This window comes from Heterodontus francisci, chromosome 14 (genome assembly GCF_036365525.1).
Source record: "Heterodontus francisci isolate sHetFra1 chromosome 14, sHetFra1.hap1, whole genome shotgun sequence".
In the NCBI taxonomy this organism is placed as follows: Eukaryota; Metazoa; Chordata; class Chondrichthyes; order Heterodontiformes; family Heterodontidae; genus Heterodontus; species Heterodontus francisci.
Genome location: NC_090384.1, coordinates 50,371,231 through 50,443,319, shown reverse-complemented (window position 1 = coordinate 50,443,319; position 72,089 = coordinate 50,371,231).

Sequence of the window (72,089 nt, the reverse complement as noted above, 5' to 3'; positions counted from 1 at the left end):
GCACTAGCAAACCTTCCTGCAAGGATACTCATCCCAGTCCTGTTCAGGTGTAGACCGTGCAGCTTGTACAGGTCCCACCTTCCACAGAACTGGTCCTAACGTCCTAGAAATCTGAAGCCCACCCTTCTGCACCCTCTCTCCAGCCACATACTCATCTGGTGTATTCTTTTATTTCTATACTCACTAGCACGTGGTCTTGGGAGTAATCCGGAGATTATTACCTTTGAGGTCCTGCTTGCTGATCTTTTTCCTAACTCCCTAAACTCAGCCTACAGGACCTCATCCCTTTTTCTACCTCTGTTGTTGGTACCAATCATCTGAGGAAACAATGTAGGTCATGACATCGAAACTGAAACCAAGCTCATAGTGTACCATGCGATCGTGATCTCTACCTTACAGTACAGGGCTGAAACATGGACAATGTATAGGAGGCACTTCAAAGCACTGCAGTCATATGCATATGATCAACACTGCCTGCGGAAAATCCTACATATCAAATGGTAGGACAGGCGCACCAACATCAGTGTCCTCTCAAAAGCAGGCATCATTGGGATAATTATCCACCGTCAGCTTCGTTGGGTTGGTCATATAGTTTGGATGTCAGGTACCAGGCTCCCAAAGCAAGTCTTCTTCTCCCACTTAATTGTGTTTGGTTGGCCGCTCATTGCTCCAACAGATGCTGCATCCGCTTCCGGTCCCGACGTCAGCACCTGTGGCCTACAAGTAAAATTCAGCCCACGAACACAGTTAATGGTGTCTCTAAACATCCCCTTCCTCCTGGCTGTATATGCTTCGGAGCTTCATCTGGTCATCATAGGCTGCAGAGGCGCCATTGAGAAGACAACTGAGAAGGATTCATGCCCACCACTGTCGCACCTCTCACTCTCTTTGGGCTCCATACCCACCTCACCCTCTGTGACAGCCTGGCCTGCTGCCACCCTGCCAATCTCCATCACCCCCTTCTACATCTGTGTTATCATTGCAAGGAAGGGCACTCCACCACCTGTCCATCTCCACTCTTCTGCATTACGATCTCTCTTCTCCTGCAACTAATATTACTGGACAATTACTGATGGAAAACTATGTAGATCTGAGTCATGTTTTTGTGACACAAATAGTTCAAGTTTAAATATGAGGGGAGAAAAAACTTTGAAAACAGAAAAGAGTAGTATTTATTTAAAAAAACTTCAGGTTAATCAACCAGGCAGTAAATTACAAGACAGATTTTAACCATGTTATGTTTGTAAATCTTTAAATTTTTGCCCACTGAAATTATTGCTTTCACTTCTGAATGGGCTTAAAGGAGAAATTCCCCACAAACATTAACATTGGAGCATAGGAATAGGAGTAGCCATTCAGCCCCTGGAGCCTGTATCGCCATTCAATGAGGGTATGCCTAATCTGTATTGTAATTCCATCCTCCTGCCTCAGCTCCATATCCTTTTTTTGCCCTTGGCTAGCAAGATCTATCAATCTCAGATTTAAAAATATTAATTGAGCTCGCATCTACTGTTTTTGTGGGAGAGTTCCACCATCCTTTGTGTGAAGAAGTGTTTGCTAACTTCTCTCCTGAATGACCTGGCTCTGATTTCAAAATTATGTCCCTGATTTTTAGGTTCTTTCACCTTGTCCTATATTCCCCCACTAGCAGAAAATGTTTCTCTCCATCTATACTACCAATTCCTTTCAAACTCCTAGAAACCTCAATCAAGTCACTCATAACCTTCTATATTCCAGGAAATACAAACCTAGTCCATGTAATCTCTCCTCATAATCTAATCCCTGGAGCCCTGGTAAGATTCTGTTTTGTGCCTGACTACTACATTTTAGTGAGCTGTGTACATTGATCCCTAACTCTCTTTGGCCTGCCACTGTTCCTAGTTTTTTTACAATTTTAATGATACCTGAATCTCTCCTGTATTAGTTCAAAATGGATGACTCACACTTACCTGCATTGAAATACATCTGCCACAGTTTCGCCCACTCACCTAATCTCTCAATGTCTCTTAGTAATTTTACCTCGTGTACCGCCAATCTCTGTGTCATCGACAAACTGTTAAATGAGCTTTGAGGGGGTTTATCATTTAATTACCATACTCACCAAAAAATGATATATTGATGCAGCACACTGGCACTACCAGATGATGTGTTGCAGAGTGCTCAGAAATTGAACATGAAAAAACAGGGCAATGGGAAAATAAAACGGTAAGTCACTATTATGTTCTCAACCCTCTCCCAACAGCCTGCTCAAGAATGGCACAAAATGGTCCCTGAGTAGTTCATGAGCTTGAGCCTTCTCTGCTGAGGAATGTTTAGAGAAAAATAAAATTGCATTCAATCATTGGACTGAATTTTACCAGCCCCTCGACGCCGTGGGTTGCGGCGGGGGGGCCCATAAAATTCAGCAGGGCGAGGCTTGCCTCGACCCCCAACGTCAAGAAGGGCCCGCTGCATATTACCAGCTGCAGGGGGGGACTCGGTGCGGCCCCTCACCCCCCCCTTGCCCGCCTAGCGGCGGGGCCTTCATCGAAATATTCAAATGAACAATAATGAGATTTAAATTAACTTACCTGCAGGCAGCGGCCGTCCCACACCGATTTTATGGTCGCTGAATGCAGCTCGCGTGCCTTCGGAACACCATTCGGGATTTGGGTGAGGCTAGGTGGGAAGGGATTGAAGGTTAAAGGAAAGAAAGTTTGGGAGAGAAAGGTTGTGATGGAAACTTTAATGTTTTTGTGGGGAGTGGGGTAGGACAAATAATATACTGATTGCTCATTGAGGGGGGGTAGAGGGGATTTGAAATATGCATAACATTTTATTGCAATCCATTTAAAATCCTGCCACCTTAAACATTGAAATGTAAGTGAAGGGCTTGAAGCCCTTTAAAAATGGCACCAGTGCCTGTGCGGTAGTGCCGGACACCGTTGCCGGGGACCCGGCGGCCGCCCCCCTACGTCATTGGAGGTGGCCGCTCCGCCCCATCTTTTCAAATGAGCTTGGACTCTTCGGCGGCACTTTCGTGTCAGAAGGCCGTCGAGTTCAAAGAAGTGGCGCATTAATAAAATTCAGCCCATTATCTTTTTTGGCATTTGATTTTGCATTGAAGCAGAAAAGGCAGTGTGAGAAAGTGTCACTTCACAGTTCAGTGATGCCTTCCTGGAGGTGCTCCTGCAGGTGGTGAGGGATTCCAGATTTATTTAATTAACTGAGTTTAAATTCCCCAGCTGCTGTGGTGTGGTTTGCACTCATATCCCCAGATCATTAGTCCAGACCTCTGGATTACTAGTCCAGTAACATAAACTGCTCCCTGTACTATCCCTCTGTATCTCTTCTCTCTTTAGCAAGCTCTGATGAAGTGCATTGAACAACTGTAATACCAGCGAAAGCAATTTCTTTAAGACAAGAGGAACACAGATCACTCACTTCGTTTCTAGAACTGTGGGCATAGACATTACATACGCTTAGGTTTGCATTAGCCCATAAAGTTAATATTTATTTGGATCTGATTAAACATGGTACATATCGTTAAGGGAGAGAATTCCAGAAAATGAAACTTTAGTGACTGAATTATCAGACTTTGTTGGCAGAAAGGAGGAACTAAGAGCAAACAATAATCTGGATTCAAAGAAGGAATAGATGTGGACAGACCAGATAGGGCAAAGTAAAGCCATGGGGGAATTTGAAAATGAGGACAGAGGTCTTAAAGTAGATTTGTTGTAGCAAAGGGAGCCAAGCGACCTGGGCAAGGATGCTTATTGTGGACAATTTTGTGCAGGAGAGAACACAGGTCATGGGAAGTAGAAGGCTTTCACACTGTTTATTTTCTTTGTAAAGGAGTAAGTGGGTCATAATTAACCCCAGACTTTCAGCCCATACGAGGAAGCAACACAGGAAGACTTGGGCAGGCAATGAGAGATGGGAGAGTGGGAGTGCATTTCAGCCACTGTAGCATGCATATAATCTGTCTTCACTAAATGCTTAATAGCTAAAACAAAACCATATCTTGTATGAGAAGTTCTATGGCCATCATACAGCTTATATACCTATACTTGTCACTGAAATCTAGAGGTCCAGTTTAATGCTCTGGGACATGGGTTCAAATCCCAACATGGAAACTGGTGGAATTTAAATTCAATTAGCTAATCAATTCAATTAATTAATAAAAATCTGGAATTGAAAACTTGTCTCAGCAATGGTGCTATGAAACTATCATCGATTGTTGCAAAAACCCATCTGGTTCACTAATGTCCTTTGCACTGAGTTCTTTATGTTGTCTGATGCAACATAAATGAGATGTGTGGATTCCAGTTGGTTGAAGATCTCAAACATGTTTATTAACAGCTGAGCTATTATGTACAGAACGAAGCAAACTATTTACAGAACCTTCCTTTAGGTGCTATAGTTGCAGAGTGATTCTGGCTTTGAGTCACATGACTGCATCCTGGTACTTGGCTCATTAGCATACTAAAATCTTAAAGGGACTTCACACTTAAAAGCAATCATACAACATTCCCTTTCTTTCCAAAGATAAGTCTTGTATGCTACAATTAAAAAAAACACATAGCATAATATAACATCAAAACTATTTACATGTGCAGAAGCTTAAGAGTCCACATATCATTTTGGTAGTTTGACAACTCTTCCAGATCTGGTTGTGGTAGAACCTTCTGGGGATATGGATTTCACCCTTGGCTGTTTTGGGTTTGCAGGCATGTTGTGGATGTGTTGGTTGTTGTCCTGTTGTTCCATCACACCCTCATCGTCGAACTGTGTTCTTTCGAGTCCACTGTCTCTTAGTTGGCTTTGCTTCCTTCTCAACACCGCTCCACTAGATGTTGTAATCTCGCAGCACCTAGGCTCACTGCATTCTTTGGATATCTCTGCTGATGTTCTCATTGTGGGTGTATGACCCTGACCTTTTGTCCTACGTGTAGCTGAGGTAGTTCTGCCCTGCATGTTGGTCATGTACCATCTTCATTCTCCTTTGTTTTTCGAGCAGTGTCTCCTGCATCTCAGAGAATTTGGACAGATGATGGCTTGGCAGAGTCATCTGCACTTGTCTGCCAAACATGATCTCTGCTGGTGACGATAAGCCCATACCTATAGGTGTAATTCTGACGTGGAGCATGGCAACACAAAAATCTTGTTTCATTGTCCTACACTTCAGAATAAGTGCTTTGACCATGCGAACTATTCGCTCAGCAAGACCATTAGATCTAGGGTAATATGGTGAGGACATTACATGGTTTATGCTCCATTGACGCACATATCCCTGAAAGGTTTGCCTGTATACTATGGCCCATTGTCAGAAAAGGGTTCTTCAGTTGCATCAAATAGACTGAATATGGTGCTTAATGGGTCTGCAATAACTGCGCTTGAAGTATCTTTTACGTGTCTGACAACTGGAAATTTGGAGAAAAAAATCAGTGACTAAGATAAAGTCACCTCCATTAACAGAAAATAGCTCAGTGACATTTTTGGACTGAGGGACTGACGGAATCTCGTGAGGGTATAGAGGCTCTTTGCATTGTTGTGGATGGTGGCTCTGGTATGCCTCGCACATCCTCACTAACCTTTCAATGTCGCTGTTGATGCCTGGCCAATAAACAGCATCTCGTGCCAGTCGTCTGGTTCGCTCTTTGCTGATATGACCTTGGTGAAGTTGTGACAAGATGTCCTGTCAGACAGCGTTGAGCGCAATCACTTGTTTTCCCTTGAAGGTGATGCCTGTCGAGATACTGAGTTCATCCCTATAAGGCCAAAAGCGTCTGGGGGTTTCTGGCACCTCTTTTACCGTATCAGGCCAACCTTCTATGATGAATCTCCACAGGGCCTTTAGTTGTGGGTCATTAGCTGTTTCTGATTGTAGTTGGTCACATTTGTGCTGATCAAAATGCAATAAATCAATTTTGAGCACATCTTCCACCTCGATATCCATGCTTGTCTACTTGAAGATCCAGTGGAACATCTTGATTCTTCCTCGGGTTTGGCAATCAGCTCAGCATATCCGAGGTGACCATTTTGGTACCCAGTTTGGAGCAGACGTCGAAGTCGTGCCCCTGTACTTTCACTAAGAGTTGCTGTAGTCGAGGTGGTGCGCTTGGTCAATGGTTTGTGCCATCTCCAGTGGTTTGTGGTCAGTTTCCACAGTGAACTGCTTACCGAACAGGTGGGTGTGGAGTCTTGTGATTCCAACCACCAGAGCAAGTGTTTCACGCTCTATGTTTGAATAATTGGACTGTGCTGAGGATAAATATTTGGACCCGAATGCAATTGGTTTGCCGTCCTGCAGGATGCACACACCTAGCCCTTTCTGTGAGGTGTCAACTTCCAGAATTGTCTTCTTCCTTGGGCCATAGTACTGCAGGGTACAGGTTTCTACTGATGATGCTTATTTGAGAGACCCAAATATGTGTTGATGATCCTCCTGCCATACAAATGGTACATCTTTCTTTAAGAGCTCTCTCAGTGATGTTGCTTTGTCAGAAAAATTGGAATATATGGTGCCAAGAAGTTGAAAAATCCAAGACATCTCTGGAGGTCTTCCTTGTCTTATGGGGTAGGCATATACCTTACAGCTTTGATTTTGCTTGGGTCAGGACTGATTCTGCAACTGGAATAAATGGAGCTAAATAAATTGATCTGACATACATTCACCTGGCACTTTTTGCTGTTAAAAACGAGCCCTTCACAATAAGTTACTACCATCAGTGAATGGAGATTTCGATCATTTTCTTCTTTGGTTTTGCTCATTACCGCAATGACATCGGCAATGCATGTGCAGCCAGGCACACGTTCTATAATTCTGTCCATATGCTGCTGAAACAGATCCTGACTGACAGATAAGCCGAAGGGTAGTCTCTGGAAGTAATATTTTCCAAATGGTGTCCTGAAGTTGGTGGCATCTTGAGATTCCTTAGCTAGGTATACTGACCAATATCCATGTTTATCATCCGCATCGGAAAAGATTTTTGCTCATGTGAACTTGGGGTTCAATTCCTCTAAAGTCGGAATCTTGCAGGGGCATCTCTGTGGGGAGAGGTTTAGATGCCTCAGATCTAAACATACCCTGATTGCTCCATCCTTCTTCAGTATGTACGTAATCGAGCTGCACCAGTTTGTGTGGTGATGCACATGATGGATAATGCCGTTGTGCTCCATGTCATCTAATTTGCACTTACGCTCTTCTTGTATGTGTACGTTGCACTTTCTAGGAGGGTCGATTGACGGAATTGCATCATCTCTGAGGTGCAGTACAGCATCACTTTTGTAATCTGTTATGGTGTCGAACCTGCCAGGGTACATTTGTTGTAGGTTGTGGACTGACTCAATGCTGGTACCCTTGGTCTCTTCTGTTGTAATGGGTACCTTGATGACATTGTGGATGGTTATGATGTTGAGGTCCTTACATGCTGGTAGTCCTGCCACTGCTGGTCCATTCATGTATATCAGGTAGAATATTTGTGCTTTCCATGCTGACTTGTCATAGCTGCATGACACTGTTGTGTGCCACTGCAAGGGAAGGATGACCCATTATATGCAGATAACTTGGCAGTTCCCAGTTTTTTCATTGATTTCCAATGACTCTGGTACATATCTTTGAGTATTCAGACTGTTAGGATATTTGCACTAGCGCTGGTGTCAATTTTAACCCTGAGTGTATGTTTTCCAGTTTCTTTGGGCACGTGATGATCATGATAGGAAAAGCTTCCAGTTGTCTAACTTCATCAACATGACATCTCAGGTTCACAATGTGGAATGCCTGTTCATCTTCTGGCTGAGAATTGCTCTGCTCTGAGTCTTGTCTCAGGTTTGTTTTGCTGTGGACTTGGTATATTGGTTTGCGTTAATGCAGGTCCCTGGTGCTTTTCTTGTTGCTGTTGTTCTGTCACTGCACCTGTTGTTTGTTTGTTTTTGTCCTACTGTGATGTCTAGCTATGTCGTTGGAGCCAGATTTCTTGCATGGCGGACCCAGTGTCCTTTTGCACTGCACGCTTTGCACAGGTCTTGAAATGCATGACAACTTCACGGTTGGTGGGACAAATCACATTGACCACATAGCTTGCTTGCTCTTTTCAACCCCGTCATGGTGCCAATATTGTTGGTTGCAGCTAGTGCTTGCAGATGCTGTTGTCCAGCTAAAATGGCTTCGTATTTCCAGCCATCTTTCAGTAGCACATCAATTCCGTGACCTTTCTTTTTCCCCAAGAGGTCTTTCTGAAATGCTTCAATGGGTGTTGATACAATCACCAGTTCCATTATTCAGTCCAATAGCTCAGTTTCTGAGAAGTTGCATTTGTTGCCCTTACTATGGCATCTACTGATGAACTAGTCTATTGATTCCTGTGGCTGTTGCCTGTTGGACATCAATTCCAGGTGGTGAATTCTAAAATTCACTCTTAATCGGAGTTGATCGTCCAGCACTTTCCATATGTTTGTGGGGTCTTTCTGTCCGCGTCAGATAAGCCAGAGGTATTGATTCTGTGTAATCCCTCATTTCCAACTGATATTAGTATTTTCACAGCCTGTTTTTCTAATTCTACAATTACTTGGTCTGTAAAGTATAACTGCATTCTTTGTTTGAAAAGTTGGAACTTTAAGGATATCCATGGACTTCCAGTTCACACTGGGAAATTTGGTATCCATCTTCCTGCTGTTCTTTTGCTTAAACCTTACTTTGCTTTAAGACTTGTTCTATGACTCTGCACTGTTTCCCCTTTAAGAAACACTGTTGTTTCTACAAGCTGCTTGGATTGAGAGGAACAGGTGTTTGACAGTGCTGTGTGTTTATCTTGCTTGTAGCACTTAAACCAGTCTGTTCACTAGGAATTGTAATCATTTTTTGTTTGCTAGAGAGTTTTTTTTAATAGTGCTTAAGCTGGTCTGTTTACACAGCTGTTCACTAGGCAGTTCAATAGCTGTTGTTAGAGTTTGTTTATGTTCTTCATACTTGAGTGTTTTAATTGTATTTTTGTAACTGTGGCTGCATGAATGAAAGTTATTCTTCACGCTCAAGCGATTTAATTAGTTTTTTAAACTTTGGCTGCGTGGATGAGGCTCTGCAGTGCTTAGGGTTTTCCCAAGTTTTTGCAATCGGGCGCATCCTGTAATGGTGCCGACCTTGATCATCCTGGGAGAGGAATTGGGTCTTCCCCTATTTTTTATAGTGCCTTTGAAAAAGAAATCAACTTTTTAAGGACTTCAAGGATTGTTTGTTTCTAAACAGAGATCCCTCACTCATCGGCACAATGACTCACCAAATTTACTTGCAACCTATTATTCTATGCTCTATCTTCTCCAGCTTGAGGTAAGTTTTTTTTGTTTTAGCCAGTATTTCTGTGGAACTTTCTCTCTTTTGGTTGTAGGAAGGTTGTTTTTAAAGCTGTTTTAACTGTGGTCTTTAAATCTAGACTTCTTTTCTTCTCACCGCTGCCACCATGTAATGAGTTCTTTATGTTGGCTGATACAAGATAAATGAAATGCTGAAGAGTTGAAGGTTGAAGAGTTCAAACAGGTTTATTAACAGCTGAGCTATTATGTACAGTACAGAGCTAACTATTTACAGAATCTTCCTCTAGGTGGTACAGTTGCAGAGTGATTCTGGCTTTGTGTCACATGACTATGTCCTGGTACTTGGTTCATTAGTATACTAAAATCTTAAAGAGACATCACTCTTAAAGGAAATCATGCAACATCCTTTAGTAGGGAAATCTGCCATCCTTACCAGGTCTGGCCTATATGTGACTTCAGATCCACAGCAATGTGGTTGGCTCTTAACTGCCCTCTGAAATGGCCTAGCAAGCCACTCAGTTGTCAAGGGAAATTAGGGATGGCAACAAATTCTGGCCTTGCCAGCAATGCCCACATCCCATAAAATAATAAAAAAGAATCTATCTCTCTTTTTATGCCCTCCTGGATGCCCAGAGCCACAAGCAGAGGAGGAGCAGAACGAAGAACCTAGTTTTTGCTTCAGGGCCACCTAGGCTCTCTTGACATATACTGCCATTCATCTTCTCCCTCCCCAAGCACCAGCCCTAAGACACGTACTGGCTGGGTATTTAGTGAGTTTGAGGGAAGTGGACAATATGATGCATGGAATACAAGTGGCTAGGATATAATGAATGATGAAAGAGGCGGAGATACCTGTACACAGATAGTCAGGAAGCCTGGTGTCCTGTATTTAAAAGGACAATGCTTATAGAGCATCAATGCTTCATTTAGCAACATCTTCTAACAGCAATCAGCTGAACAGGAGTATTTTAAGTGCTACTTAAAGCCTTCTTTCAATGTTCAGCTTTCAATGTTCTCTTGATGATTGAGATTGGTTGACAACACTGCAATGGAATAGAACTTTTGAAACATATCAGGAGACTTTCTGGGGCAATCTGTCGAGACTTCTCCAACACTCTATTGATATTTTTCCCAGAAATTTTCTCAGTATTTCACCTAAAAGCACTAAGTGTTTTGATACTCTACTTTATTGGACTGCTTCTAGGAGCCACCGGGAAAAAGAAAGTTCTCGATTGTGGGCATCTTGCTAGAAGAGCGGCACAGTGGCGCAGTGGTTAGCACCGCAGCCTCACAGCTCCAGCGACCCGGGTTCAATTCTGGGTACTGCCTGTGTGGAGTTTGCAAGTTCTCCCTGTGTCTGCGTGGGTTTCCTCCGGGTGCTCCGGTTTCCTCCCACAGCCAAAAGACTTGCAGGTTGATAGGTAAATTGGCCATTATAAATTTCCCCTAGTACAGGTAGGTGGTAGGGGAATATAGGGACAGGTGAGGATGTGGTAGGAATATGGGATTAGTGTCGGATTAGTATTAATGGGTGGTTAATGGTCGGCACAGACTCGGTGGGCCGAAGGGCCTGTTTCAGTGCTGTATCTCTAAATCAAAAAATCAAAAAAAAAAAGACCCTTTCCTCTGCACGAAGAACTAGAAGAGGAGATGAGGCCAGGCAGAGTAGCACCAGCTGGTGCAGTAAAGAGAGGGTCAGATGGACGAGGAGGGCTGTCAGCAGGAGGCCCTACCCACTCAGATCTTCAGAGATATCCATTCCTCCAGTTCTACAATCAAATAACCCAAGACCAGTGCATGAAGAGGCTGTTCTTTATCTAGGATGTTGTCACAGAGATCTTTGGCCTTGTGGAATGAAGATATGCATTGCCTGTGGTGGTCAAGGTCACAGTAGCACTTAACCTTTACACTACTGGAAACTTCCAGGCTGCCACAGGTGGTATAGGTTGCATATCACAATCTTCTGTGCACTTCTGCATAAGGGAGATCTTTGTGGCTCGATACATTCTGAGGAATGACAATATATAATTTCCTATTTCCAGAGAAAACCAGAGACAGAGGGTAGAATGTTACCAGCTTCACGGAGGCAGATTTGGATGTGTGGTGCATGGGGAAATTCAGAGAGTTGTGCATCAGATCAGCTCCCCAACACAGTCCCGCCTCCAGACAAGTGTCCCAGGGGTGGACTGTTGCCTCTTCTCTTCCAGATTTACAGCAACAATGAGGGCTGGAATACAGGTAGGTATCTCTTAGGGTTTCAAAAATCATATTAGTAACAAGCTGCTATCCTGCTATTCAGTGGACAATTAATGGTGAAGGGGCAGTACTAGCGGCCTAGCAGGCAATGTTAGGAAGTAGGAAATTAGGATTGAAGTAGCATGAAATAGAACAGAAGGAAGGCACTCAATTTTTTATGAATTAAAAAATGTTTGTACGACACCTATATGTACAGACTATTTATTGGTTAGTTGCGTGAATGCTTTGACAAAGAACTTGGAGAATGATTCTGAAATGGTAGACTTGGAAATTGTATGGGAGTCAGATCAACGTATATGAATAATTTGGTGCTTCTGGAAAGGGGGAAAATGAAGACAGGTCTGTTATTGCATGGTCTGTTGCATCATAAGTCCTATTTGAACAGCAAAGTTGTGAGCATACAGCAATCCTAGGACTCTGGCTGAACTATAGTGCAGAGTTCCCCCAATTCCAATAAGGTTCATAAAGCAGACATTCAGAATACTAATAGTCTGTTTATAATGATTGTGATGGTACAACAAATCTCAGAAATAACGATGCTTACCTAGGTCTTTGAAAAGCAAAGTGGAATTGTCAGTCACTGCTACAGAGTAGAGCTCTGGTTTTCAAAGAGACATCCATACTGCAAAAACAGACCTTTTGACTGACAACAGTGAATTTATGGTGGACAGCCTTGAAATGAAAAAAAACCATGGCAGATTCCTACATGCACCATTTGATAATTTGATATCAATGATCACCAGCCAGCTGATCATTGAGTGAAATACTTCCTCTTGAGGAATTTCATTGCCTTGTGCAAAAGGAACATGAATGGCAACATAGGTGCAACTGATAACACCTTCCACCTTGCAGAATCCCACCACATGATAATTCAGTGCACAAGCTTGACAAACCGACGAGCAATGACCATAGACAAGATGAGAAAGTGGCCAGCTCCAGAAAACAATGCAGTGTTGACTTCTTTTATGCATCAACATGGAACCAATTGATTGATGTTACAAATGTTCCCAGATAAAACCTGAAATAAGCTGTGGCTGAGACATTGCGCATGATGCCAACGTTCATAAATACTGGTTATGCAGTGCCTCTGTTGGAAGTGAGTTCCAGATTTAGAGCAATAATAAGGCATAGCATAAGTGTACAACTTTATGAGTGAAATGCAGCTTTCATAATCATTGTTCATTGCTCAGGCAGAGAAAGAAGTGCCTTGGTCTGCAGGTGCAGGTGCGAGTATAGCTGTGAGTGGGCGCCAGGAGCCTCTTTTGGTGCCTGATTAACTGGATATCTGCAGTAAAAACAGAAAATGGTGCAGGTCAAGCAGTAACTTGCAGGGAGAAAGAGAACTAATGGTCCTGATATTTACAGACAGGCGGGAAGGGTGCACAGGAGGCCGAAAACAGCCAAAGAAGCTGACAAGGTCAGGGATGCGGAGGTCCTGTCAAATTTAACAGCAGAACCTCATTTTGGTCTTTTTTTCTGCTTCCCACCCAGCAACCGGCTAAATTAACAGCCTGACCATTTGTTGGTTGGAAAGGCCAAGGGCAGGAGCTCACTGCTAGGTCCCATAGGGTTAGTCCCTGGCAATCAGGAGAAGGGAAATGTCAATATTCGAGGCTTGGCAGTGTGAAGGATTTAGAAATTTACATCTTGCCTGAGTATCTGAATTGACCTAGTAACACCTAAAAACAACTGCTAAGCATCAGATGGAAAAACAAGTTGAACTTGCATGCAGATCAAAAATTAATCGCATTATCAGATAAATGAGGTCTAGTATCTAAGATTAGCTGAAACAATAGGAAAAGCAGAACTGGTAAACAGATGGCGAAGGATCACAGTAACTGTTTGGGCTGTGACTGAGACATCTCATGTTCCTCTGAGACACTGGCCAGAATTTTACACCACCCCACCGAGCCGGATGGTGACGGGGGTGGGGGGTTGGGTGGCGTAAAATTGAGTGGGAGGCTCCGGGAGGCCTTTCCAATCCTCTCCCGCCTCCACCCCACTTTACATGGGCCAGAGGGGGTGAGAAACAGGCCGCCCTCCCCAGGCCAATCAAGGCCCTTAAGTGACCACTTAACGGCCTCTTAAGGGCCTTCGACTGCCTCCACGGGGATTTTCCCCGTGGCAAGCGGGCATCTGGGAGACGTGAAAGGCTGCCCAGTGAAACCTGGCGGCCTCTCAGTGCACCTGGGGGGGTGGGGGGGGTGCCCGGACATACCCCAACCGCCAGCTTCTGTCCGCCCGACATAAAATCCAGCCCACTAGGGAGGAAATGAGAATTAACTTGCACAACAGTGAAATCAGAAAGGAGACAGTACACATGCTACTACAAAAGCAAAACACTGTTTCAGATTTGCAGCATCTGCAATGACAAAAGGTCATCAACCAGATGTTAGCTCTCTTTCTGTCTCCACAGATGCTGCCTATCCTGCTTAGTATTTCCAACATTTTTTTTTACTTCAGTATGCACACTGCTTGATAAGGGAAGACAATACTGGGAAGGTGTTAATGATGACAGTTTTGAAGGTTTGAGGTTCGCATGACAGAAAGGGTATAAGAATGCACATGGAGCAGCATCTAGTGCAGACACACTAGTGAAGGACATGGCACTAAGGAAAGGGAAGTTGCACTCTCTGCCCAGAGACCTATTGTTTGGACACTATGGATGCTGTTTGGATTCCACACTTGTGATGCGGAGCACACTGTTTGCTATCTTGGTAGTGCATTAGTGCAAGCGCAGGGAGCATGTGCTGGAAGCATGCAGGGTAGGCAGATTGTGACATTAATCAAATGCATGATTTGATGCCAGCATTGCCATTTTGATGCTCAATGGACAGACGAGTTCAACCGCAGGAAGGGCCTCCCCACCAGTACTATTTAAAGGGATCATCAACTACTTTCAGGTTCATTGTTGATATATTTCTACAGGGTTGAGTTCATAGCAATGTTTGGCTGTTTGCACAGTTGGTTAAAGTTGCCGAAGTCTACAGGAAGTGATGTGGCAGGTGCTGAGGACTTGGTTCAGAGTTTAAAGAATCTGCACTAAACACTTGTCCCCAGACATGGGTGCAGCAGTTTGTGTTCCCCCTTGGACTACAGCATGACAGAGAAAAACAGCAGATGTGAGACAGAGCAGGACAAGTTACTGGAAGAAGGAGGGAGTGAAGGAGGAGGGCTCTGAGCAGGAGGCCATATCTGGCCAGGATGTTCAAGCAGCAATTCCCCCACCTCAACCTCAATGAAGAAGAGCTTTTGCTTCACTGCACCTGATGCAGCCATAATTGCAGCTCCAGAGCAGGGCAAGGATGGCATTGCCAGTGGCAGTGAAGGTGACCATGGTCAAATCCAGATAGTACAGCAGACTGCTGAGGAACCCAGGCATTGATCTACATGATTCACTGCACATGGTCGATACCAGCTGGGTGTTGAGGGAGTGGAATCCCTTCCAGCTACTGTACATCTCAGATGTAACATGCGCACCTGCAAAGTGGACGTACTTGCAGTCAATGGCATCCTGCACCATGGGGAAGCTTGCAATTGTCAGGAAACCACATACTCGCCCTGCTGCTTCTCCCTGGCATCAGCTCCTTCCAGGCTGGAGTGGGCGATATTTGCAGTTTGCCACCCACTTTTGCATAAGAGAGGTCACTGAGGCTCTCTATGATTCATTTCATTCTCTCTTTCCAGAGAGAAGCAGCAGAGTGAGAATGTGGTTTCGTGAAGATTGTTGGGTTCCTCATGGTGCAAGGTCCCATTGACTGCATGCACGTGGCCTTGCAGGCAAACATGTCACATCTGTCAGATGTTCCACAGTTGGAAGGGACTCCACTCCCTCAATGTCCAGCTGGTGTGTGACCATACGCAACATATCATGCAGGTCTCTGGAGAGCTGTGTCAAGATTTGCCGAGGTCTGGGGCATGCTGCACAACCTCACCATCATGAGGGCACCAAATATACAGTGACAAGCTGAGGAGAAGGAGCAGGAGCAAGAGGAGGAGCAGAAGGAAGGGAGGATGCAACCAACACAGCCCCTTTCATGCCAGGCCATCCATAATTGACTCATCCGCCTGTGATATCAGTAAGTGTAACCCCAAGTTCCCATTCACCCAACAGTCCCACAATTAATGTTCCCTCTGTCAATGACCATCACAGCATCCTTTAGGCCAAAATGTTAACATAAAAGCCACCACAAAACAAGCATTACAAAATAAATTTATAAATCAAACCATGCCATATTGCATAAGAAACCAATCTATCTCCTTGGTGCTTTTGCCTGTCCTTTGCTTCTATGCAGTGCTGCCCCAGTGGCTGCATCATGGTTAGTGGAAGGTTGCTGACTCTTAATGGGGAACGCAGACGGCTTTGCAGGATGACTTCAAGCAGCTCTGGGCCTAGAAGGCGCAACTTCGGACTGCACCATCACGGCAGCAGTTAGGGCTGGCTTGCTGACAGGCAACAGCAAGGGCACTGGCAGAGTGGCAGTGTTGGCAGGATGAATGCAGTCATCCTGAGTGAAGGCAGCAGCTTCGTGTCACTGCCACTCCCTGGAGTGGTGACTCAGCAATCCTAGCAGCGTATAGAAGGACAGATTGCTGGATTGCTGTGATATCCCCTGAACACTGATATCCTCAGCTATGATAGCAGTCTAAGGTTGCATGGAACAAGCTCTGCTTGCCTGACTTCAGTCGAAGCTTCCACTGCAGCACTCAGACATTGGGTGGTTTCTGCCTGTGCTACAATGGAAGTGGAGGCATCAGCTATCAGATGTTGCATTATGGATGGGTCTGCAAGTCTTCTCATAAAGTTGGCCACCATTTCCACTCTAGAGAGGATGGACTTCATGATCAGCAGAAAACCTTGTGCCAAGTTGGTGTCATGCTCTGTCATGCTCCTTGATGTTGACTGCAAGCTTGCTGGCAAGCCTTCCAATGCACCAAGCATCTCATGTGCATAACCATCAGCTTTCTTCTGTAGGCCACCCCATTGAAGTCCTCATCTGAGTCCTCTGCAGCAGAACTCATGTGTGTCTGATCTCGCCCTCTGGTAAGCTGGCAACTTGTTCCCCTTGTCCCCTGCCCTGGCTGCAGGCCACCCATGTCCAGTGTCTCAACACATGCAGATCCTGCCTCTAAGCTAGTCTCTTAAATACAGAACCACACAGAACCGTTACAGCGCAGAAGGAGGCCATTCAGCCCATTGTGTCCGCACTGACTCTCTGAATGAGCGATTCCCTCAGTTCCATTCCCCTGCCTTCTCCCCATAACCCTGCACATTCTTCCTTTTCATATAACTGTCTAATTCCCTTTCGAATGCTTCAATTGAACCTGCCTCCACCATGTTCTCAGGCAGCACATTCCAGACCTTAACCACTCACTGCATGAAAAAGTTTTTCCTCATGTTACTTTTGCTTCTCTCACCAAATACTTTAAATCTGTGCCCTTTCGTTCTCGATCTTTCACGAGTGGGAACAGTTTCTCTCTATCTACTCTGTCCAGACCCTTCACAATTTTGAATACCTCTATCAAATCACCTCACAGCCTTCTCTTCTCCAAGGAAAACAGTTCCAACTTCTTCGATATATCTTCATAACTGAAGTTCCTCATCCCTGGAACCATTCTCATGAATCTTTTCTGTACTCTCTTCAATAAACTGACGTCTTTCCTAAAGTGTGCGCCCAGAACTGGATGCAATACTCCAGCTGAGGCCAAACTAGTGTCTTATACAAGTTCAACATAACTTCCTTGCTCTTGTACTCTATGCCCCTATTAATAAAGCCCAGGACACTGAATGCTTTATTAACCACTCTCTCAACCTGCCCTGCCACCTTCAATGACTTATGCATATATATGCCTGAGCTGGTGGCCGCAAGTGTGAGAGCGAGTAATGGTATTTCTTCTTCATCATCATCTTCCTGCTCTTCCACCTCTTTCTCCTCCACCACTGCCTGGCCAGGTTGCAGTTCTTGGGTATCTGAAAGGACTAAAACATAAGAGTAGGGTTGCGGTCAGAGGAGGCAAGAGAAAAACCAATAAGTGCATGCTTACACCATCTGCAGCTTGTATATCAGAAAAGATTGTGGGATGAAAGGGAAGTGAAATGTGAGAAGGAGGATAAGGTATGAGCATACCATCATCTTCGATATTTTAAGCCCTGTCATGGCCGCCGCAATAATGGTGAGCAACGTTGCTCTATTGGGGTCAGGACATGCAGCTGTGCCTTCCAGTTAGGTGCTGCTACATACAGTTGTGCACTACCTTGCCCTGCAAGAGAGAGTGAAGTGCGTCAATGAGTGTGGTGCAATCTGTTTGGGGGATGTAGCTGTCATGGTTGAATAGGCAATGTGGGCAAGCTGCGTCATGTGGGGGCTAGGCTTGCAGTAGTGCTAAGCGTGTGAGGGTGATGTGAAGCTGTGAATATTAGGTTGTGATTGAATGAGATTGTTGGTAGGTGAGTGATGTGGTTGTGCTGAATTGAGCAGTGGCTGAGATTGATGTTTTGGTCGGTAGGATATGGCATTTGAAGATGCATTCACTGACCTTGACCATTCATGTGAGATCATTGAACATTTTGCAGCATCCAGCTCCTCAGGGCTAGACTCCTGGCATTGACTGTGGTGCCTAACTCGTCCTACTGTCTTCACGATGAATGGTCTTCTAGCCCCCTGCAGATAAAGGACATATTTCCTCCTCTCCATTTCCTGCAACAAGGCCTCCTGTGTAGGGTCTGTTGCACCATTAATCATTCTTCTTACAGGTCAAACTCTCTTTTCCAGCTACCTTCAGCACCTGTTCTATCCTTGAAGAGGTGCAGGCGGTTTTAAGGAGTGCAAGCTAGCTTTAAGTGGTGCCACGTCACACAAATGTGGTCCCCTTGCTGAGACTGCATATTGCAATCATTTAGATTACCAGGCAGTGTGAAATTGGCGTTCTGCGTGCATCAGAAGCAATGGGACGCGATTTAATTGCACATCTTGATCCCATTGTTGGGTGCTAGCAAATTGTGCCCCCATTGTTTGTTAAATGTCTGGCTTGGAAAACAATAAAATTATTGGTAACCATATTGGTGTCAAGACTTAATCTATTTTCTATGAGGGATAGATCACTGCAGAACTTGGGGAGGATTGACAATTGGGGCTTAGTCGGGAAGAGAGGCCATCACAGGAGGGGGGGGAAGGTCAGTGAACAGGGTTTGCAGAGGAAGTGAGGCCATCATGAGAGGGAGGAAGATGGCAGTCACGGTGGGGGGAGTTCTCGGTAGAAATGAGGCTGAAGGCTTCCAAGGGAGATCAATCGCAGCCCACAAGGAGTGCTGGAAAATGCACTTAACTTGAGGAGTCAGCAGCTCCCACCTTTCTTTCACTGTCTGGTTTCCCAACCCCTGGGAAACCGGCACAGCAACTATAAAATTTAAATTGGGCAACCAATTGCACCATCTGAGCTTGATTTAAATACTCACAGCGGGAGATTAGGCTGCCACAAAACGCACCATCATAAAAATGCCAATGGTATTATGTGATAGGTTGGGTTCACGTTCCCTGGTTTTATTTTAGGTTGAAGATCAGCCATGGTCTCGTTGAATGGCAGAACAGGCTTGAGGGGCTATATGGCCTACTACTGTTCCTTTGTTCCTATAACCTACCCCCAAACCCCCCAACTCTGTTGACACTCTCCCATCCATTATGGGGTGGATGCATGGGGAAGTTAATATCAAGGCTCATGTTTTAGGTCAATGACTTAGCATCAGAACTGGAAAAGGTTAGACTGAACAGCTTTTAAGCAAGTATACAGCCTGGGAAAAGATGACAGAAAAAAAAAATGATACCTCCTACATACTGACAGACAGGGCACAGCCAAAAATATCATTTTTTAACTTCACAGGAGCAGTTAACTGCAATTTACATACCACCGCCAGTATCTTAGTGGGTGTTTCTGACCAGTCGCTGACCTCCCTTCCAATAGTAATACTTAACAGATGTCGAGCGGTCAGAAATTGGGTCACAGAGTCATAGAGTGATAACAGCACAGAAGGAGGCCATTCGGCCCATCAAGAACATGCCAGTTTTTGTAGAGCAGTCCAACCAGTCCATTTCCTTGCTCTAATCCTGTAGCCCTGCAAATGTATGGCTCAGCCATTTGATAAGATCAGGGCTGATCTGAATGTTGCCTCAACTCCACTTACCTGTCTGCCCCCGCCATAATACTTGATTCCCTTGTCTATCAAGAATCTATCTAACTCAGCCTTGAATATATTCAATGACACAGCCTCTACAGGAAGAGAATTCCACAGACCCTCTGAGAGAAAAAACTTTTCCTCATCTCTGTCTTAAATGGGAGGCCCCTTATGTTTAAACTGTGTCTGCTAGTTCTAGTCTTGCCCATAAGTGGAAACATCCTTCCAGCATCCACCCTGTTGAGTCCCCTCAGGATCTTATATGTTTCAACAAGATCACCTCTCATTCTTCTAAACTCTAACGGATATAGGCCCAACCTGTTCAAACTTTCTTCATAAGATAACCTCTTCATCCTAGGAATTAGTCGAGTGAACCTTCTCTGAACTGCTTCTAATGCAATTTTATACTTTCTTAAGTTAGGAGACCAAAACTGTACACAGTACTCCAGCTGTAGTCTCACCAAGGTCCCGCACAGCTGTAGCAAACTTCCCTACTTTTATATTCTATTCTCCTTGCAATAAACACCAACAGTCTATTTACCTTCCTAATTACTTGCTGTACCTACATTCTAACTTTTCGTGATTCATGTACCAGACCATCCAGATCCCTCTGTACTGCAGAGTTCTGCAGACTCTCTCCATTTAAACAATGTTCTGCTTTTCTATTTTTCCTGCCAAAGTGGACAAGGTTCACATTTTCCCACATTATACTCCATCTGCCAAATTTTTGCAGACTCACTTAACCTATCTTTATCCCTTTGTAGACTCTATGTCCTCTTGATACCTTACCTTCCTACCTATCTTTGTGTCATCTGCAAATTTAACTACTATATATTCCGTCCCTTCATCCAAGTCATTGATGTAGATTGTAAGTAGTTGAGGTCCCAGCACTGATGCCTGTGGCACTCCACTAGTCACATCCTGCCAACCCAAAAATGACCCATTTATCCCCACTCTCTGCTTCATGTTAGCTAATGAATCCTCTATCCATGCGAATATGTTATCCTCTACATCATGAACTCTTATTTTGATGTGGCATCTTATCGAATGCCTTTTGAAAAGCCAAGTACACCACATCTACAGGTTCCCTTTATCCACATTGCTTGTTACTTCCTCAAAGAACTCTAATAAATCAGTCAAACACAATTTCTCTTTCACAAAACCATGTTGACTCTACCTGATCACATTATGATTTCCTAAATGTCCTGCTATAACTTCGGTAATAATGGATTCTAGCAGTTTCCCTATGACAGATGATAGGGCACTGAAGGCAGCAGCACAAGTAGATAAGGGGGTTAGGGAGGCATATGGGATACTAGCCTTTATTAGCCAAGGCATAGGATATAAGAGCAGGGAGGTTATGATGGAGCTGTATAAAACGCAAGTTAGGTCACAGCTGGAGTACTGTGTACAGTTCTGGTCGCCAAACTATAGGAAGGATGTGATTGCATTGGAGAGGGTGCAGAGGAGATTCACCAGGATGTTGCCTGGGCTGGAGCATTTCAGTTATGAAGAGAGACTGGATAGGCTAGGGTTGTTTTCCTTAGAGCAGAGAAGGCTGAGGGGGGATCTGATTGAGGTATACAAAATTATGAGGGGCATTGATAGGGTAAATAGGAAGAAACTTTTTCCCTTAGCGGAGGTGTCAGTAACCAGGGGGCATAGATTTAACGTAAGTGGCAGGAGGTTTAGAGGGATTTGAGGAAATAATTTTCACCCAGAGGGTGGTTGGAATCTGGAACACACTGCCTGAAGGGATGGTAGAGGCAGGAACCCTCACAGCATTTAAGAAGTATTTAGATGAGCACTTGAAACGCCATAGCATACAAGGCTACGGGCCAAGTGCTGGAAAACGGGATTCGAATAGATCGGCTTGATGGCTGGCGTGGACACGGTGGGCCGAAGGGCCTGTTTCTGTGCTGTATGACTCTATGATCTGACCTATAGTTTCATGCTTTCTGTCTCCCTCCTTTTTTGAATAGAGGTGTTACATTAGCTATTTTCTAATCCGCTGGGACCTTTCCAGAATCGAGGGAATTTTGGCAGATCACAACTGATAAATCTATTATCTCTGCTGCCACCTCTTTTCAGACCCTAGGATGCAGGCCATCAGGTCCTGGGGACTGGTCAGCCTTTAGTTCGAACAGCTTTCCCAGTACATTTTTCCCTGGTGATTATGATTGTTTTAAGTTCTTCCCTCCCTTTCACCTCTTGTTTTTCAAGTATCTTTGGGATGTTCCGTAGTGAAGACAGACACAAAATACCTGCTCAGCACTTCGACCATTTCCCTGTTGTCCATTATTAATTCCTCACACTCACTCTCTTGAGCACCTATGCTCATTTGAATTACTCTTTTCCTTTTTAAATACTTGTAGAACTCTTACTATCTGCTTTTATATTTCTAGCTAGCTTTCTCTCATACTCTAATTTCTCCCTTATTATTTTTAGTCATTCTTTGCTGCTTTTTAAAAATTTGTCCAATCTTCTGATCTACCACTAATCTTCACAGAATTGTAAGCTTTTTCTTTCAATTTGATATGATCTTTAACTTCCTTAGCTGGTCACGATGGTGTATCCTTCTCCTAGAGTATTTTTTTCTCACTGGAATAGATCTTTGCTGAGAGATATGAAGCATCTCCTTAAATGTCTGCCACTGCTTCTCTACTGTCTTATCTTTTACCAAATTTCGCAGTTCAGTTTGGCCAACTTTGTCTTCATACCTTTGTAATTGCCTTTATGTAAGTTTAAAACACCACTCACACTTCTCACCCTCAAACTGAATGTGAAATTCAGAGGCTCCTTTACTATGAGGTCATTAATTAATCCTGTCTCATTGCACATTGCACTAGAACATACTAGAAAGTACATTAGTAACCTGGCCCAGATGGGATGCATCTTAGGTTGCTGAGGGAATCAAAGATGGACATAGCAGAGGCTCTGGCCATAATCTTCTAATCCTGGATGTAGTGCCAGAGGACTGGAGGATTGCAAAAGCAAGAAGGATAAACCCAGTATTAAATTTAGTCAGCCTATCGTCAGTGGTGGGGAAACTTTTACAGACCATAATCCAAGACAAAATTAATTGTCACTTGGAAAAATATGGGTTGATGCTATGGAAGAAATGTCAGTAATGGCGACAGGATGTACTCTGGCAATTCAACTATTGCTGTAAAATATCGACATTTAATGGACTTTGTGATGAAAACCCCATATGCCAAATGGAAATATTAATTTAATCATGTGGAACATTGCCTGAGACTTTTACTGAATTTGTTACAAGTAACATTTTGTTTGAATTCATTCATGGCATGTTGGCATCACTGGCTAGGACAGCATTTATTGCTCATCCCAATTTGTCCTTGAGAAGGTGGTGGTGAGCCGTCTTTTTCAAATGCGGCAGATCATGTGTGGTAGGTACACCCACAGTGCTGTTAGGAAGGAAGTTCCAGGATTTTGACCCAGCGACAGTGAAGGAACGGCAATACAGTTCCAAGTCAGGATGGTGTGTGGCGATGGAGGAGAACTACAGGTAGTGGTGTTCCCATGCCACTGCTGCCCTTGTCCTTCTAGGTGGTAGAGGTCACGGGTTTGGAAGGTGTTGTCTAAGGAGCCTTGCTGCAGTGCATCCTGTAGATGGTACATACTGCTGCCACTGTGCATCTGTGGTAGAGGGAGTGAATGTTTGTAGATGTTTGTAGTGCCAATCACTTTGCCCTAGATGGTGTTGAGCTTCTTGAGTGTTGTTGGAGCTGCACGCATCCAGGCAAGTGGAGAGTATTCCATCACACTCCTGACTTGTGCCTTGAGAATGGTGGACGGGCTTTGGGGAATCAGGAAGTGAGTTACTCACCACAGAATTCCTAGCCTCTGACCTGCTCTTGTAGCCACTGTATTTATATGGTTAATCCAGTTCAGTTTCTGGTCAATGGTAACCCCTAGGATGTTGATAGTGGGGGATTCAGCGATGGTAATGCCATTGAATGTCAAGGGGAGATGGTTAGATTCTCTCTTGTTTGAGATAGTCATTGCCTGGAACTTGTGTGGTGCAAATGTTACTTGCCACTTATCAGCCCAAGCCTGGATATTGTCCTGGTCTTGCTGCATTTCTACACGGACTGCTTCGGTATCTGAGGAGACGTGAATGGTGTTGAACATTGTGTGTTCATCAGTGAACATCCCCACTTCTGACCTTATGATGGAGGAAAGGTCATTGATGAAGCAGCTGAAGATGGTTGAGCCTAGGACATAACCCTGAGGAACTCCTGCAGTGATGTCTTGGAGCTGAGGTGATTTCCCTCCGACAACCACAGCCATCTTCCTTTGCACTAGGTATGATGCCAACCAGCGGAGCATTTTCCCCCTGATTCCCATAGACTCCAGTTTTGCTAGGGCTCCTTGATGCCATACTCGGTCAAATGCTGCTTTGATGTCCAGGGCAGTCACTCTCGCCTCACCTCTGGAGTTCATGTTTGAACTAAGGCTGTAATGAGGTAAATGTGAGGTAATGTATTTTGGAAAGTCTAATGCAGGTGGGAAGTATACAGTAAATGGCAGAACCCTTAGGAGTATTGGCAGGCAGAGAGATCTGGGCGTACAGGTCCACAGTCACTGAAAGTGACAACGCAGGTGGATAAGGTAGTCAAGAAGGCATACGGCATGCTTGCCTTCATCGGTCGGGGCATATAGTATAAAAATAGGCAAGTCATGCTGCAGCTGTACAGAACTTTAGTTAGGCCACACTTAGAATATTGCGTGCAATTCTGGTTGCCACACTACCAGAAGGACGTGAAGGCTTTGGAGAGGGTACAGAAGAGGTTTACCAAGATGTTGCCTGGTCTGGAGGCATTAGCTATGAGGAGAGGTTAGAAAAACTCGGATTGTTTTCACTGGAACGACGGAGGTGGAGGGGCGACATGATAGAGGTTTACAAAGTTATATGCGGGATGGACAGAGTGGATAGTCAGAAGCTTTTTCCCAGGGAGGAAGAGTCAGTTACTAGGGGACATAGGTTTAAGGTGCGAGGGGCAAAGTTTAGAGGGGATGTGCGAGGCAAGTTCTTTACACAGAGGGTGGTGAGTGCCTGGAACTTGTTGCCGGGGGAGGTGGTGGAAGCAGGTACCCTAGAGACGTTTAAGAGGCATCTTGAGAAATACATGAATAGGATGGGAATAGAGGGATACGGACCCCGGAAGTGCAGAAGGTTTTAGTTTAGGCAGGCATCAAGATCGGCGCAGGCTTGGAGGGCCGAATGGCCTGTTCCTGTGCTGTACTGTTCTTTGTTCTTTGAGGTCAGGAGCTGACTGGCCCTGGCGGAACCCAAAATGAGCATCACTGAGCAGGTTATTGCTAAGCAAGTGCCACTTGATAGCACTGTTGATGACACCTTCTATTACTTTACTGATGATCGAGAGTAGACTGATGGGGTGGTAATTGGCCGGGTTGGACTTGTCCTGCTTTTTGTGAACAGGACATACCTGGGCAATTTTCCACATTGCAGGTAGATAACAATGTTGTAGCTGTACTGGAACAGCTTGGCTCGGGCGCAGCAAGTTCTGGAACTCTGGTCTTCAGTACTATTGCCGTAATATTATCAGGGCCCATAGCCTTTGCAGTATCCAGTGCATTCAGTCACGTGAGTGAATCAAATTGGCTGAAGACTGATATCTGTGATGCTGGGGACTTCAAGAGGAGAACGAGACGGTTCAACCATTCAACACTTCTGGCTGAAGATTGTTGCAAATGCTTCAGCGTTATCTTTTGCACTGATGTGCTGGGCTCCCCCATCATTGAGGATGGGGATATTTGTGGAGCCTCCTCTTCTTGTTAGTTGTTTAATTGTCCACCATCATGACTGGATGTGGCAGGACTGCAGAGCTTAGATCGGATCCGTTGGTTGTGGGATCATTTCGCTCTATCACATGCTGATTATGCTGTTCGGCACACAAGTTGTCTTGGGTTGTAGCTTCACCAGGTTAACACCTCATTTTGAGGTATGACTGGTGCTACTCCCGGTATGCCCTCCTGCACTCTTCATTGAACCAGGGTTTAAAACAGAACAGCTAGCAGCCAAGATGACTATGCACAATTTGCATATGAAACAACCAAAGGATCAGGCTGGAGACAGATGTGATTACTCAGCCTAGCCAGAACAAGGGGTGCTCTCTGATTCACTTATCTGGGATGACATTATCAATGTGTGACTTTGAAAGAGCCAACCCCGCCCCCTCCCTGCCTCTGCACCCCGCAACCGCCCCACCCCCACCCACCCCCTCCCCCCCACAAAGTATGTCTGAACAGCTTGAGGAGAGAGCCTTGAATTTCAAAGACCATTCCAGAAGATTCTCATTTAAACACAAAGAGCTGGCCTGACCGATGCACATGGCCCAGCGAGGACTTCAGGACTACAACTTCAACTAAGGACTCTGGGACTAAACTTCAGTATTTAAATTCCATTTTAATTACGGACTCGACTCCCACCTCCCAACTCTGTTTTTCCCTCTGTAATATATTTGTGTGTGTTACTCTTATGTGAACATGGGGTGTGGATGTGTAGGGTATTTTAGTAGTTTTATTTGGTTTAGAGTGATAAGGATAATAAACTTACACCTTTCTTGTTTAAACTCAAGAAAACCTGTCAGATTGGTTCATTTGCAATTATATTAGAGGAACAGGAGCAAGTGCGAAATGAGGTGGTAAGTTAAATCACTGTCTTATAAGGATAAATCCTGTTACGGTCAAACCAGAGGAGTGGAGCCTGAGACCCCTTCCTCACCTGGTCGTAACAACTTATATTACAGAATCAAGGATGGTAGTCAAAAAACTATATTGTGGTTTACCTTTAAGGAGTTATCTATCACCAGACAGGATATGATGTCTTTACTCATGTAATCATTGAGCAGAAGTTAGCAGCAGTCAGAGAGACCAGATGTATTAGTTAGCTTCCCAGTTATTGTTGTACATAATTTTATATCTTCAAATAAAGAACCCACTTAATTTAGTTACCAATCCTCCTCATGTGGTTGGTGTGTTTGTGTTAAAGAAAGAGAAACATAATGTGGTGGCAGCTGGTGGTGTTTGATGATTTGATTCGAAGATTTTGCAGGATCTGCAACAGTGAACCCCTCCACAAGCTACAGAACTCCAGTGTGTGGCAGTTTGAAGCCGTTAAAAGTTCATCTGCAGTACTTACAGCAGTGTTGCAGTCCCTGCATGAGTCGTTCTGCGACAGTGTAGGCATCCATTACACAGCAGAGCCGTGCAGTCCCGGTAAAACAACTGCATATCAGGGGAGCATTAGTCCAAAGCTGGTATAGCTTGCACAGAAAAAAATATTTTATATAGCCGACTCCATGAGGTGTGGCACTGGTCATCAGGGCACCGGATCGGGAGTACCAAGATGGGTGGGGCGGGGGGCACCAAATATTTGAGACAGGGCCAGAAAATAAAAAATAACAAGTCCGTCAAAGGGCAGCCTCCAGCATCTTTGATGAAGGCTGAAAAAAAGACCTTCATCGCCATTAAAAGTTTTGGCTCCAAAACGCAGCTTTGTGGGCATGGCCCAGCAAAAGAGCAGGACGGCAGCAACAGCATCATCAATCCCAAGTCTGACAATTAGGTGTAGCCATCCAGGGTACTGCAAGCCAGTGGAGCCACTGAATTTAACCCCTTAAGGGCTGTGTCAGTTTAAATCTTAATTCCTGTCACTGATATTGTTCAAGAAAAAATGACCACAAAGTTTCCATCCAGAAACTGGAAGGCAGCAGACCTCCTCACTGAATTTAACTTTTTCAGGCAGAGAATGGAATTGTGTTTTCTTGACCTGGCTGTCTCCGAACCAGACAAACAAGCCATAAAAGGTGAAAAGTGCTATTGGGAATGAAGGCCTCCACAGATTAAGCACATCCGGACTTTCTGAAGATGACCTAAAAGACCCAAGTAAGATATGGTCTACACTGGAAAACCAGTTGAAAGTCAAACTTAACTTCCGAATACACTGTCTCGAATTTATATTGTTCAGACAGTAACTCAAAGAGATGATAGATCAGGTGTCAGCTGCTATAGAGATAAGGGGCATGATTTTGACTGAGGCTGAGCTAGCTGACAGGATGATCGAGCCTGTGATAGCTTCTACCCCTATCAAAGGGTTCCAAAAGGATCTTTTCGAACAGCCCAAAGGCTACAGCTCTAGAAGCTTTGATTAAAAACGGGCGCAAATTCAAAGCCATCCTTATGGGCAGGCACCGTTTGCAAATTCTGTGCATTAAGTCCATCATTGGCATGGTTGCCAATGCAAGCAAACCTGGTAAGCCATGTAGGCGATGCAGCCTCATACATTCACCAAGAAATTGTTTGGCCTTCCATGACATTTTCAAGGCATGTGGCACAGGAGGGCACTGGAAGTGCTAATGCAAGAAACCAAAGCCAGAACAAGTGGCTCAACATCAGGACCATCTGCAGTCAGATGCATGATAGGTACAGCATCCCAACAGACAGAGGCAGTGTTCCAAATTCCACAAGCAGAAAATCCACGAGATGAGCAGCCAGACTGCAAGATTGGAAGGTGAGGATGACCAAAATACTGACACAGTGAGCATTCCATACTATCAACATCACAGAGTATATTGACTCAGTGCAACCTTCTGAAGGCTTTTCCACTGTCCATATTATATGCCCACAAAAGTCTGGGAAACATATGCTATGGACCAAAATTGACACAGGTGCGAGTGTCATTATTCTACCGCTTCACATGTACCCACAGAAATGGCAAGTTATGGGTCAACCAACCACTACCAAGCTAACAGCATAGAACGGCTGGGAGATTCTGTCCCTGGGATCCATTACACTCAAATGCTGATACAACAACTCATCGTGGTCACCCCAAATTTTTTACAACGTGGACTCCACAGGTCCATTAATTGCAGGCCTACTGGCATGCAGAGACCTGATCTTGGTTGTCTTTCATAGCACCGACACGATAATGGCGAAGACAACAGACTACAAGGACAACTGCAGACGATCTGTGATGACCAGGAGCAGGCACTGCAGTGAGTCAAAACTCAAAATCGAGACAATCAAAGAAGCTAACAAGGCATTACAGGAGTGGAGATAGGCACTACAGAATGACCTTCAGAGGGAGTGGGATGCCATCTCAGAACTAAATCGAGCACAACAGAATGACATTCAGAGGGAGAGGGACACCATCGCATAACTGAGAGCACAAGCACAGCAACCCAACACCCTGAAGACGGAATTCCTTTGATTACAAGAAGACATCAGCTTCAGCCCTGCTGCTGGCCACAGCCTCAATGATGGGCAGCAATAATGCTTCAAATGATGGCCAGTACTGTTGCCTCTATTGTGCCTCTGGTTAGCTTGCTCGCTCCAGTTTTTCACCACCTTGTCCTGCAAGAGATAATAATGTGTGTCAGTGAGTGTGGTGTTTTCTGTTTGTCTGAAGTGATGGATGTGGCTGTCACGGTTGCTTCGCTGGCAGTGTGTACAACCTGTGAGATGTCAGCATGCAGCTTGCAGCAGTGTTATGTGTGTGAGGATGAGGTCAAGCATATGAATGTGAGGTATGAGACCTGATTGAGAAGAGATGTTGGTAGGTAAGTAATGGAGGTGTAGTGATTTGAGAAGTGGCTGAGGCCAGTGGTCCAGTTGGTAGAATATGGCATTTGAAAATGCATCACTGATCTGACCACTTAAATGAGATCATTTAACTACTTGTGGTACTGTATCCAGATCCTTGAGGCTTGATGCCTGGCATTGTTCTCCATAGGTATTTGCTTCCACTGCATGTTGACCATGTATCTGGAGGGTCTCCTCCCCTGCAGATGCAGGACATCTCTCCTCCTTTCCACCTCCTCCACCACAAGGCACTCACAATATTGACCTCTTGCTGATGCTTTCAGCCAATGAACAGCACAGTTAGCACTAGCTGGATGTAGAAATCATTCAAATGAGCAGGCAGCATGAAGTTGGCGTGTTGCCTGCATCACAATCAATGGCTCAGTGCAATCCACATGCCCTTTTTCAGGGGCTCTCCAATTTAACTCTGGGAGTTTATAATTACACAGCAAACATACATTAATGCATATCAAAATCACCTTTGAGAATCACGGTTGATTCCACATATTGCAGTATATAGCATGCAAAATAAAAACAAAGTTATTCCTGACAATGCAGCCGGCCACTGACGTCATCAGGCTGCACCAAGGTGCGCACATGCGCAGACGGCCTCCTGCTCTCTGCATCCGCCGATGACGTCATCGCATGACGTGTGCATCTTCTGGCAAAGCGCCTGATCGGCCTCTCTCCGGCCGCTACGCTTCCCCCCTCGCTGCTCTCTCCGGCTGCTCCGCTCTTTCGGCCGCCCCGCTCCCCCTCTCGCCCCCTCCCCGGCCCGCTCCACCCAACCCCCTGTCCCCGGTCCGCTCCACTCCCCCCCCACCCCACTACCCTCCCCCGTCCTCGTCGCGCTCCGCTCCCCCTCTTCCCCACCCCCCGTGCCCCAGCCCGCTTCCGCTCCACTCCCCACACCCCCGGCTCGTTCTGCTCGGCTGTCCCCAGCCCGCCGTGCTCCCCCATCGTCCCGCTCCGCTCCCCCCGGCCCGGGCCTGCTCCCGCTCCCGCTTCCGCTCCGCTCGTCCCCGGCCGGCTGACTCGCTCTCTCCCTCCTGCCATTGTGTGCTGCCATGTGTTTAGGCTAGGTTGCCTTCGTGTGATTATTTGAGCAGCGCCATCTTTAGTCCTGGCAGCTGCCTGAAGTCGCAGACTGTGACATTTTAGTGGCATATGCTGCATTTTGCATGTGCCACTGTAGCGCCACCTAGTGGTAGCGTTGTCAGCAAACGCAGCCAAATAAAAAACTTTGTTTTAAAATTCTGAGACTTTTTGATGTAAAAGTAATGTAGTTCTGCCATTGGGGATTGGAATAAGTCCGATATGTCAGAGTTATACCTATTCTAAAAAACAGACTAAATTCCAATAGAATTCGCCTTGCAGTGGCTTAGACATCTGTCATTATTCGATTCCATTTTGCTTGCTGACATCTGGTTGGTACAAGCAACCATGTCGTTTTATTATGACATTCTGGTTCCTTCCATCTCACACTATAGCACCAGATGTAACCTGTCAGCAAGCTACATCATAAACATCACCACTCACAATCTGGTAACTGACCTGAGTGGTGAAGTCCCAGGTTTCAACCTCCCACGGAAAATCTGGACGACCCTCAAACACTTGAGGATGGACCAGGGAAGATGTGGCCACTTGCTCCACAAGTAGGACATGAGGACCAGCTGAAATTGTGACTGTGACCATTCACGTCAGACCATCGCCCACAGATTGAACTCTTGCCCTGAGAGATCCATTCCTGGTGGCATCTCAAGCATTCACACTGCATCAGCTGAAGCTGTTGAATGGAATGTTAAACTCAACATCGAACTATATCTGCTTCACTAGCTATACGAATATATATATCATAAACACACATGTTACTGCCTCTAGTGAAAGTCACAAGAAAACCCTGCTTCTCTGCAACCCATTCGAACATCGCTACTTCTACTCTAGATGTCAGGCAGTAAGAAGAAGCAGAGAAAGAGGATCTGCCAGGGCCTTTGTTTCCAGTCATGCTCGCACAATATTATACCTGTCATTAGTCACCTTGTCACTCCCAAGAACCAGCCCTGAGACATCCACTAGGGGAAATTACACAGTGAGCCAAAGGGAGGTGTACTGGGTGATACAGAGTACGAGTGGGGTAGGGGGAAGAGGGGGACGTTGGGGGTGGAAGTTGGTGCCATTGATTGAGGGGCTAGCAGTTATCAAGGTTGGCTGAAGAGCTGCAGGACACAGGTTTCGTGTTTCATTCCTCTTTAAAGATGGGTTCTTGCAGAGCTACACACATATGTGTGAGCACTGGAGATAATCTCCCAGAGTGTGAAGAAGATAGTTGGATAAGTGGAAGAGCCCATTGTCAGTACCTGCTGCATTTGATGGTGGATTTGTAGCACTACATTCCACCTTGGAGTGCATGGTTGTTCATGCAAATCTGTAGTGGATGCCCTCATCAGTCAGGCCTTAGGCCAGGGTGGTTCTTCCGCTGGGAATGTTCAAATGTTGCACATAAAAGCCAAGAGTGCCCAATTGGAGAGGACTCTCTTTTAATAATTCTTCTTGTATCACTCTCCACCCACATCCCTCTTCCCCATCTCAAGATTGGTTTCTGTGCCTGCCCCTGGAAAAAATTATTCTCCAATTCACTTACGACTGCACTTTCAAAATCCTAATTGTCTAGCCTTTGGCCCACGTTCGACATGATATTTCTGCAGCTACCAATTTGCTCAATTACACCCTCACCTCCACCTTTGATGCCAAAGTCCCCACTAAAAGTATTACTCTCTCTCACCATGGCCATCCTCCCTGTATGGCTGCTCCCTTAAGATCAAGGAACACAGACTTGGATGGATCTGGCAGACAACTGGTTTAACCATTCATCAGCAGATCTGGCTGGACCATATAAAGCACTATTGGGGCCTGCTCTCGCCTGCAAAAATTACTCAACTTTCCAGGATCATACTGGACTTGAAATTAATCCCTGGCTTCTTTGCACTGCTGCAAATCATTTTCTTAAACCACTCTTCCCCTGTCTTCTCCACCCTCACCTCCAAAATTAAGTGCGAAGAGCACATGGACTTCTTTGTCACTAAGATCAAGACTATCCAATCAGCTGTCTCTGTCACTTCCATCCATTCTCCTAATCCACTGGGCCAAACTTTCCACAAACCTCCCCCCTGCCCTATCCCTGAACTTGTATTATTCTCTAGTTTCTCCCCTATCTCCCCTTTCTGAGTTCATCCTGTTCACCTCCTGCTCTCTCTATCCTAATGCCATTAAAATACTGATCACCCAACTTTCCTTCTTGTCTCCCATGTTAGCTGACATTGTTAACAGTTCTCTGTCTTCAGGTTCTGACCCTCTCTCCTTCAAATCTGCTGTCATCACTGCTTTCCTCAGGAAACCAACCCTTGACCCTCTGTCCTTGAAAACTACCACCCATCTCAAACATCCCTTTCCTTTCCAAAGTCCTTGAATTTGTTTTTCTTTCCGAGCATTCCCGGAACATCATGTTTGAATCCCTCCAATCAGGTTTCCACCCTGCCACAGTATCGAAATAGCTGTTATCAAAGTTACAAATGACATCCGAAGTGACTGTGACAAAGGCAAACTATTCCTCCTCATCCTTCTCAACCTGTCTGCAGCCTTTGGCACAATTGATCACACCATTCTCCATCCTCATCCAGCTGGGTGGGACTGGAGTCGCCTGCTTCCATGCTTATTTATCTAATCACAGCTAGAGAATCACCATCGATAGCTTCTCTACCCATTCCCGCAGTTATGTCCAGTGCCCCCCCCCGCACAAGGATCTATCCTTGGCTCCTGGTGATTGCCGAGAAATTGTGTATTTAAATGGGTTCTGATTGTTTTTTAAAGCCCGCCGAAAAACCCAAACTTGTTCGAATTGGAAGCGTTGTTTCTGCTTAAGCACCTGTCAGCTGTGAAACAGTTTTTTTTAAAAACTGACCAATCACAAAACTGCTCTACTAAGAGTTCCCGCACTCTGCAACTGTCAGAAAGGGAGGGGGGACAGGGAGCGAGAGGGGGTGACCGAGAGCGGGGACAGAGAGGGAGAGAGGGCAGAAAGAGAGGGGCAGAGACAAAGAGAGTAGGGGCAGAGAGAGAGGGAGCAGAGAGAGATGGGCAGAGAGAGAAGGAGAGAGAGAAAAGGCAGAGAGAGGAGGAGATGACATGGTGGAGGGGGGGGGGCAAAACCATGAGAAGGGGAAGAGAGAGAGAGAAAGAGGGGGAGAGAGAGAGACTGACAGACAAACAGAGATAGAGAGAGGAAGGAGAGAGAGTGATCAAGATCACTCCTGACAGATGGACATCTATCTGGAATACTCCGCATCACTACAGCAGTAAGTATGCAGGCAAACATTGACTACTTGTGCAAGCAAAAAATGCCAGGTATCTCACTAAATCAGTGTCCAACCTAGTGAAGGGAAAATAAGAAAATAAATCAGTCTTCTCATTTAAAGCTTTTTGACAAAAATGCACATTTGTTGTTTTGATTAATAGTAAGATAAATTTTTAATGCCTTTATCTTTCTGAGATTGTCTCACCTATGTAAGACAGAAATTGTAATGTGGCCTCCATGTGAAAAGGTTGGACACCCCTCCTTCAAGCCTTTAACCCTATATTTTAAAATAACCTAGCAGCTATGTCACAGCTACCTAGCAGCTAAGTATGTCAAAGATCAGTAACTGCAATGTGCATCATTTACTATCCAGTTTGAGGGCAGATAACCTGAGTGGCCAATGTTATTTGGAAGTTGCCTGTATCATTTAATTGCATTGTGTTAAAAGTGCACCTTTGCTAACAGGTAATAGATTTGGTTTGGATAATAAATTGGGTAGTCTGGAGTACAATCTTACAAATAGTAACTAAACATTTTGTAACTGAATAATACATGCAGAACAACTACTCAACTTTTTGCAGAAAAGCTTTTTGTTAATAATTATCTTGTCGGAGCTGACTGGGAATCAACAGTGATAGATCAAGATATAGACACAAGTGAATTTAAGAGAATTGCTTTATTGGAGGAATTGAAGGGTGCTCTTTATTTGTAATTGTGTTTATCTAATTTTGTCATTAGCTTTGGTGGGCAAATGACATTTTGTCCATGAGAGATTCTGTTGTCTCTGTATTTTAGAATCCAGGACCTGATTTCACAGCCTGTCAAGATGAATAAACTAGTCTTGAGTCCCTACCATTAATCTCTCTGTCCCTTCCTGTCCCATTCTGCTTTTCTGTTTTACATGACTGTTCAAAAGTACTATCTGCTTCACCCTATAAAATTCTCCTGATTTGGAGATCACTGCCCTTTTGTTGGCTGCCCTGTCTTCCGATACTTATTGCAAGCAGGTGGAGAAGTTGCATAGAGACCATCACAAGTTAAACTGATTCATGACAACAGCAGTATGAGAAATGGTCTGTCTTCCTGTTGCTGATGTTTCTATTGCCTCACCTCAATGACCACAATAACAATCCTGTCTTTGAGTTTCATGGTTTATTGGATAAATTTGCATTCCTGACACGGTGTGAATCCAAAGAGGTCATCCAATAAGGTCCATCTATCACCCCGTGACATGATGTAGCTTGCTCTATTCTGTCAACAAAAGTAATTTGCATTGGCATTGCATACTATTTTGCTTGCTAGCTAGCTAATACAGTTTTGCTGCTCTCCGTTGATGTTTGTTTGCTTATCTACTTTTATTATAGGGAGAAATGTGTTTTGATGGCAGTAGATTGGCTATACACTGTCTATACAGTTTAATTGCCCCCATGTCTTTGGCTGAGTCAATAATTTTGTCAAATGTCCGTGGTGCAACATGTCGGTGCCTATCCCTGATCTGAAAAAACAACAACATTCAGCTTTACCTCACCACCACCACTCTCCCCCACTTCCACTGTCTCTAAATAGTCACACTGCTTGTCTGGCATCCAGTACTGGATGAGCAGGAATTTCCTCCAATTAAATATTGGGAAGATTGAAGCCATTGTCTTTGGTCCCCACTACAAACTCCATTCCCTCACCACCAATTCCATCCTTCTCCCCAGCAACTGTCTGAGCTTTAACTGGCCTGTTCACAACTTCTGTGTCACACTTGACCCCGAGATGAGCTTCCTATCACATATCCATGCCATCACTAAGACTGCCTATTTTCACCTCTAACATCGCCCAACCCTGCTACTGCCTCAGCTCTTCTGCTGCTAAAACCTCCCTTTGGCACCTCCAGACTTGACTATGCTAATGCACTTATGGCCGGCCTCTCACTTTCTATCCTGCATAACCTTGAGGCAATCCAAAATTGCTGCCGGTGTCCTTACTTGCACCAGGCCCTGTTCACCAGTCACCCCTGTGCTTGCTGATTTACACTGGCTCCAGGTCAAGCAACACCCTGATTTTAACATTCTCATTTTTGTTTTAAAATCCCTCCATGGCCTGTCCCCTCCCTGTCTCTGCAATCGCCTCCAGCCCCACGACCCTCTGGAATATCTGCACTCATCTACTTCTGTCCTCTTCAGCAATTTTAATTGCTCCACCATTGGTGGCCGTGCCTTTAGCTGCCTAGGCCCTAAGATTTGGAATTCCCACTCTAAACCGCTCAGGCTCTCTAACTCAAATTCCTCCTTTAAGACATTCCTTAAAACCTAGCTCTTTGGCCAAGCTTTTATCTGCTCTAATATCTCACTATGTGGCTCAGTGTCATATTTTGCTTTATAATGCTTCTATGAAGCTGCTTGGGACATTTATTATGTTAAAGGTCCCATCTAAATACAAGTTGTTGTTGTTGCTTACAAATATAGTATGAAACAAGGGCCCTTGCACATAGTCTTTGCTTGCAACTCCCACTGTGGAGTATTATGCACATCAGGCATTGGCTAGATCTCAGGCCTTACAATTCAATAAAATGGAACTTCTATGTCTGATGTGCTGCAGAAATGCAGATACCACTGACTTCCTTTAAAAGTCTGGTCTTCAAGAGAAGCGAGCAATATTTTGAAAAAGCAACACCTTCTGTACATCAATATTTCCCCCCATCTGTTGGTCAAATTACCTACTAATGTTGGAATCCTGAGGATACATGTTTCAGTCTTTGATAGAAATACTGGAGAAGAAAGCTTCCCCAATGCATTTACAATCTCAGTACAATTGTGACTAAATGAACTTTTATGACATGGACTCCATTTGTAAGCCACACCCCATGACCCAAGCTCTGTCCTCTAAACTTGGTTGCCATCATTACTGATGGAGACCTGAAAGCAGATTGTTTTATCCTGATGAAACAAGACAACTTTATATTTATAGAGTAATATTAAATATTAAAATAAAACATCCCAATGTGCTTCACAGATTTCTGTAAGACAAACACACAGCTAGCAGAGAAGAGGTTAGGAAGGATGGCCGAAAGATTGGTCAAAGGCTTTTAAAGGAAGACAGGAGGTGAGAAGTGAGGATGTATAGGGAGGGAATTCCAGAGAATTGGACCCAAGTGGCTGTTACCATGGGTGGATGAAAGAAGAGGTGTGATGCACGGAATACTGAAGTCAGGGTAACAGACTGGTTGGTAAGGGAAGATATAAGGCTAGCAAAATTGCAGACATAGGGGCAGGCCATAGAGGTGTTTAAAGACAAGGATAAGTATTTTAAATGCAATGCTTTGGGGGACAGAGAGTTTCGGAGCTTGAGCAGAAGCTGGCATCACTGTGGCACATTAGCAAGGTTGAGAGCTTCATGGATTGCACGTTTATAGATGTGGTCACCCCACAGCTTAAGGATATTCAGGCAGAGAGGGAATGGATGACTGCCAGGCAGTTAAGAAGGACCAGGTAGGTAGTGCAGGAGTCCCCAAAGTGCACCTCACTCTCCAACCAGAATTCAGTTCTGAATACTGGCAAGAGTGATGGTTCATTAGGGGAGTGCAGTCAGAGCCAAGTACACAGCACCATGGCTGGCTCAGCTGTACAGGGGAGCAGGAGGAAGATTGGAAAGGCTGGGCTGATAGGGGATTCATTAGTTGGGGGAACAGACAGGTGTTTCTGCAGCCACAAATGTGAATCCAGGATGGTATGTTGCCTCCCTGGTGCCAGGGTCAAGGATGTGTCACAGAGTGACCATAGAGTACCCTGAGGAGGGAGGGTGAACAGCCAGCGGTCATGATGCATATTGATACGAACGACATAGGTAGAAAGAGGGACGGTGGTCCTGTAGGCAGAGTTTAGGGAGCTAGGAAAGAAACTAGCAAGTGGGACCTCAAAGGTAGTTATCTCCGGATTACTCCCGGTATCACGCCCAAGTGAGTATAAAAGTGGGAGGATAGAGCAGATGAATATGTGGTTGGAGAGGTAGTGCAGAAGGGAGGGCTTTAGTTTTTTGGGACATTGGGACCAGTTCTGGGGGAAATGGGACCTGTACAGACTGGGCTGATTGTACCTGAACAGAGCCAGCACACATGTTCTTGTGGAGCAATTTGCTAGTGCTATTAAGGAGGGTTTGAACTAAATTGGCAGAGGTGTGGGAACCAGCAGATAATATGATAGAGGAAAATCAAGGTGCACAGATAATTGGGAGGGACAGATAGCATGCATAATATATTAGGTAGGGCCAGAGAAAGAGGGAATATAATAAGGTCTAAATTAGGGTTACTGTCCATGTATGTGTATACACGGAGTGTGGTAAATAAGGTTTGTGAGCTGTAGCCACAGATAACCACAAGGAAATATGATGTTGTGGCAATGACAGAGACCTGGCTGAAAGAAGGGCAGAACTGTGTACTAAATATTCCAGGATACAAGGTGTTCTAAAAGATAGGGAAGGAAAGAAAGGAGGAGGGGTAGCAGCATTGATATAAGGAGAACATTACAGTGCTAGAGAGAAAGGATGTCCCAAAGGGGTCAAGGACAGAATCTATTTGTTTAGAGCTAAGAAACAACAGAGGTACCATTACCCTTCTGGGTGCATTCTATAGGCAGACAATTAGTGGGAAAGATATAGATGAACAAAGTTGCAAGGAAATTGCAGGGGAGTGAAGAATTATAGAGTAGTTCTAATGAGGGACTTTAATTATCCTAAATATAGACTGGGATAGTAATAGTGTAAAGGGCAGAGAGGGGCAAGAATTTGTAGAGTGTGTTCAGGAAAATTTTGTACATCAGTATGTTTCCAGTACAATGAGGAAGGATGCATTGCTGGAACTGGTTCTGGGCAATGAGGTGGGTCAAGTGTATCAAATGTCTGCAGGGGAACATTTAAGGGACAGTGATCATACTACCATAGGTTTAGGTTAGCTGTGGAAAAGGACAAGGAACAATCCCGAGTAAGAATAATTAATTGGAGTAGGGCCAATTTCAATGGGGTGACAATGTATCTGGCCCAGATAAGTTGGAATCAAAGATTTGCAGGCAAAATTGTAACAGAACAATGGGCTGCCTTTAAAGAGGAGACTGTTTGGGTACAGTCAAGGTACATGTCCATGAAAGGGAAAGGTAAGGCAAACAAATCCAGAGCTCCACGGATGATGGAAGGGATAGCAAGTAAGATGAAATGGAAAAAGGGAGCATATGACAGATGTCACATGGATAATATAATTGAGAATCAAACACAATATAGAAGGTTCAGAGGGGAAGTGAAAAAACAAATAAGAGAAGAAAAGAGAGAGTATGAGAAGAGACTCACAGCTAATATGAAAGGGAATCTAAAAGTTTTCTATAGGGACATAAATAATAAAATGGTGGTTAAAGGAGTGGGCCAATTAGGGCACTAAAATGGGATTTATGCATGGAGGCAGAGGGCATGGCTAAGGTATTAAATGAGTACTTTGCATCTGTCATAACCAAGGAAGAAGATGCTGCCCAAGTCATGATGGAAAAGGAGATAGTTGGGAGACTGGATGGGCTAAAAATTGATAAAGAAGAAGTATTAGATAGGCTGGCTGTACTTAAAGTTGATAAGTCAGCAGGATCAGATGAGATGTATCCATGGATACAAAGGGAAGTAAAGGTGGAAATTGCAGAGGCACTGGCCATAATTTTCCAATGCTCCTTAGATACAGGTGTGGTGCCAGGGGAATGGAGAATTGCACATGGTCCGCCCTTGTTCAAAAAAGGGTATAAGGACAAACCCAACAACTACAGGCCAATAGTTTAACCTCGGTGTTGGGGAAGCTTTTAGAAATAATTTGGGACAACATTAACAGTCACTTGGGCAAATCTGGATTAATTAAGGAAAGCCAGCACAGATTTGTTAAAGAAAAATCATGTTTAACTAACTTGCTTAAATTTTTTGATGAGGTAACAGAAAGGTTTGATGATGGTAATGCAGTTAATGTGCTGTACATGGACTTCCAAAAGGTATAGAAACCTAGAAAATAGAAGCAGGAGTAGGCCATTCAGCCCTTCGGGCCTGCTCTGCCATTCAAAAAAGATCATGGCTGATCATTTAATTCAGTACCCTGGTCCTGCTTTTTCCCCATATCCCTTGATCGCTTTGGCATTAAGAAATATATCTATCTCCATCTTGAATATATTTAATGATTGGGCCTCCACTGCCATCTGTGGTAGAGAATTCTACAGGTTCACCACCCTCTGAGTGAAGAAATTTCTCCTCATCTCGGTTCTAAATGGCACACTCCGTATCCTGAGACTGTGACCCCTGGCTCTGGACTCCCCAGCCATCGGAACATCCTCCCTACATTTGACATGTCTAGTCTTGTTAGAATTTTATAGGTTTCTATGTGATCCCCTCTCATTGTTCTGAACTCTGGTGAATATAGGCCTAGTCGACCCAATCTCTCCTCATACGTCAATCCTGCCATCCCAGGAATCAGCCTAGTAAATCTTCTTTGCATTCCCTCCATGGCAAGAACATCCTTCCTCAGATATGGAGACCAAAACTGCGCACAATACTCCAGATGCGGTCTCACCAAGGCCCTTTATAATTGCAGTAAGACATCCTTGCTTCTGTACTCAAATTCTCTTGCAATGAAGGCCAACGTACCATTCGCCTTCCTAATTGCTTGCTGCACCTGTATGCTTGCTTTCAGCGACTGGTGTACAAGGACACCCAGGTCTCGTTGCACCTCCCCCTTTCCCAATCTATCACCATTCAGATAACAATCTGCCTTTCTGTTTTTACAACCAAAGTGGATAACCTCACATTATCCACATTACACTGCATCTGTCATGCATTTGCCCACTCACTCAACTTGTCCAAATCACATTGGAGCTTCTCTGCATCCTCCTTACAGCTCACTTTCCCTCCCAGCTTTGTGTCGTCTGCAAACTTGGAAATGTTACATTTAGTTCCTTCACCCAAGTCATTAATATATATTGTGAATAGCTGGGGCCCAAGCAATGTTCCCTACGGTACCCCACTAGTCACTGCCTGCCACTCGGAAAAAAAAACATTTATTCCTACTCTCTGTTTCCTGTCTGTCAACCAATTCTCAGTCCATGCCAGTATATTACCCCCAATCCCATGTGCTTTAATTTTGCACACTAACCTCTTATGTGGGATCTTATCAAAAGCTTTCTGAAAATCAAAATACACCACATCCAGTGGTTCTCCCTTATCTATTCTACTACTTACATCCTCAAAAATCACCAGTAGATTTATTAAGCATGATTTCCCTTTCGTAAACCCATGCTGACTTTGCCCAATCCCATTTATGCTTTCCAGGTGTTCTGCTATCACATCCTTTATAACAGACTCTAGCATTTTCCCCACTACTGATGTAAGGTTCACTGGTCTGTCATGCCTTGTTTTTTCTCTCCCTCCTTTTTTAAATAGTGGGGCTACATTTGCCATCCTCCAATCTGTGGGAACTACTCCAGAGTCCATAGAATTTTGGAAGATAACCACCAATGCATCCATTATTTCCAGGAACACTTCCTTTAGTACTCTGGGATGTAGATTATCAGGCCCTGGGGATTTGTCAGCCTTTAACCCTATTAAGTTCCCTAGCACTATTTTTTTTACTAATACTGATTTCCTTCAGTTCCTTTCTCTCATTAGACCCTTGGTTCCCTAACATTTCTGGGAGGTTATTCATGTCCTCCTTTGTGAAGACAGAACTAAAGTATGTGTTTAATTGTTCTGCCATTTCTTTGTTCCCCATTATAGTTTTCCCCATTTCCAACTGTAAGGGACCTACATTTGTCTTCACTAATCTTTTTCTCTTCACATATTTATAGAAGCTTTTACAGTTTTTATGTTCCCTGCAAGTTTACTCTCATACTCTATTTTCCCTTGCTTAATCAACCTCTTTGTCCTCCTTTGCTGAATTCTAAACTGCTCCCAATCCTCAGACTTGCTGCTTTTTCTGGCAATTTTATATGCCACCTCTTTGGATCTAATACTATCCCTAATTTCTTTTGTAAGTCATAGTTGAGCCAACTTCCTGGTTTTATTTTTGCGCCAGACAGGAATGAATAATTGTTGTAATTCATGAACACGTTCTTTAAATATTATCCATTGCCTATCCACCATCAACCCATTTAGTAAAGTTCCCCAATCTGCCATGGCCAACTCGCGCCTCATACCTTCATAGTTTCCTTTATTTAGATTCAGGACCCTAGTTTCGGATTCAACTACTTCACTCTTCGTCTTAATGAAGAATTCTATCATGTTATGGTTGCTCCTCCCCAAGGGACCCCGCACAACAAGATTGTTAATTAATCCTTTCTCATTGCACAATACCCACTCTAGGATATCCAGCTCTCTAGTTGGCCGATCTGGGCTGGATGCTGGAGTCTATATTTACTCAGTTTCACATTTATTGCGCAGAGTAACATGTAATTCCTCACTCAATCCCTCCAACATTCTCAGTGCATGTCTGCTTATAAGTGCTCAGCTAAGACCACAATTAATACCCTTCACCTGCATATAAGCATACAATTAACAGATTAACAGATTCCCTTCTTTCTTTTACAACACAACTTTGATTAACATGCTCAAGCAACATTTCAAAATAAATTCCATATCATGCACAAAGTATTAACATGCTCAAAGAACATTACAAAATAAATCAAAATAAATTCCATATCGGGTTGTTACGATCAGGTGAGAAATGTGTCTTAAGAGTCTTTTGCTGTCCTTACCTGGTCTTAGTGTAACAGAGTTTAATTTTAAACACACTGTGTTTTGAGCTCCCCTTTTTGTGAATCCTTGTTCACAGTTTTCCGATTATAAGACAAAGAAACTAATTCACACAGGCTTTCTCAGGTTTAAAGAAGAAAGATGAAACTTTATTAAAACTTAAACTCGAATACGGTTCACATCTATGGATGTATGACATGCCCACGATAACATGTACATGCAATATAAACATGCAGATAGGAACAGAAAAGAGATATGCTAAAAAAAAATGATAAAGAGGGGTTTGAGGCAATATCTTGTTCCGGTGCTTCGAGCTCACTGTAGTCCTTTTGTAAGTAGACTTGCTTTTTGTTGGGGCCCAGTAGTCTTCTTAAAACCTTGTTCAAGTAGGAAATATTTCTCTCTTCGAGTTTCACGTGTTTTCACAAAATTCAGGTCCATGGGAAGGAGATGCAACAGGCAAACATGAGAGGAGGTAATTCTTGCTTCAGTTCAAGGAGAGATCTTTACTCTATCAGCACACGTCTTTGTCTCAGTTCAAAATCCTTTGTTGGAAGCTCAAATTCTCTGCAACAGCCGGTTAGTCACGTGACTAAAACTGGTCTGACCACTTCTTCTGTGTATTGGGGAAGCAACGACTGGGTCCCCATTGTTCCAATACTGCTAGTACTAGGCAAATGTCCTTCCAGTCAGGGCTTGCAATTTTAAATTTTAATGCTCATGTGGCAAAATAATGTGTGCCTCAGTCTTGGTGGTTGGGGGTTTTGCCTGACAGGGTACAAAGTATTACATTGTGTGATGCCTCTCCTCTAGCACCTCTAACAATTTCTTTGTACTAGCATTTCTTTTTGTGAAACAATCGGATATCTGATGACTTGTATCTACCCATTTAAGTTTGCAGATTTCCTTTCTCTCCAGCATTTATTTCAATCCAGCAAGGTCAATACATAGTCTTTTCTCACTCACACTTTTTGTGGAGTGTACATTGTCCCACAAAGAACAATTATCCACATAACATTCAATGGGTAATCTATTTTCAGTATGTTCATTGTTCAGAATTTCACCCAAAATATTTGACAAATAGAACCCCATATCCACTGCCTCCACAAGACTCAGTGTTTTCACAGCTGATATGCTTTTAATGACTGGTTTTATTTTCTTAGCCTCCAGCCTTAGCTCAAAGACAACATTTCCCATTTTCACTCATCAGAAATATTATGAAGCCAGCTGCACTCAAATACCCATCAGCAAGATTAGCATATGAAGCATCACAAAAAATTATTAGCTTCATGTTCTTTGGGTCACCTAAGAATGGATACTTCAGTACACATTTCTCCAGATTTAGTTTTTTCAATGTTTTATTTGCCCTTAAAACATTCTCAACTTTTGGATATTTCATCGTCATGCTTAACTCCAGCACATCAAAATTAGCATCAGGCCTAGTCTGAGAGCCCAACAGGTTTAATTTACCAAGCAAGCTTCGCAATTGCTCAGTTTCTGCTTTAGATAGATCACATCATTCTGTGATGACCGAACACTCTCTAAGTAGGATTGTTGATGCAAACTTTTTCCAGACTTTGTCTGCTTAATATCTGAACCAATATATTCAAAGGCCCCACAAGCCTGATTCCCAATCTTAAATTCTGCCCTAATCTTATTTATAACATATTTCTCAAAATCCGCAGTACCACCCCATAAGAAATCATCAACGTGCATCATGAAGATGCCTGAAAGTTTCCCAATAAAACATTGAAGGATCTGTTTTTAGTTGAACACAACCAATTTTCAACAAAACAGATCTCACTGAGAAATACCATACCCTGGAAGCATCATTAAGGTCATAGACGCATTTGTTCAGTTTCCATAATTTTCCTTCTGCATCACCTGCCTAATTAGGTGGTTTCAGATACACTTGTCCCTGAAAAGTATCACCTTGCAGAAATGTGGCTTTTATGTCAATGGATCTACACTCCCATGTATATGTGGCCAAAAGAGCCAAAAAGATTTTCAAGATTACTTTTCCAGCTGTGGGAGAGTCCACTCTAACATTGGTGTCACCCAGTCGCTCTTCAAAACCCCTCGGAACCAACCTTGCTTTAGCCTTACAAGTTCCATCGGGATGGACGTTTTCAGTACAAATCCATCTATGTGACAAGGCTGGCTGTACCCTATCTGGTACCTCAGAATAGACTCCAAACTCTCTCAAACTCTCTAATATCCTCAAGTTTATTGGCAGCCACTAAAACTTCATGATCATGAGGACTTCTGCTTCTAGTTCTATTCCAAGAATGCCCTCTTGCCTTCATTTCATTGTGGAATCTGTTCAAACTACGGCCTCTATTTGTACTTTAATTTCTTTCGGAACTACTGCTAAAAGATCTCCTTCACACTTTAACGGAGGCTCTTTCTCCAGTATGTGATCGCTTCCTTATGCAAGAGTCATTTCCAGACCCACTATTAAAACTTGCACGGTGCTTTCTTACCCTCCACTCTTTCACCCCATTCTGCCAGTCCATGGCTCTGGCTTCTTGGCCATCATCTTGAACATTTAACCAATATTTAAACTTGCCTGTAGATTTTCCTGCACGTCCCATAATTGTTGCAACCCTCCATTTATTTAGACCCCTCTGGAATATATGTCACCCGAGTACTTACTTGGGCACTTGGCCTTTGGATGTGATAGCTCTTTCTTGAGCATCATGGTTGGTCACATTACTATCCAACTCTTTACCTACCATATCCTGTGCCTCAGAACCTTCATCACAAAACACATGGGCATTTGAGGTACATGGTGCCTCTTTTCCCTCTATCAGCTGCTCAGATTCTGAAATTTTGTAATCAACCCTGATTAATCGTGAGGAATGAACCTTAACAGTTTAATTTCCATGCTTGATAACTGCTGTCTTACCATCATGACCGATTACCTTGCCAGGACCCTTCCATGCCCTATGGCTCTCTATTTTAGAATTCAGCAAATCTCCTAAATTAAATTCCACCTCAGATAGCCTTATACGATGCCTCACAGCTCTGCGAATTTTGTCAGAGACCTCAGCTTTGAATGAAGCCATCTGCCAGCATGTGAAGCATTCAAATGTGTTGAAAAAATTGAACAAATTGTAGTAACTTCTAGAGCAGGAGGACTGTCGCACAGTACAGAAGTCAATTTGGGATTCCGCCCATTAACCAATTGATAGGGACTGCATCCTCCAACCATTTGAAGCAAATTCATTGCATGAACCGCCCATGCCAGGGCAATTGTCAACTTATAGTTTGGCTGGTCAGCTAAGATTTTATGTAACTTTTCATCAACCACTACATGATTCCTTTCACAAAGCCAATTGATGAAAGAATTTCCAGCTACAGTATTCATAACCATAATGTTCATGGTTTCACACATATCTCTGAACTCGTCATTGGTAAAGTCCCTTCCATTATCAGTCAGAAACTTAGCTGGTGCCCCATGTCTAGTACCTATCCATTTCTCCATAATTTTGTCCATCATCACCCTTTTGTCCTTTTTATTTATTATTGTAGAAAAACTAAATCTTGTTGCTAGGTCTATAAAATATAGAATGAAAATATCCTTGTCTTTGTCCCATACCTTTAAATCCATGGCAATGACAACAGGATGTGATGATGTCCTCCGATACTTTTTACAAATTTCACACTTTTCACTAATCCCCTCATTCCTTGTATACTCTTTATCAATCACACCTGCATCTTTTAGTCGGGTTTTTAATCTCTGACCAGAAGGTGAGCAAATTATCTGTGTAACTTGAAGACAATTTGCCTTTTATCTCTCTGATTCTTAACACCTGATGCCATCAATACTTCTTTAACACTCTGACGAGAAACATCAGGCTTTGTTAAGGGGCTACAATAATGCCATGACTGGGTAAACTGCAAATTCACAGACTTCCCAAAAACAATTGCCATATCATGCTCCATATCAAGTTTCATCTGTGCCTTTTTCATTGAAGGCTTACTCAACAGTAAAGGTATCTCACTGGTGACTACATCATTGCTGATAAAGTGGCGTACTGCAGCTATTTTACATGGAATTACTACTCTCTTCAGTGACTTCAAGGTGTTGTCATTACCAAACCTAAAGCTGGTAGTACTTTATACTCCTTAACCTGGCATCGATCCACACTACTGAGTGAATCCACATAACACTGTAACCAATCAGTTCCACATACTGTCAACATACAAGCACTTTGCAGTGAAGCACAGTTGAACGAATCCGCTTCTAACATATTCATCACAGGACTAAAACTCCTTGTGACTAGCACAATTCATTCAGATCCATCGGTATCTTCCTCTTCTGCCTCAGAATTTTATGCGTTTTGTGTTTTTTCAAAGACTCTGCCCTTCCGCTTAGTGCAGTTCATTTTATAATGATACTTTGAGTCACAGCTGAAGCACCTATTAACTGTTCCTTGGGCATTCCTGGGATTCATTTGCCTATGATTGCTGTTCAAATTGTGTCTTCCACTCTAATAGTCAGACCTGCTAAAGGTGCTTTCATCCTCATTCCTCCTGTCTTTAACTCTTCCATTGTATTTATGCCTGCTTCCAGTATCTGGATTGTTTCTAAATCTAGCAAACATTGAGTCCTTCATTCTTTGTGTCACTACAGAATGTCCTGCTTGTTCTACCAGGGCTGCAGGAAATGACTGTTTCCCCAGGAACTTTTTTAAAGCCGCAGACTTTTGATCCAATAGGGAGTCTTTGTCCAAGAACCGAACCCCAGTTAGAACCAGGAGCCTGTCCACATGTGACACCCTAGCACAATAGAGCAATTTAAAAGCACTGAACCAGGGATCTCCAAATTGAATTTCCTCAATCTTCTATACAGTCTGTTAACTCCATGATCTATTCCTCCATTGAATAATCATCTGTTTTCCAAAACCTATCAATGTCTGACCATGCCTCATATGCATTCAATAGGTCATCCTTCTTGTAAATTTCATCCAAGAATTCTAACAGAAGATCCAACCCTTCATCAGTGTCCAGCTGGCAAGCATCCAGTTCAGAAAATACTTCACCACTGATTTTACTTGTGGTAGGAAGTGACAACGCCAAGGCCATAACTTGTTTCCTCTTTAGTAGAGATGGAACCCGTGTCCACATACTCACTTCATTCTTCCACTGGTGATATGGTTCAGACTCATAGAACTTCGGAGGGTAATCATATCCTAACAATTTACACTTGCTTTCTGCCATATTTTCCACAATAGCCCTTGAGATTTTAGTTTTCTATCCAAAAAGAATTTCCTATTTTCCAACCTTCAGCTTTAGGCAACCATCCTCTGCTACCATTTTAAAGTTCAGAAAGATTGTTATGGAAGGATAATGCTGGAGCCTATATTTACTTAGTGTCACATTTATTGTGCAGAGTAACATGTAACACCTCACTCAAACCCTCCACCAGTTTTAGATGAGTGTCTGCTTATAAGTGCTCAACTAAGACTCCAATTAACACCCTTCACCTGCATATAATCATACAATTAACATCCCACACTGATAAACCTACCATCCCCCCTCCTCCCCATCAGTGTTGCGTCTCATTTCCCCGGACGGGGATCCAAAGGCACGTGAGTGACTGCTGCCGGGCCGATGATCGCAGTGGGACATCAGGCGGCAACTTAGCTTAATTAAATCAATCATTTTAATTTATTTAAATATTCAAATTAGGGTCCCATCAATGAGTGGCAGGGGGGGCCACCACAAGGCCTCTCCGCCACCAGTAGTATCGGACCAGGCCCTCCCGGCATCAGGGTGTGTGGCAGCCCTCTCCCGGAGGCATTTTCTGCCCCCCCTCCCTCGCCACGAAACCCGATGTCAGGAGGTCGGTAAAATCCTGCCCGAATTGTGAACAGTTGTTTTTCGGACTGCAGGGTTCCCAGGGGTCAGTATTAGAACCTTTGTTTTTCCTGAAATATATTAATGACCTAGACTTGGATGTGTAGGACACAATTTCAAAATTTGCAATGACACAAAACTTGGAAATATTGTGAACTGTGAGGAGGTTAACAATAAACTTCAAGAGAACATAGCCAGGATGGTGGAATGGGCAGACAAGTGGCAGATGAAATTTGATGCAGAGAAGTGTGAAGTGATTCATTTTGGTACAAAGGAGGAGGAGAGATAATATAAAATAAAGGGTACAATTCTAAAGGGGGGTGCAAGAGCAGAGGGACTTGGGATTATATATGCACAAATCATTGAAGATTGCAGGGAAGGTTGAGAGAGCGGTTAATAAAGCATACAGGATCCTGGGCTTTATAAATAGATGCGTAGAGCACAAAAGCAAGGAAATTATGGTAAACTTGTATAAAATACTAGTTCGGCCTCAACTGGAGTATTTTGTCCAGTTCTATGTACCACACTTTCAGAGGGATGTCAAGGCCTTAGAGAGGGTGCAGAAAAGATTCAAGAGAATGCTTGAGGATGAGGAACTTCAGTTATGTGGTTAGATTAGAGAAGCTGGGGCTGTTCTCCTTGGAGAAAAGAAGATTGAGAGGAAATCTCATGGAGGTGTTCAAAATCATGAGTGGTCTGGACAGAGTAGGTAGGGAGAAACTGTTTCCATGGGTGGAAGTATTGAGAACAGAGGACACTAATTTAAGGTGATTGGCATAAGACGCAACAGCGGCATGAGGAAAACTTTTTTTTTTACACAGTGAGTGATGAGGATCTGGAATGCACTGCCTGAGATTGTGGTGGAAAAAGAGTCAATCGTGGCTTTGAAAAGAGAATTGGATAATTATCTGAAGAGAAAAGACTTTCAGGGCTACAGGGAAAAGGCGGTTGAGTGGGACTAGGTGGATTGAAATTGCAGAGAGCTGGCATTGATACAACGTGTCAAATGGCCTCCTTCTGTGCTGTAACCATTCTACGATTCTATGATAGGATACATCTGGGAGAGTTTTGAACAAGTTGGAGTTTATTAAAAGCAGAGAATAAGGAAATTAGCAAGGAGAGTGTTTGAATGGTGGTATCTGGATATGCACGAAGTAATTCATAGAGAATCATAGAGTGCGATAGTCATTATGGCACAGAAGGAGGCTATTTGAGCCATCAAGTCCTTGACAGTTCTGTACAGCAATCCAGTCAGCCGCTATCTCTTGCTCTCTCCCCATAGCCCTAAGTGCCCATCCAATTTCCTTTTGAAATCATTGATCATCTCCATTTCCACCACTCTCATAGTCAACGAGTTCCATTACCACTCACTGTGTAAAAACGTCCTTCCTGACAACCCCCTGTATCCCTTGCCCAAAACTTTAAATTTTGTCCCCTAGTCCTTGTACCATCAGCTAATGGGAACAGTTTTTCTCTGTCTACCTATCATAATCTTCTACATCTCTATCAGATCTCTGCTCCACCTCATTTGATCCCAGGAGAACAAACCCAGCTTCTCCAACCTAACTTTGTAACTAAATTCCGTCATCCCGGGAACCATTCTGGTAAATCTCCACTGCATCCTCTAAAGAATCCTTACATTCTTCCTAAAGTGTGGTGACCAGAACTGGATATAATATTTTAGTTTAGACAGCAGTAGGTGCAGAGGAAAGCAATGTTGTGGATGTTCTGGGATTAGAAACTTTCATTTGATTGCCTTTCCATCCAGAGTGAATGTGTGATTATTTTATCATGGACTTATATTTTCTCCAAGTAATTAATAAGATTAAAGATTATAGCAATATAGGAGCAGAAGTTGGCCAGTCTGCCCCTTGAACCTGTTCCACCATTCAATTAGATCATGTCTGATCTGTATCTTAATTCAATTTCCCTGCCATTACCAAACAAAAATCTATCAATCTCAGTTTTGAAATATTCAATTGACCTAGCTGCAACAGTTTTTTGGGGAGGGAGTTCCAGATTTCCATTACCCTTTGTGTGAAGAGTCACTTTCTGACATCACCCCTCAATCGCTTGCAAACAGATGTTTTACTATTTTATGATTCTGAGTGACATGTGGCAAAAGGATAATTAGAAGAGAGACATGTAGAAAATAAAGAGTTTTTAAAAAATAAGATAAGCACAATGTTTCTGTGTATACCAGATGTCCATTCCATCAACTGTCCCAGAAGTGTATTCATGAGCTGTTAACAGAAACCTGGGCAAAGGAAAACCTTTTCACACCTTGAAAGGGTAACTTTATCCTGAATGCTTTTTCACACTTACTGTTGACAAGTTTTCCTGTTTGCACTTTGTAACCATCCCATCCAGCATCTGCTGTGCAGCAATACATTCTGAGAGCTTCCTGTCTACACCTTTATTCTGTCTGTTTAATTGAGTTGAATTAAAACTGTGATTTGTGCACATTGGTAAACCCACTGCAGCACTGTAATACATAATCTTAAAGAAGGCATACACCTTTACATTAGCTTTTGGAATATAAAAATTATTCTTGTTTCCCCCTTAAGCAACTCTGTAAAATGCAAGCTTTCCGATATTTGAATACTATTTTCATATCTAACTGATGATGCCTCTTATCTTTAGTCACAAACCTTTCCATCAGAACCTTTTTCCTTCCTCCATAGTTTATTAATCATACAAGTTCTTTGGTAGTTCTTTGAATGCTTCTATCTTGCACATATGCTCGCTTCATGATGTTCCTCTTGCCTACATTGTGTAAAGAAATCAAAAGTTATTACAGTGTCTTCTCTTCCAATGTATTGATCATCAGCGCAACCTAAAAAAATCCAGAATTTTCTACAGCAAATGTAACATGCATATGAGCCTGGTCAACACAGCCCTGTGCTGCCAGACAAACCTCGTAAAAATCATCCTTTTAATATTTAATTTACAATAAAACCCTCAAATCCTTGTAAATTTTATTATTATGATAATACATATTTAACTATGTCAATGTTCCCAGGTTTTTCCATGCTCCAAAGTACACTGGCAGGCTGCATAGTGTTTTTTTTTAGATACAGCACTGAAACAGGCCCTTCAGCCCACCGAGTCTGTGCCGACCATGAACCACCAATTTATACTAATCCGACACTAATTTCATATTCCTACCACATCCCCACCTGTCCCTATATTTCCCTACCACCTACCTAAACTAGGGCCAATTTATAATGGCCAATTTACCTAACAACCTGCAAGTCTTTGGCATGGCATGTGTGTGTGTTCTACTTGCATCTATCTAATCACAATTGTGCACATATGCAAATGACAAACAGGGAAACACCAGCTAGTCCATCGAGCCTGTCCACTAAAATCACGGCACAACTTAGCATCATGACCCCCAACACCCCTCACTCACCAGCAACCATTTAATCGCCTGAGACAATCAACAAAATGCCAATTCAATTTAAAAAATCTGGCAAATTTCTCTCCAACCCTCAAAATTAATCAAACAGGTTGCTGTAGATCACAGTGACCAGAACACACATTGTCCAATATCCCACCTATCTTTTTATGGCGTCATGCAGCCAAAGTTAGGAATTTGTTCAGCTGTCTTTTGAATGCTTACAATGAAGCTGCCCTCACTGCATGAGCCGACAACTTGTTCCAATGGCCAATGACCCTCTGTGAAAGAAAAATCTCAACATCTAAATCAGTTCTATGCTTATATGACTTACATACATGTCCCCTCATCCCCTCCATCCTATTTAACTCAATTAGTCTCTCCACATGGACAATGTTTAAACCTTTCATTAATTTAAAGGGCTCATCAGAGAAAAGTCTACACTTTGGTTTGTGATTTATTCATCTCCTGTCCTCCACCTTGTCCCAGAACATTTCTCTTCTCTCTTCCTAACCACTTTTCCCTGGCTCTGTTCCTGCTTATAAGCTGTGCATCTGTGCCGATGAAGAGTGATAGAGCATTCCTCTCTCCATAGATCCTGCCTAGCCTGTTGGGTCTTTCCAGCATTTTCAATTTTTAGTATAGCTAAAAAAAGATTTTACGATTGATACCACAGTTATCAACTATCTTCTTCTACAATGGCATTTTGTCTTCTCTGATAGCAGCTTCCATTATCTTAAGCTGGTGCAATACCTATCCCTGTTTTCATGAGAACTATTTTCTTTATGTCTAGATAAGTGGTTGATATATCTGTCTGATTTATCCTTATACATGGCCTGTTAGCCAGGAAGAGGGTGTGATTTGCAGGGCAAGCTGCCTTCAAGCAATACTGTAAAAGCACTTACTTTCTGTATCCAGCCTTTCTCATTTCCTTTTACCTGCCATGTTTCCTGAAGCCTGGCAAACCCACTCGACATGGATTAAAAATAGAAACCCTGTAAATCTGGAAATATGCAACCTGCTTAAAACATTTCAACACCTGACCTGCCTCCCGAGAGTAAATTGGTTACACTCCCCTCACCTGACCTCCATTAAAACCAGAAGTGGGAGGGTTCAAGGTGGGTTGGGTTCCTCTTTCTGATGTTTAACATTTTAACCTTTCATCTGAATCAAATTACCCCATTACTGTTTGTTCTGAATGCAGCTGGTCAGGACCAAAAATGTTTTTATAATCCTAACAGAGCTTTTCACCTTTTCTGAAAACATTGCTAAAGTAGTTACTTTTATTCTGGGAGATAGCATCTGTGAGACTTTTCTTGGCATTTATGCTGTCAAATCTGGCTTCCTTAAGCCACCAGCAGGCTTATAGATCAAGTGCTCTATGGGTTTATCAGTTTATCACCAGGATAGGTGAACTGGATTTAGCAGTGGAAATGCTAGAAGCATGCTTATAGATATTGTTTTCTTTGAATCTAAACTAAAATGATGCCACTATAAAGCCAGATAGTAATAATGTCATTTTGACTCGTGTTGGAAAGTAGGCAAAAGGCTACTTAATTTGTTGGATAAAATAAATTTGAGTATAGTAGGCTCTCACAAAAATACATATATATGACTGTGCTTTTGAAGGATGTGTTCAACATCTGGCCCCGATAAACTATTGCGCCATGTAGAAAACAACCAAAAATAACCCAAAATACTTACACAGCCTTCAAGAAGCTGACAACACAAGAATTACCCTGACATGAAAGTAAGTAGTTACAGAAGCTTTGCAATTTGAGCTGTAAGTATACGCAACATTTGCAATTGTAGGGAGAAAAAAAATAAATGCACAGAGGCCTTACAATAGAAATCCAAATAATAAGCGTACAAAAAATGGTGATGAATTTTTTTGTCGGGTTGATTGTGCTTCCCTGAAAAGAATGAACATTTACCTAACAAAAATTATGCATTCAGGCTCATTTTATATTTCACAATTGTCTTGCCTTTGTCAGGCAAACCCCCGCCCCCCCCACCTGCCAAGACTAGCGCACACATGATTTCACCACATGAACATTAAAACTTAAAATTGAAAGCCCCTGATTGGAAAGACATTTGCATGGTAACTAGAAAGTTGGAACAAGGGACAAAGGACCATGTCATGACCCATTCAACCAACAATGGACTTTGATTACCAGACGTTGAAGGTGGGGGGAGCGAGCATTCCAGGTTGACTGTTAAGATAGCAGAAGCTACAAACACAGAAGTAGTGGTCAGACCAGTTTTAGTCACATGACTATCTGGCTGTTGAGATTTGAATTTCCAACAAGGGATTTGAACTCAGAAAGCTCCTGGCTCCTGGTTTGAGAAGACCTCTGTCCTGCCTGGTCATCTTTCAGGGAACTGTAAACAAGAAACTCTTCTGATATTGCCTCAAACACCTTTCTACTATATTTTTCTCTCCTCTTTTCTGTCTCTATCTGCAAGTATGTATCGCATGTGCATGCTAGCATGGGCGCGTCATATAGCCGTAGGCGTCAACTGTATTAGAGTTTAAGTGTAAGTCTTAATAAATTGCACTTTTCTCCTTTAAACCTGAGAAAACCTGGTGTGTTGCTTTCTTTGCCTTATAATTGGAAAGCTGTGAACAAGGATTCAGAAAGGGGGAGCTCAAAACACAGTGTGTTTAAAAATTAAACCCTGTTACAATAAGACCAGGTGAAGACAGTAACAGACCCCTAGACATCTTTCTTACCTGGTCATAACGCTGTAAAAACCAAAACAAAAGCCATGAATTTTCTAGTTATCTTAAGCATTTACATCATTTTTAAGGCATCATTGGGCTAAAAAGATGGTTCAAACATGTATTTTAACACAGTTGGATACAGTTAGGCTATTAATGTGCTAAATGCAACATTTTTTGCAGTGCAAATTTTACACCCATCAAATTCTTTCAGACTTATTTGCTCACCTGAATAATTCAAGTACACAGGATTTTCCTGGAATAATGGCGCTCTTGGTTTACATCCAAGAAAAAGGTCTAACAGCTCACCCAATCACTTCAGATAAGTGTAAGTGAGGATTTGGCAAAACGGAGAGGGCAACTATTTCATTTACTGATTGCAAGTTTCCGTGTTTTTGTTAAAACACTTTCCTTCACATATCTGAATCGATTGCCACTTGCATTTCATTTTAATGTCATTTATTTTCATCACAAAATTGTTTTGGGACCCTCAGCTTTTCCCATCCTCAAGCCCACACTCAGATTGACTTTAGACAAGAGATGGGCACACCAATCTACGTCATGTTAATGGAGGAAGAGTTGCAGGAACAGGAGCGTTTCCAGAACAAGAGAGTCTGGCAGCATGGTTGAGGACTGTAACACAGGTACAACTCTCCCCAATATTTGTATAGGCTATATCAGTTCTTTAGGACTTCTCTCAGAGCTGTGCATCTGACAATACACCTCTCCAAAGATGCCAATTTCATCAGAACTACGCTATTCATGGCAATTAAAGTGACAGCAGTCCTCAATGTTTACAGCTCCACATCCTTCTAGGCTGCTGTTGTGATACTGCTTTAATTGCTTTACTACCGATTAACATGTTATTGAATATGTAAATAGTTTTGGATACATCATCACAGAAAGCGATGCAAGTTAACATGTGACACAGTAGTTGGAGCAGCACGAGTCAGCAGGTAGCACATGTATTGAAGAGCTGTCCTAGGATACTGTTTATTCTTCAATAAAGAAGAACCTTTCATTTAGTTTACTAATCATTGTTATAATCGTTTAGTCGTACAGAACTTGAGTATTGCTGAAAATAGAGACATGTTGTCAAAGCTTTTCGTCTTGCACTCATCAGGACAATCACAAGAATAACCAATGTAAGGGAAAACAACAAGTTACATTGCACGAGAAGAGAGTGCTGATTGGTTGGCCCTGTAAATTTCCCAGTCTAACTCAAATTACCCTGGAACGGTAATGTATCCCAAAAAAATTGGAGCAACAGGTAAAGCTATCTGTTTCATGCTGCTACTATGCAGTAGCAACACATGTGGTGTTCGCCACTAATAGGATGCTGCCATCAAGCCAAAAGGACGTCCTGCTTGTCACACAAATGAGTAATGTGATATATGAATTTCAATGCCAGTGTGATAGGTATATAGGCTTTATGTCCCAAAGACTGGCAGATCGTATCAAATAACATGTCCCTTCTGCTGTCCACACAGGCAAGGTATGGCCCGTGCTTGCAAACATCAAAACACAGTGTCCAACATTAGATGTGATTCCACAATTGGACATTTGCTAAATAATCCACAGTGTGCTAAGATTATGCTGACAACTAATTTAAAATTGTCAGTAGGGCTCACAGTGTGGCGCATTTGCGCATACTGGAAGCTACATATATTAATACACAGGGCCCTGTTCTTTGCAGACAGAAAGAATATGTACAAACATTGTGCCTGTTTCAGCTGAACAAAATAAGTGACAGCTATTCGCTGGTCCATTCCTCAGGGCAATGCCTTGACCAATCAAAGTCAAACTGCCTGGTTTACATTTTAAACAAAGCTCGGCAGTTAACTGTCAGTCACTGTAAACTGGTGCATTCGCCATGGCAACACCTCTATCAATCAGAGTTCACTTGCCAACCATTCAGCACTCTCTTCTCATGCAGTATAAGTTATTGTTTTCCTTTACATTGGTTATTCTTGCAGTTGTCCTGATGAGTGCAAGATGAAAAGCTTCGACAACATGTCTCTATTTTCAGCGATAATCATTGTTATAGTGTTTGGTACGTTTGTGTTAAAAGCCAATAACACAACAGTCACCACTGGGCATCTGTGCAATATTAGCCAGGGTGCTCGCAGGGGATCCTTACTGAAAATGGTTAGCTATCTGTGATGCAAACCAAATCATTCATCACTTAAGGGGCATTAGAGGGCAGATTCTACAGGACATCTCATCAACAGATTGACTGCAGTGGCAATAACTCAGTCGTACCTCCTTCTACTCTCCCTACCAGATGACACCAAAGCAGCTCTAGGCAAGCTGAAAGGGTGGAAGGTTGTATTTGTGAGCTTAAGGCTTTCAGTTAAAGAATAGGTGAAAATTTTGATGGGGGAGGTGTGGGTGTGAGGATATTAGAGTGAATGAAAGTGTTTTGGGATTGAACAAGGCAATTGGGATGCTTTAAGGAATTTGTAGGTGCCCTTTCTCAGACTGCAGTGTGAAGAGTTAGGAGTGTGAGTGCTGCATTAAGAAAGTGAAGAGTATAGTAGTGCCCAGGGAGGGTGTTGTGACCTTGTGACATGCTTTCATTTCTTTCTGTACTGTTGATCATTGTTGGGTGTAAAGTAGTTGTGATTTACTGACAATGCCAGCTCCCTGCAGGTGGCATGATAGAAGTTGGCATCTAGCTTGATCAAAGAAAAGGCCCAGGAGTGTATGCATCATGTATTGTACCTGTTGGGGAAAGCCTGGAAGTCTTCTTTCACCTGCTGCTCTGATGTGGTATCCAGACACAGTTGGCACCTAGGTGGACATGATGCCAATCTGATCTGATGCAGTGGGTTGGAGGTGACATCAAGTGATTTGGTGAAAATTGCCAGAAAAAACACTTGTTAGCTGCTTACCTTGCTGTCAGATGGTGTAGTGTTGCTGCTGTGAATCTCTAGAATTTTTTTTAAGAGTTACACTGTTATTGCACAGAAGTTTCTTGGTCAGGGGATGCGGTGATGGACGAGTAGTGGCGTCAGTAACCTACATAATTTCTTAATCAACTTACACTAGAGCTACACCAAGAATGTTTAAATTGTTTAACCCCAGGAAACTTGAATGTAATTTCCTCTGCGAGTGAATGGCAAAACTTCTTGGTTCAAAAATGGTACCACAATGTAAAAACTTACATTGAGGAAATCGCTGGGGCGGCACAGTGGCGCAGTGGTTAGCACTGCAGCCTCACAGCTCCAGCGACCCAGGTTCAGTTCTGGGTACTGCCTGTGCGTAGTTTGCAAGTTCTCCCTGTGTCTGCGTGGGCTTCCGCCGGGTGCTCTGGTTTCCTCCCACAGCCAAAGACTTGCAGGTTGATAGGTAAATTGGCCATTGTAAATTGCCCTTAGTGTAGGTAGATGGTAGGAGAATGGTGGGGATGTGGTAGAGAATATGGGGTTAATGTAGGATTAGTATAAATGGGTGGTTGTTGGTCGGCACAGACTCAGTGGGCAGAAGGGCCTGTTTCAGTGCTGTATCTCTAAATAAAATAAATAAATGCAGGACTATAGTAACATTTGGATTTTCAGTAGACCAACTAGACTGTTACTTACCCAAAATTTATCTCAATAGTCTTTCACATCAAACTCCTCAACACTCCAGTGCATGAAGTCACTAGATCCCCCCGCGAGACTCATCTCACAGAGTCACTGCACCCTGTCCAATTCTTTAACCTTTCACACCTCTATTCCTCCCATCTTCCCAGTTCATATGACCACTTGTTTCCCTCTCCTAGCTCAATTCAGCTCGGCTGTTTTCCATCCCCACACCCCCATCAACTTCATCCCGGTTATGTTGGTACTTTTCTTTCATTCTTCCAGCTCAAGTTGGCATTCATTTTCCTCCTAGAGTTTATGTTGTCACCCTCCCATAGTTAATGCTGGAACTCTCCTTCCCATAAACTGTCACTCCCAGCTTTTTCACTTGCCTCCAAAGCACCACTCTCAGTTTCATTCCCCTTCCTGGAGACCTGCATTATCATTCATTTGCCTCTTTTGCTATCTGTTTCCCTTCAGGCCATCCATTCCTCCTGTCCTCTCTCCTTTATTGCCCTACTTCCTCTTCTTCATTGCCAAACATTTCACCCCTTCATTACCATCTATGATCCCTTTTCAATGTCATTTATTTCCTCCTGCCTGTTCAATTCAACTCACACTTGAGTCCAGCTGTAAATGCACCAGACAAGATTGGTCTGTCCTCTCAGCATTGGTCACAAGTTATGACAGGGGCAGCAATTGTTTTCTAAACCTGTCTTTTTGTGGCATAGTGACTGCATCTTTAATTATTCATACCACTTTACACAAGAACACAAGAAATACGAGCAGGAGTAGACCATATGGCCCACTGAGCCTGCTTCACCATTCAATATGATCAAGGCTGATCTTAGGCTTCAACTTCACATTCCTGCCTGTTCACCATATCCCTTGATTCCCTGAGACCCCAAAAATCTGTCTATCCCAGCCTTAAATGTATTCAATGATGGAGCATCCAGAACTCCCTGGGGTAGAGAATTCCAAAGAGTCACAACCCTTTGAGTGAAATAATTTCTCATCATCTCAGTCCTAAATGATCGGCCTCTTATCCTGAGACTGTGCCTCATTGTTTTAAATTCCCTGACCATCAGAAACAATCTCTCAGTGTCCACCCTATCCAGCCCCTTCAGAATCTTGTATATTTCAATGAGATCACCTCTCATTGTTCTAAATTCCAGAGAGTATAGATGCAATTTACTCAGTCTCTTATCATAGGAAAACCCCCTCATCCCAGGAACCAACTGAGTGAAGCTTCACTGTACCCACTCCAATGCAAGTATATCCTTTCCTAAATGTGGAGACCAAAACTGCACACAGTATTCCAGATGTAGTCTCACCGAAACCCTGGAAAATTGGCAACACTTCCTTATTCCTGTACTGCAACTCCTTTGCAATAAAGGCCAACATGTCATTTGCCTTCCTAATGTGCTTGCTATACCTGCAGGCTAACTTTCTGTGTTCCTTGTACAAGCACACCCAAGTCTCTTTGAACATCAACACTTAAAAGTTGCACACCTTTGAAAAAATATTCTGCTTTTCTATTCTTACGACCAAAGTGAATAACTTCACACTTCCCTACATTATACTCCATCTGCCATCTTGTTGCTACTCACTTAACTTGTCTATATCTCTTTGCAGCCTCTCTGTGTCCTCCCCACAGCTTACCTTTCCACTTACCTTTGTATCTTCAGCAAACATAGATACATTACTCTCTGTCTCTTCATCTAAGTCATTAATATAGATTGTAAATAGCTGAAGATTTACTCTTGAAGAATATGGAAGCACATTTACTTTTAATGTTAAACCAGTGTTTATGGAAGACTGAAAGTGTTCCAGTTTGGAAGAGCCAATATAAAAAGGAGAATTTACATCATTTTCATGGTTATTTCCCTTTTGGACTTGTGTGGAGACTGCAAGGAGTATTATTACAACAATTGGTGAATGGTGAAAAGCTGCAAACAACGCAAGTCCAAAGAGACTTAGGGGCCCATGTACACAGATCAATGTCATGGGCAGGTACAGAAAATAATCAAAAAGGCTAATGGAATTCTGGCATTTAACTCTAGAGAACTAGAATACAAGGAGTTAGAAATCATACTTTAGCTATAAAAAGCCTGGTTAGACCACATCTGGAGTATTGTGAGCAGTTATCGGCACCACACCTTAGGAAGGATATATAGGCCTTGGAGGGAGTGCAGTGTAGATGACTAGAAAGGTACATGGATTCCAAGGGTTAAATTCCAAAGTGAGATAACACAAACTATGGTTGTATTCCCTGGAATTTAGAAGCTTAAGGGGTGATTTGATTGAAGTTTTCAAGATATTAAGGGGAACTGATAGTTTCTTTTACCTACCCTATTTCAAATAGCTGAGGAGTCTAGGACTTGAGGACATAGCCTAAACATTATAGCCAGACTTTTAGGAGTGAACAGCTAAATGCTGCGAATCCTGGAAATCTGAAATAAAAACAGAAAATACTGGAAATCCTCAGCAGGTCTGGGAGCATCTGTGCAGAAAGAAAAACAGATTTAATGTTTCAGGTCCATGACCCTTCATCAGTTTAGTTGGATTAAAAATTTATACAAATATGAAACCCATCTCCTGCCCACCATGCATACATCCGCTTCAGTTTTAACTGCAGCAGATTTGGGGCATCCAAGTAACCTGCTCTGAGGAGGTGGGTCAGTGTTTTAATATGTTAATGAGGCTGCATTCCTTTGACAGAATTGAAACTTAGCAGCTGCAGGCTGAGTTTTCAAGAAAACTGGCAACTAAAGGAGCTGCCATATCCAGCAGGTAAGTGCTTTTCCAGCACTGCTTGTGTACTAGGAGAAGCAGGAGTGCTTCCCCCAAACCCCTCAAACCAACTTTCCACAATCTCTCCCCCTCCTGCACTCTCTCCTCTTGCAGTGATCTCTCCCTCCGGGATCACTCCTCCATGATCTTTCCCTCAGCAACCACTATCCCCACCCCCATGATCTTTCCCTTTCTCTCTCCTCACTGCTACACTCCAAGCCCCTCCCCACAATGACCTTCAATGTTCTCAATTACAGGGGACTGTGCCCAATGGTCCATGGTTTCTGCTTTGTACCATACGCTTTCACTCCCCAACAGCTAACCAATCTATCAATCCAGCCGGCTGCCGGGCGAGAAACAAAGTAAAAACAAATCTAATGTTGCCCTACTGTTAAATTCGGCAGGACCTCCACTTTCCCAGTGTTTCCAGGTTTTCCAGACACTGGCATTTGCCTCTTCTCCCTCAGGGCCATTTAGTCTGTCAGAGTGTTATTTCTTCATTAGGAAATAACAAGGAGTTCTGCATTATTTTCAGAAAGTTTTTCAGCATCACAAGAACACAAGAAATAGGAGCAGAAGTAGACCATATGTCCCATCGAGCCTGCTCCACCATTCAATACGATCATGGCTGATCTTGGGCTTCAATTCCACTTTCCTGCCCGCTGCCCATATCACTTGATTCCCTGCGAGACCAAGAATCTATCTATCCCAGCCTTAAATATATTCAACAATGGAGCATCCACAACCGTTTTGGGTAGAGAATTCCAATGATTCACAACCCTTTGAGTGTCATCATTTCTCCTCATCTTAGTCCTGAATGATTGGCCCCTTATCCTGAGATTGTGCCCCCACGTTCTAGATTCCCCGACCAAAGGAAACAATCTCTCAGCTTTTACCTGATCAAGCTCTTTCAGAATCTTGTATGTCTCAATTAGATCACCTCTCATTCTTCTAAACTCCAGAGAATAAAGGCCCCAAAAGCTGTTTTTGCTCACCTTGGCACACAATGTTAACATTATGCAGAATATCATGTCTCAGTTCATAGGAACCAAAGTTTTACTAGAGGGTACAACCTTTTAGACTGGGCATAAGAAAAATATCAATTGGAAACTTAAATTGTAAACAACCGAAAGTTCCTTTAATTTGCCTTAACAATGCCTTAATCTCAATCTTAGAAGGGATTAGTCAAAGGAGGGGGTGGGGAAATGGGGAGGGGAAGGTGAGGGGAGGGGGAGGAGGAGTCGTTATTGCATGGGAAACCTTGAAATAAGTTTAGTGCAAGTGTCAATGGCTTTTTAACACAGAAACCTCATTATCATTTTGCTTCTGAATTTCCCATCCAATCAGAGGCAGCAGGCAAGACAAAGACTCAGATGATGTGGGCCAGAATTTTTTGCTTGTCAGACTGGAACCAACCAATGACCAAAAGGTCGGTGGCAATCCCGCATCCGCTGGGCCTGGGGATCCAGACCGGATTTTACAGCCCCCAGACCCTTAACTGGCCTTAGGTTGGACTTCCACCTCATTGAGGCAGGAAGTGCAACCTAATGGAGCTGCCAGCCAATCAGCGGGCTGGCAGCTCTTAGTCCCAACAGTGCCACCGGGAGCAGTGGCCACTTCTGGGACTATACCCAGCTTCAAGATGAAAAGGAAGGACAGCCCAGAAAAGAGGTAGGTTTTTGGGGCCTCACTGGGAGTAATCAGTCAGGCCCCGCCAAGGCAAGGTGGGGGGGGGGGGGGGGGGGGGGGGTGGGGTCAATTGGGGGGGAGGGGTGCTGGGGCGTGTTGGGCATTGGGGATGGTTGGGACATTGGGGCGGCCCTCCGTCGGGAACAGGGTACCCATCAGGAGGGTTCCCACCCCCCCCAGGCCATCAGAAGGCTGCCTGCTTTTGTCAAGCGGCTTTTCACAGGCCTGGGCCACCCACCTGCCAATGGTAAAATCCCCGTGGCAGTGGGCAGAGGCCCATAAGTGGCTCTCAATTGGCAAAAAGGTGGCAGATGGGGTATAATGTGGAGAAGTGTGAGGTTATTCACTTTGATCATAAAAATACAAGAGCAGAATATTTTTTAAAAGGCATGAAACTTGTAAATGTTGATGTTCAAAGAGACTTAGGTGTACTCTTATAAGGAACACAGAAAGTTAGCATGCAGGTACAGCAAGCAAATGGAATGTTGGCCTTTATTGCAAGGGGATTGGAGTACAAGAATAAGGAAGTCTTGCTACAATTGTACAGGGCATTGAGGAGTCCACACCTGGAGTACTGTGTGCACTTTTGGTCTCCACATTTAAGGAAAGATATACTTGCATTGGAAGCAATACAGCAAAGGTTCACTAGATTAGATCCTGGGATGAAAGGGTTGTCCTATGATGAGAGGCTGAGTAAATTGGGTCTATACTCTCTGGGGTTTAAAAGAATGAGAGGTGATCTCATTGAATCATATAAGATTCTGAGGGGGCTTGACAGGGTAGACACTGAGGGGTTGTTTTTCCTTGGCTGGGGCATCTGGAACATGGGGACACATTCTAAGGATAAGGGGTTGATCACTTCAGACTGAGATGAGGAAAATTTTCTTCACTCAAAGTGTTGTGAATCTTTGGAATTCTCTACCCCTTGTGCATGCTCCATCTTTGAATATATTTACATCTGGTGGTGATATGGCATTCGCTGTAGTGCTTTTGAGCTTCAATGTTTCAGTCTGTGACAGGTGTCATGTGCCTTAAGTCTGCTTACAAGTCCAAAAGCACTGGGGAGGTTGGACTACCACAGAACAAAAGCATCTTGGCAGCTTTCCAGGAATCTTGCACATACCTGCAAAAAGATATTTTTGCAGTTGTGCACCAGCTGCTCTTTGATGGAGTGTGTCATATAAGGACCTGAAAGGCTCATTCTGGAGACAGTGAGAGCCACCCCTCCCACTGTAGTGATGATGATGTAACAGTCACACGGTAATGGGCTTTGGAAGAAGAGAGTAGCAGCATGAAGGACACTAGTCAGAGAGGCTTGTGGAGACTATAAATAATAAAAGAGTTACTAGTTGACCTTATCTAGACTCGGAGACTTTATCAACAATGCCCTACCTACGCTACTACAACAACAACAACAAGGCACAACAGAGTGGAAGCCTTTGCAGCTGACAAATAATCCTCGTCGTTCTGGGATTGCTCAAATTGCCATGTGTTTGCAGTCAATGACACCCTGTACCTGCAGGGAGCCTGCCTTTTCCAAGGAGATTGCGCCAAACCTAATGTGCCAGAGTGAAACCCAGAAATTAGTGGGTTGGAGCCACCTTCCCAATGCACTATTAATTTCCCCAGTTTTGACCCAAACCCACACACTCCACCACATTAAAATTCACCCTTCAGTATCAAGAATGATGAATAACTATTTGAGCAAGGCATCGAAGGATGCCTGATACTCCATCACATCAGCACTTCCAAGAGTGCGAAAGTAAAAATATGGCTTTAAATTCAGTTGGGTAAAACAAGAAACTAAATACCAGCAAGAAACGTTGATCATGCTTTAGCAATAAGGATATGCTTTCAAAACATCACTTATATTAAGCTGAAGTTAGCTAATCTATACAAAATAGCTTAAACTGAATAATGGGCCTGGATTTTATAATCTCGCCACCGGGATTGGCGGCGGGATGAAAAAACGGCAGGCTGAAGTTGCGGGCCACACGCCAGGGAGCAGCCGCAATCTTCTGTGCGGCGGCTCATTTGCATCCCAGGGGCGGGTCACCCCCCCTCCAATCATGTGGAGGGGGCGGGCTGTCCGTCACAGCAATGGCATCAGCTACCGCGCAGGCACTGACGCCATTTTTAAAGGGCTGTCCCCCTACTGGCTAATTTAAATATTTAAAGGTAAATTGAATTGAAATAAATAAATACATCTTTTTTGCCCCTCTCCCACCCCCTCCAATAACAATTAAATTGTTTGCCCTTTCCCCCCAAAACACTTACCTTTTCCTTCTGACCTTCCCCCACACCCCGCCCAAACTGCACAAACTTTCAACTACAACACTTCGCACCATCCCCTACGCGTATGACGCTGACTTGACTCTGCTTCCCCCCACCTCCCGCACTGATAAACTTACCTCTCCCCATCTCCCCACAAGTGTTGCGCCTCGTTTCCCCGGACGGGGATTCGAAGGCATGGGAGTGCCGGCCGCCAAGCCGAAAATCACAGTGGTACATCAGGCAGCGATATGAGCTTAATTAAATCAATCATTTTAATTTATTTAAATATTCAAATTGGGGTCCCGTCGCCGAGCAGCTGGGGGGCTGCCACAAGGCCTCGCCGCCGCTGGTAATATTGGGCCGGGCCCTCCCGGCTCCAGTATGCGTGGCAGCCTCTCCCAGAGACATTTTCCAGCCGCCCCTCCATGAAACGTGGCATCGGGGGGTTGGTAAAATCCAGCCCCATGCTATATATGGATATATTAAAACTTCGAGACCATGGTCAATACAGATGTAAAGCAGATTATCTGATTTGGACTGTGATCAGAGAACCAGAGATTACAAACACAAAATTTGCAAGCCTTAGGCAAATCTAGCGATCGGAAGAATTTTTTTCTGTGTCCCACAGAGCATTAGATATCACAGGAAAACAGCAGATAATGCTAATTAATTAACTTAAAATGAACCAAATCAATAGCTATATTAAGAATATTTGCATTTGAAGTGCAGAAATTGTTGCTCTGTAGGCCAATCTGGTAAGTATGATACAATTAAAAATGAGTGGCAGAAGTTTCAAATTCTGCATAATCCTACTGAACACTGAAGCAGTTGGTGAGTGGTACTGCAGATGAGTAGGGTACATATAGGGTGGTATTATGACCAACCTTCACTTTCCAGCAGAGAATTAACACATTTAAAAAAAAGCACATCTGGACTAAAATGATTAATTAAGTTAATTATAAAGGACCAGTCTCCATTACTGTTAGTCATTCAATCTTTGTTGAGTTTCCAAGCCAACTCTATCATATGTGTACAATTTAAATCAGATTTATTCCCATTTTAAGACCAATCAACACAGTCTTACAAGATATTTTCAGACCTACCTTTACTGAAGCAGCTCATCTCACAGAAGATGGACACAATTATGAAACATCCTGTCCAGGTCAAAAGCATCAAAGACAAATCATGCATCATCTCCCAATACCTGAGGAACATTATAGAAGGAGATAACTTGAGTTAACTTAGGATTGAATACAAAGTACACTGATAGTTGCCTCCAAATTTGCAAAGTATCTTAGTAACAGTCATAGCTCTTTGACTAGGCATTTTTTTTAAATCCTTGCTGATTTTCATCCCTTCTTGTCAGAAGGGATTGATTCTTGGGTAGGGTGTGTGATTCCATAGGTGCTTTCCAGTATCTTACCCAAGTGGACATTATTCTTCTATGAATCTGGCAGGCTATTTGAACACAGGCAGCACACAGATGACCCCATGTCTAGCTTCACACAACATATATGCGCATGCATTTCCAGTATGGGTCGCTGAATCATAAATAGCAGTGGAAACCATGCCCAAGTTAGGGGACATTGTTTCTCCTGAAACCAGGTTGGGTGAAGCCAACTGCAGATCTTGTCTGGTGAAACCTTTCTAGTCCTGCAGGGGTGGGCTTCATGGTGAGACTGGGAAGAGTGTCTGAGAAACATGTGTCAGGTCCTTTCCCATCTCTGCACAATCTTCCCGGAGGCAGGTCAGCACCTGCAGATACTACCTGCCTGGCAGTGGCAGGTAGCCAATCTGCATAATCAGCCCCCATTTGTGGGCTGATTGGGCACGCCACCAGGATCTTTCTGGTGGCGGATAGGCCCCTCACTGAGGGCCAAGCCTGCAGGTGCCTGGAGGCAGCTTGCTGGCAGCTGGCCTGGGGTGTCTGCCAGGTCTTTTGCTTTACCCCCCACTGGAACCACGGCCATCAGCGGGCCACAGCTGCAACTGCCAACCATCTTTGGAGGGGTTTCCCCTACACAGGGGTGGCCTCAAAGCTGTTTAATTTCATTGAATTTAATACCTCTTCAGAGGGTGCCTCAAGATGGAGGTGTCCTCATGTTCCCCTCTGACAGTGGCAGCACCCACCTCTGGCGAAGCTGCCATCCTTCCAAGGCTGCAGGCCTCTGATTGGGACTTAGGGACCATCCACTGTCCTTAATTGGATGCTGAACCTGGAGGCAACCTCTTAATTAGCCAGGAAGATCTCCCAGGTGGTCGCCTGACAAACAGAGTGAGATCAGGGCCCAGAAATGATCTTGACTCATGCTCATAGCCTAAGAGCAGAAGACTCTGCCCAACTTCTCCCCAGTAGCTATTGAATAATTTAGTACAGATTTGGGATCAATCAATATTTCTCAGCTATTCACTTTCACTGAACCATCGGGAAAGTCTTGGTATCAACTCTACTTCCACCTAGTGACATTTGAAAGTGGGACTATACAGAAGGAAGCAATGATAATCATACTGCCCCTGGGCCAAGTTGTCACATTGACCTAGCTCACATTAGGCAGCTCTTTGACTCTATTTAAAACTTGTCCTTCCTTTCAGCTTTCAAATTTGTGCAAGGATACTGACCTCCTTATTCATGCCTTGGCAAGAGCCTTGTTTTAATCTTTTAAAAGCATACAGGATACCTGAAGCTGACACAGTTCGCCGCAGTGAACAGAACTCTCACATAATTATATAACAGGCTAGATGAATGAGAAAAGTTAGCAATGTAAATATAAGACTTCTCATGTCATCTAACTGAAATGTTAAAGTTTGTAAGGAATACAGAATTTCAAAACAGGGTCTTCAAATATAACTTTTGGAAATAAAGTTGATTATCTCATTAACATATGAACAAAGCAATCATTCTCCCAAATAAAAACAAGAAATGCTGGAACCACCCAGCAGGTCTGGCAGCATCTGTGGAAAGAGAAGCAGAGTTAACGTTTCGGGTCAGTGACCCTTCTGCGGAACCAGCATTTCCACGGTTCCAGCATTTCTTGTTTTTATTTCAGATTTCCAGTCTCTGCTTCTCTTTCCACAGATGCTGCCAGACCTGCTGAGTGGTTCCAGTATTTCTTGTTTTTATTTCAGATTTCCAGCATCCGCAGTATTTTGCTTTTATTTTACTGCAATCATTATCCCACTCTGTTATGAAGAATATCATAAAAATAAATGTTGATGAGAATGTTCAACTAAACCAACTGCTGCAGCTTACCTCAATACCGAGATGTCTCTCCACCTAACTCATAGGTAAACCATATTTTCTCTCCTCAAAATTTTCTTAGTTCCAAATCCTGCCTACACTCTATTTTACCATTTGGCTCACTCAGTTTCTGTCATGAATATTTAATAGGCTCTCTTACCCATGTAAGGTATCATTTAGTTTGGTTTTCATCTAGTTTAACTACCAGCTGCTGCTCTCCTATGCAGCCAAAATATTCTTGTATTCACATGCTTCGTACTTCACTTTGGAACTCTACATTGTACTTGCTTGGTGCAGGCTTGGCATTATTTTTGAGCTGATACTTCGCTTAAATCATGCTAACTCTACTATCTAGTGCTGCATTGATGTGGTACTTTGAACTTGTCAGTTCCTTTTGTTTGGTGTTCTCTTGATCCTGTACTTCACCTTGGCATTTAGCTGCATTATTACTGGAGCTAAGCTAACACCTAGTCTCTCTTGTAGAACAACCTTTCTTATTGACTCAGCTGACCCCTCATCTAATTTCCATGAGGCACTTTACCTTTCCATAGGATCAATCCGGTTCCTAACTGGCTTGGCTTGCTCAAATATTAGCCTTTCTGTACGTTATGAAATTCCAATAAATTAGCTTGTGAAACTTCTATGACATAGACCACCATCAACCCTTCAGAATGTTATTAATATATGCATTCTCTGGGGTTTGGACGGTGCAGTAGCTTTTCACTTCTGGCAACTGGCTTTAAATCTTGGTCAGACTGAGAAGAACAAAGGGACAGGAGTAAAAACAGGAAGTGCTGGAAATACTCACCAAGTCAGGCAGCATCGGTGAAGAGAGAAGCAGAGCTAACGTTTCAAGTCTGTGACCTTTCATCAGAACAGGAGTATTCATTTAGTCCTTTGAGCCTGTTCCACCATTCAATTCGTTTATAGCTGATATATATCTTAACTCAATGTAGCTGCCTTGGCTCCGCATCCCATAATACCTTTGCCTAACAAAAATCTATCAATCTCAGTTTTGAAGTTTTCAATTGACCTAGCCTCAACAGCTTTTTAGGGGAGAGAGTTCTAGATTTCCACCGACACACTGTGAAAAAGTGCATCCTGGCATCACCCCGAATTGTTGAGAATAATAATTATGATGGCAAAAGTCTTATATGAATACGTTTGGGCAGTCTACATTGTATTCCTAATGGACAAGAACTCACAAGTCAAAACTGTTCCTATTTTGGCACTTATTACCAGTACGTAGTGAATCTCACTCTAAGAGGCTGTAATGAGTTCTTTTTGTTGTCTTATGCAACATAAATGAGATGTGTGGAGTCCAGATGTTTGAAGATCTCAACCAGGTTTATTACAGCTAAACAATTATGTATAGCATAGAGCAAACTACTTAAAGAACCTTACTCTGGGTGTTACAGTTGCAGAGTGACTCTGGTTTGTAGTCACATGACTGCATCCTGGTACTTAGCTCATTAACATACTGAGATCTTAAAGGACATCACTCTTAAAGGCAATCATACAACATCCCCTTTCTTTCCAAAGATAAGTCTTGTATGCTACAAGTAAAAACATATAACATTGGATAACATCAAAACTATTTACACATGGATAAAGATTATGAAATCTACATGTGTAGAAGCTTAAGAGTCCACATATCGTTTCGGTGGTTTGACAACTCTTCCAGATCTGGTTATGGTACAACATTCTGGGGATGTGGATTTCACCCTTGGCTGTTTTGGGTTTGCAGGCATGTTGTCAATGTGTTGGTTGTGTCCTGTTGTTCCATTACACCCTCATCATTGGAGTGTGTTCTTTCAAGTCCGTTCTGCGCAATTGGAGTATTGCACACTTCTCTTAGTTTGCTGCGGTTCCTTCTCAACACTGCTCCGCTAGATGTTGTAATCTCGTAGGGCCTAAACTCACTGCATACTTTGGATACCTCTGCAGATAACCACATTCTCATTGTGGGGTGTATGACCCTGACCTTCTGTCCTATATGTAGCTGAGGTAGTTCCACCCCTGCATGTCGGTCATGCACTATCTTCATTCTCCCCTATTTTTTGAGCACTGTTTCCTGCATCTCGGAGAATTTGAACAGATGATGGCTTGGCAGAGTCATTCGCATTTGTCTGCCAAACATGATCTCTGCTGGTGACAGTAAGCCCATATCCATAGGTGTAGCTCTGAGGTAGGGGAGGTGGTGGCATAGTGGTAATGTCACTGGACTAATAATCCAGAGGCCCTGGCTAATGCTCTGGGGACATGGGTTTGAATCCCACCAAGGCAGATGGTGAAATTTGAATTCAATTCATAAAAAAAACCTGGAATTAAAAAGCAAAGGTGACATAAAATCATTGTCAATTGTTGTAAAAACCCATCTCGTTCATGAATGTCCTTTCGGAAAGGTAATCTGCCATCCTTACCTGGTCTGGCCTACATGTGACTCCAGACCCACAGCAAAGTTGTTGACTCTTAAATGCCCTTTGAAATGGCCTAGCAAGTCGTTCAGTTCACGGGCAAATAGGGATGGGCAATAAATGCAGGCCTAGTCAGCAACACCCACATCCCATGAACAAATTTAAAAAAAGGTGGAGCATGGCAACATGAAAATCTTGTTTCATTGTCCTACCCTTCAGGATAAGTGATTTAACTGTACGAACCATTCACTCAGCAGGACCATTAGATCTAGGGTAATGTGGTGAGGACGTCACATGGTTTACGCCCCATTTGGCGCACATATTCCTGAAAGGTTTGCCCATATACTGTGGCCCATTGTCAGAAATGATTTCTTCAGGTACATCGAATAGACGAATATGGCACTCCATTAACAGAAGATAGATCAGTGGCGATTTTGGACCAAGGGACAGACGGAATCTCGTGAGGGTGTAAAGGTTCTTTGTGTTGCTGTGGCTGGTGGTTTTGGCATGCCTCACACATCCTCACCAACCTTTCAATGTCACTGTTGATCCCTGGCCAATAAACAGTGTCTCGTGCCAGTTGTCTGGTTTGCTCTATGCCCATATCGCCTTGGTGAAGTTGTGACAAGATGTCCTGTCGAAAAGCTTTGGGCACAATCACTTGTTTTCCCTTGAAGGTGATGCCTCTTGAGATACCGAGTTCATCTCTATAAGACCAGAAACACCCGAGGGTTTCTGGCACCTCTTTTTACCATATCCGGCCAACCTTCTATGATGACTCTCCACAGTGCCTTCAGTTGTGGGTCATTGGCTGTTTCTGATTGTCGTTGGTCACATTTGTACTGACCAAAATGCAATAAATCACTTTTGAGCACATCTTCCACCTCGATGTCCACGCTGTCCACTTGTAGGGAACTTCTTCATTCTTGCTCGGGTTTGGCAATCTGCTCAGCGTATCCGAAGTGACCATTTTGGTACCCGGTTTATAACAGACATCAAAGTCGTACCCCTGTACTTTCACGAGGAGCTGCTGTAGTTGAGCTGGTGCGCTTGTCAATGGTTTGTGCCAGATCATCTCCAATGGTTTGTGATCAGTTTACACTGTGAACTGCTTACCGAGCAGGTAGGTGTGGAATCTTCTGATTCCAAACACCAGAGCAAGTGTTTCACGCTCTATATTTGAGTAATTGGATTGTGCTGAGGATAAACATTTGGACCCGAATGCAATTGGTTTGCCATCCTTCAGGATGCACATTCTTAGCCCTTTCTGTGAAGCATCAACTTCCAGGATTGTCTTCTTCCTTGAATCATAGTACTACAGTACTACAGGGTACAGGTTTCTGCTGACAATGCTTGTTTGAGAGACTCATATATATGCTGATGGTCCTCCTGTCATATAAATGGTACATCTATTTCCTTTCCACTTTTTAGGCCAGTAGTTCTTTTGAACTTGCTCTCTTTTAGCTGTAGAAAGGGCCATTTTCAATGCTGTTTTACCTGCGGTCTTCAACTTAGACTTTGTTTTCTCACCACAGCAGCCGCCATGTAATGAGTTCTTTATGTTGTCTGATGCAACAAAAATGAGATGTGTGGAGTCCAGTTGGTTGAAGATCTCAAACAGGTTTATTACTGCTAAACTATTGTGTACAGTACAGAGAAAATTATTTGCAGAACCTTACTCTGGA